Genomic DNA, 64503 nt, shown 5'->3' with positions numbered 1-64503 from the left:
ATACGACCTCTATCGCAGAGAGTTAGCTCTGCGAGAAAAACCCTGAGGAGTGCGGAAACAAATAAAGCGTCACTTTACTTCTCAGCTGTATCCGAGACGCGAATACTCGTCTTTACGAGATACCCAACCTAGTGTCTGCGTATAATTACCCGCGTGAGCGTCCCGTCCGCAAATAATAATTTGTGCGAGATCTCAACTAACTCTGCGATTTTGCAACAAAAATATGAATGAAACACGGTAATTGCACAGTACGGGGTGTGATGAATAATGACGTCGACTGACTCGTGCTGACAAAAATAATTTTTACGGATTCAACAGAAAATACCTGCTAACTATCATCCTCTTGACCGCCGATCACCATCAGTAAAGAACTGCCTCGGATGAGCGAATTGAAAAATATCATTTTTTCAACTGCTTATAACCCCTCAGTAAACCGACGCACTTACGGACGCGACTTAGTGCCGTGCGCCACCTAGCAATCACTACGGAACTACCAAGACTCTATCTCTTGCTCACTTCGGCAACCCCGCATATCTTTGCGGGCTCGTCACATTGTTATTTCAACTAATTAATATAAATTGTCAAAATTATATTTCATTAAAGAGACATCTCAACAATTTACAACATTAAAGATGTAATTTAACTTATTCAATGCTTGACTAATTAAAACCATCGATAAATATATAACTAACCAATTTAAATTCATTATATCAAATACAAATAAAAAGTGTAGTTGTCAATTATTGAAACGTCCGTTAAATTATAAACTTTTGAACAACTAATCAGACATGTCATGCACAAGGAATTGAATGAAAATGACATCCAATTACAACGTAAATATTCAAACTCTAAAACCACCGCCACCTCGTCATCAAACTAAGAGTTATATCAGTAATCATTTTGAGAATTGAATGAGAGTAGAGCGCACCGAAACGCTTCGCAAATGAGGTGAGCAAAAATACTTCATTTGGTCTCAATGTACATGTTTTACTTATTCCACCTGCTATAAGCTGCTTTATATGATATGACGAAAATAAAGGATATATTTGAACCCTCGCCAGTAAATTGATCGTAATATTCATTAATATAAATTCAATTTTCATGTCCTACAAAAAAGTGTATTTTAAGATTAATATAAAAGTAGTATATAGTTTATGTATCTGTACTTCACGAAAATCTGCAGACGGGACTATCATAGATTAAGGGTGAAAAAGGTAAAATTATCCAACTGTAACGACTTGAAAATTTAATCTCAAGAGATCTTTAGCAATTTGAGTCGCCCAAGGCATAAACATATAAAGATTAGCGGAGATAGAAAATTTGAAAAAATCCAGTTGATTAATTAGATCTAAACTATTGTTCAAATTAAACAGAAATAAAACTATGAAGTAACATAAATAATTATATCAGTAGTTAAAATATAAAATATAAAATCTTTTTGCTATCTTAGATGTATGCTAACAAAATATAAAGATGGCTGCTGTGTCATACAAATCCTGTCTTTTACTTTAGCATACAATATATTTCGGAGTCTTTTATTCAGAAAATCACAACCCAAAGCACGCAGCAGCGGTTAGTTCTGATTAGCGGCAGGGCGAATGATGTACCACTGGCTAGATGACGTGCTCCGAATACTTAAATTTTTCAGTGTCGCCCACACAGTACAACTACAGTATACATATACACATACATAAAGTAGTACTTTATTTTATATACATACTCTGTACCACAAGCGCCAGGAAAGTCACCCCTCGAGGTAACAGAGCGCACGTCGTCGTTGATACTGAGCTCTGTTTAAAAAAATTTTCACAAGTAATAATCAACGAGCTATAAAGACTTACTCTTGAATCTTAGAGAGAAAAAAAAAGATCACCCTAGAAAAGTTTTCTTATCGACTGAAGCCGTCTTCATGCATGATGGTAGGTATTTTATTCAGATGTCTTTATATATACATCCAATATTCTTAAATATATACTGTTGAGAATCAGAGAGTACATATATATTCAACCGTAGATAGAGATGTATACGTGGATATGAAGCATATAGATATAGATATAGATATGTCTAAGTGTATAATACCGTCTTCAGTTGATTTATGAGTTAATACTTAACTGCCGGTAAATAACGTTAATCACACACTCTTATTACGTCGGGGCTATTGCAGTCTTGAGTCCAGTATATCCGCTAGGTCAAAGTTTAAATTTTTTTTTCGTCTGTTATGAGTTACTTGTAATTTCTAAATTATCCTTATGATATTATTATATTTTACCCTCAATTTATGGTTACTATTATTGTTCATTATTTTATAATTAGCATTTATGTCTAACACTATCATAAAAATCCATAAGAACTTAAAGGAATCCATGAAACTCCATGGAGAGATTTCCCAGAGGTCGGGAAAAGCCTGTACCTAGATATTCAATTAACCATAATTGATTTCTATAGGAAGTCAGGAAAAATCGATGATGATTATTGATTTCGAAGAATTTACACACAGAAAAATGTACTTTGGTTCATAAGTATTTTTTGCAATCCAGATGGAAATACTATATAAGAATTTTCATGTGTATCTATAGGACTGAATGCGGATTCCTATGAGACCCTAGATGGATTTTCGTGAAAACGTTGCCGAAATTCTGCGGAAGTCCACCTAGAAAGTTATGAAAGTCCACATGGGTTCTTAGAGGAATCCCTACATAGATTTTTCAAATAGTGAATGCTTTAAAATTTAAAAGTTATTTTCTTCGATACATTTCCTTTATAACATATGCAGACTCAAAAGAAAGCGTATATATGTAAAAAATAAGGAAACAGCTGACGTGTGAATAAAATGGTTCAAGTTAACTTAAAGTAGGTATAAAAAAAAAGATCAGCGAATTGAACGTGAAGTTAACCAATAGCACAACGAGAAAGTAAAATACCCAATACAGTTTATTTCACCATAGCTCCCTCGCGCTTTTTTCTCACCCGCCGTTTTCTTTGCCCTTGTGCTGACTCGACGTTTTTCTCATACTCTACATCTCCATGGATGGTTTTTTTTTTTTTACGGCTCTTACCTCTTTTTCTCAATAAGAATATCTTCTTACAGTTGAAAAAAGAAAAAAAAAACTAGATACAAAGTAAAAAGTAAAATGCAAAACTTTTCGATTTGCAGATTACCGTGAACTAACTTTGAATGTTAAGTATATTATAATGATCAACAAAATAAAATTTAAAACCATGAACTTTTTTTTATCCATAAAAAATAGTAAAAAAATATAATGATTTATTTTGATAGTTTATTGCAACTTATATAGGAGAAAGAGGGGGGGGGGTGGGCCCCTTCAGAAAAAAGAGCTTATGTATTTGGTCTCAATATGTCGTGTCTGTTGAAAATTAATAATCGTAGAATTTGGGGGAAAATGGGCCCCGCAAAAAATTTTAAATACTTGTTTTTTTCAATCTCTTTTACTTTTTCTAGTCTTTTGCCATGAATTCGTAATCAATATGCTCCAAAAATAAAAAATGAATATTTGGGGCAAAATGGGCTCTCTAAGAAATCTACTGAAATTCGTTTATTGTTTTATTTTATCTTAAAAGCTGATTAATAAATATTTCAGAATACTGATTTTTCGTGCGTAATTATTTTAATGTTTTGTATACATTACATTGTTTTGTGTACAGATACATTGAACGGACTATGGCATCTTGGATAGCTCAGCTGGAAGAGCATTCGGCGTTTAGCCGACATGGTCTCGATTCAACTTCCATATTATTTTCGAGTTCTTAGCAAAAAACATTGATATCAAATTTAAGTTCAGAAAATTTCTTCCTTATTCTTGAATCATTCAAATCAAATATAAATTTTGGGGGGCCCATTTTGCCCCCAAAGATTTCGAGACATCAGAAATTTTAGAGGCCTATTTTGCCTCCCTCATCCCTGAAACGAATTATATTATTAATTTTCGATTTTAAAAGCGTCAATTGTAAATCGTTATAAGTATAAAGATATATATATAAAGGAGTGGTATATGAAAGATTGATATTCGATAAGAATTGAATTTGTGTTAGTGAACAGAAGATATTGATATAAACTGGGGGCAGGGCTAGCGTGTAACGTGCTTTGTAATCACGACTCCATTACCATCAGAGGTGGTCAATCTTCCATAGACGTTAAAAACTTAACAAACAAAAATAAATAGAAAAAAAAATCAAAGCAAGTTTAAAAAAAAAGTACGGTTGACATACACGTCCATTTGTGATTAAACAACTTGATACATGTATATCTAAGTACTTCGCTCTTTTTTTTTATTATTTATTTTTATACTTTTTGTTGAATTTTTTTATAATATATTATTTTTACAATAAACTACTCTCATTTACTTTATTACATATTTTTTTTTTAGTCGCCTTTAACCACAAGTCTCCAGTTAATGCGATTGAAACGACCGGAGAATATTATTTTTATAAAAACGATTATAATAATTTAACTGGAACGAGATGTATATTATATAAAAATAATAATAATAAAATCGATGGCGATAATCGACGCGATCAGACATTGAATGTGCGATAACGACGTAAAGAAACAACTATCTGAATTTTTCAATTTTACCAAAGAGTATACTCTCGTTTATTTCAACGAAATCGTTATTACAATCTTTTGTGAAGATTCTCTGTTATGTATAATAACGTTTGTGAGAAAGAAGATATATACAATCATGTAACAACAACAACAGCGAATAATACAAGACCCGACGGCACTAGTATTCGCATCAAAGTGCATAAAAAAAATACTATGGACCTGGTCGTTTAGAATAAATATACGAAAATGCCGACGCCAATGGTCGATGATGAAGTTATCCAGCGATAATGGCTCCATTACAGTGTAGTCTTCGAGGGAGATCGGTATATCCGGTGTATACACGGATAAAAGAATAATAAAGTGGATGATAAAGAGTAAAAGAGATGGATACAATGGTGTAAGCTGATGAGTTAGATAAAGGACGAACAAGTTTATACGGAGGATAGAAATAAGAGAGGGCACTCCTCACCTTATACTTACTACGGCGATTGTTTATGTTGGCTGATGGCCACTTATACTGCACACACATCGCATTACAGCCCTCGACTCCTTCTTCGTCGTGGCCGTTACTTAGCCCGTGGCCCCGGTGTTGTATAGGGTAATGGCGAACACGTTATGGATAAAATGTATACTTAACTGAAACGTACCACACGATGGCACCGTTGTACATATGATATAAGATTATATACAGGCATCCAACCGACCAACCAGCCAACCCTTTCAAGTATTTTATTATTCGTATTTTTTCTTTTTTTTATATTTATACTTAATCATAACATTTTTCCCATCGAAATATCGTCAAAAAATTACCTTGGTGTTTATATTCAGAGAGGGATAAAGAAGGAAAAATTAAAAATTCTTTTATGAATACACTGATAGAAGGATTTGTTTAGGAGTAATAAATTGATTTATTAAATTTTTCTCAACTGACTTTTTTGGATTTAACAAATATTTAGTAATTATTAACAATATTTATTATAATGAAATAAGTAACTTCTTTATTATTAAGAAATATTTTTAATGCTAACAAAGCCTTATTAACATAAAAGAAATATTTGTTAGCACCAAACAAGGCTTGTTAATATTTAATAAATATTTCTTAGACGAATTTGTCGGTAGAGGGCTACACACGAGCCTGTAGTGGTGTACACGTATTAAAAGAGCTATATGTGTGTGTCGTTGCGACGTCATATTGTTTACTCCGTTCTAGCTTGCATTGTTGGTTAAACGTAACCTACAACTGAAGCTCTCATATACTTAAATAATATTTATATCAGAAGTATTTTGTAAATTGTCATCCATATTATAACTATGAAAATATGGAAGCCTTGTTAATTTTATTCAGTTCAATTTTAATCAAATATAAAACCATTAAAAACACATGTACTATCGAACGGATTTTATGTTATTTCTCAGCGTAGTTTAATATAAGAAATTTTAATTTGTTTATTCTAGTTATAGTGTTAATTACTATGAAATTGTATTTTGAAATTAAAAGAACAGAAAATTTTATACGATGGTTGTTTTAGTTATTTTTGTTTATAAATACAAATATTAATGAATGTGTGTAGCTGCATGCAAAAACATATATAGATATATATTCTTGAACTGTGTGATTTTATGAATTAAATTTTAATAAATAAGTTAATAGATAATTTCTTAAATATAAAAAAAAAATTTGTTCAAATAATAAAAAATATATTAAATATAAAATATTCATTTATTAATTATTAAAAAGTGATTCATTAAATGTTAAAAAGTGATTTATTAAATACTAATAAATCATTTTTTAAATGGAAAGAAATCGTTTATTAAATATTAACAAATCGTTTATTAGATGCTAAGAAATATTTATTAAATACAAAAAAATGATGTTTAAGAAATGATTTGTTAAATATTAATAAATATTTCTTAAATAAAGCTCCGTTAAAAAATAATTTGTTAAATATTAACAAATCTTTTTTAATACTAAGAAATCCTTCTATCAGTGTATGATGACTTATTTTTAAAGAAATAGCGCACCTTCGTTGACAGTGAAGACGACAGAAATTTCGTTTTTTGAACAAACTCAAGTGTATCTAAAATAATTTTTCATGATACCAGCATCGAAACTTGAAGTTTCAGTGTCTCTACAGCCCGTCGAAACAAGCTAATATCAAACCGATGCTGCCAACAACTGCTAGCGAATTCGTAATTCACAAATCCCTTCACAGCGCGCAGAAACATGTGTGTTTCTTCCCTTGGGAAGAAACACAATTGTTTCTGCCCTGTGCTAGATATATTTAATGTTCACTTGCAGTCTTATTACTCGCAGTTGATTACTTGTCACTTCAGTTAACTCATTTCATTTTTTAAGTGACAGTTTTAATTAACCAAATAAAATTACTAAAAAATAAGTGAAAATAATATTTTTGTATTATTTACTATTTAATAAGTGACTGTAAATCTCATATTTCTCATTCTCTAACAGTTCTCCGCATCATCGGCTGGAAATTAACTTGTTTCTTACTGGCTGTCGACACTGAATCTTGAAGTTCCGATACAGGTACTCATAAAAAATATAGTGTGTGACTCAGGATAAAACACGATTTCAGACTGCGGGTGATGTCAGCTCTCGCCTGCGGCTCGGGCAGCCAACCTGACCCTAGTCTGAAATCATCTTGTTTCATCCCTTGTCACACAATATACTATTAAATGTTTGAAATACTTAAAAAGCGTTTATCAATAGCCCATGGTATGTTTCCATCAGTTTTTAAGGGTGGTTCTATATTGGTAGTTACGATTCACGGGAAAAAATAATTGAAGTCGATACAGAAATCGAAACTCTATTTATATCTATTATGTAGATCTACTTTTCTCATTAGAGTCATGCGGGGCAACTGTGTGCATGGGTAAGTATGCGCACAATTGCCCCACATTACTTTATTTGAGTTTATCGAAATCTGTAGAGATCTATTTAGATCTAAGCTGAGAGAGGCGAATTATCAAATCGTAGAAATTTGAAAATTCTATTTTGAGAAAATTTTGGGATCGCTTATAAATAAGGAAAATCAAAAAATTTTACACCTGAATTATTTTTCCCGGGATCTAATTTGCTACAGCATTATTTTGTTTCAGCTAAAAAAAAATTAAACTTATGACGTAACCTCAATCTTGTTTGAATCTTTCGATTAATAAAAATTCATATAGATCTTAGATCATAAATTTTTTTACAAGTTCCCGAAACCGCTTTTGAATTTGACATTTTGAATTTCTTATTTTACTATTCGCTGTTTTTAGCTTTAGTCTGCGTAGATCACCGTAAATCAAAATTATTTTTTCCTGTTATATTAATTCGTAATCCGCAGTTAGATTGGCTTTTAAAATACGTACTCAACTTCTATCAAACGTTCAACTTGTCATGCAATTTGGCTTTTTGATGGAGCAATCTTTATTAACCCTTCAACACTCTGCCGGTTTCTACCCTCTCACTTGCACTGCAGCGACCTTTCGTAAGTTTAATAGCGTCAGTTGAGTGAAATACTCATAGTCAAAGTTGTGAAGGGTTAAAAGCAAATTCATCTTTTAAATCAGTCGAAGTATCCTTTCACAGATTTAGATAAACTTCTCTACCATAATGAAAAATTATTTTACTGATGAAACGATTACAAAATTCCGAAAGATTATTATTCAATTATTTTATATCCCGTAGCTTAATAAAAATTAACTATTTATTAATTGTCACACTCATGTTCTACACGGAGAAAATCTTATTATGGTATCTGCATACTAAATTTTAAAAGTTAACTATTTAAAATAATAGCAAAATTTTTCAGAGATAAAATGATTAGTTTACCATTGAGAATGATAACAGTAACAATTTATGGTGGTGAGAATCACTATCGAAGATGCTAATTCGAACCATTAAAGATTATAATTGTTACAATCAAAGATGGTAACTGTTACCATTTAAAATTGTAAGAATTCTGATACAAAAAATAGGATAAATTTATATTATTTAGCTATGTACATTTTGTCCTTTAAATAATTAAAATAAGTAACACTACAATCGCTAAAACCTAAATATACCCGACTAGAAATTATCCCCAAGCATACAGTGGAGACCAATTGGCCATTGATGGGGCAAGCCCGATAGAGTTATCCGTATTGGGATATAATTGGGAACATCCCTTGTAGGAAAAAAAAATATTGACAAAGGGGCTGGTCTTGGCACAATACTGGGCTACCGAGGCTCGGCCTCCCAAGGTTGGTCCGAGATCCGACCAACGTTTAAGTAACGAGCCTCGGTTCGCCAGCCTTGGGCCGAGATTCAGCCAATACTCAAGTGACAACCTTGGTTTACCAGTCGAAACAACAAATGGTACCTAAAAACCTCTGGCTTCTGTGAATAGCGTAGCAGCTTAGTGAATAAGACGCTTGCCTACCAGCCTCGAAGGACCAGGTTCGAGACCCAGCAAATGCAAAAAAAAATTAGTTTCATCGATCCACCTGATTTCTCTGTGTACAAATTTATTTCCATTTGTTACCATCACTCACATGTCTACTAATATTTTTTCATTTTTTTAAATTTATTTTTAATAAGCATAGGTGCTTATTTAGCAACAGTTGTGGCACAATACTGGCTCTCGATATTGGGCCAATACTTAGATACAGTCTTGGCACAGCGCTGTCACTCAAGCTTGGCTCGGTGTTATCATTTCGATGCTTAGATAAACTTGGGCCAAGCTTGGATTTCAAGCTTTCCCCAGAGTTGATAAGTCTTGCGCCAAGCCTCGGCCAAGCTTGGACCTATTGTTTCTTCTTATAAGGGATGTTGGGAAAACCCGATGCTAAAATTAAGGAGTCGAAAGTGGGTTGGCTCGATTGGGAAATTTTTGAGAACTTATTAGGACGACCCAATATCAAAATTAATAACTTGCTGTGGGGTTTACCTGATTGAAAAACCTGATCGTCTCAAATCGTGACTAAGTAAGCCAGTTAAGTCTAAACCAAGGTGAATTTACGTGCATTGGTATCATCAAAATCGTTCCGTAAGTTATTTCAGTATCTAAATATTTCATGCTGTCAACAGTTGAAACATTACAGATATCATTGAGTAAAACTAAGTGATGAAAATCGAGAGTAATCTATTACACTGTCTAAATTATCAGCCAATTGTGCTCGACTTGGTTTGAAAATTGAAGATTGGGTATTAGAACCACGTAAAAAATTATTAGATTTCAATTGACTTTTTATTACTAAAGTATGTCTAATATTAACACGACTAATTGCAGCTGTTTTTGACTCTTTATGTAAAAGTATAGCCGAGTGGCGTTTACCTGAGAGCGCTCTAATACGAACGATACAGTAATGTAACAATTACTATGCCTCATATGCCTAACTACAATACAGCAATGCTGAATTTACTGAAAATAAAAGTAAGATAACTTGAAAACAAGTAGTTGACAGCAAAGGACTCATGACTATAAACATATTAGAATTTACTATACGATATATTAAAATTTATGTTATTTTCATTATCGTGGATTGAGTACTATACAGCAAATTAATAATTAAATTACTTTTCGTCGAGCATAGTAATAACAGCATGACATTTCTCCCCACGTACTATATAAATTACGTTTTCGTAACTGTCCTTATTGATTGTTAATTTAATAATTATATTTTCGAAACCGATTAGCTTACACTGAATACAATACCGACAATTAAAGAGACAATAGTCTCGCGATCTCAATAATGAACAACATAAATATAAATGTATAAAAATACAGTATCAAAATATTTATTAGTGTTAAAAGATCATCTTGACCCGTCTTATCACCACAAAATATTTTAAATTTATATATTTATTTGGAGAGTAAATGATCATTTTTATTGCACCTGTATAGATGATTTCCTTAAAAGACAGTATATGAAAAAATAATTATTTTCATGATGCATTGGAATAAGTATAGATAGCAAATGAAGAGAAAGTTTACCATCAAGAAGCAAATTATATTGCTTAACGATCGTATAATGAAATTATTGCTCTTTGACACGAATGTAAAACGATTAGTGTAAGTATTTATTACTAAATAATTTTTGATAATGATAAATAATAATATTTAATGAGAAAGATATAAATTTAATTTTTTATGTTTGTGCGTATATCATTTGTGCTTGTGATAGGAAAAATTCAATAGTTATTTCATTAAACTCAAATTCTGTTGGACAGGATGCAACGGGTCAGTTACGAGTTGACCTCTTGCGGCTACATTCAAAGGTCTTATCTTTCTTTTACGAACCCTTCTTTTAATTTAAAATTTTTTTTTGTTATTCTTGTCAGTCTTCTTGTGTTTCACATATATTATTTTATGAGTAATCATATTATATATGTTTTAGTATATATATGAGTGTATTTATAACGAGAGAAATTAATTGAACTCCCGTCATATCAGTTAGAATATATATTCATTTATATACATATTTTTAATTATACTTCCTGCTTTCAGAAACTGAAATAGAATAAACATATTTTTTATATTGATATTGATAATAAATTTGACCGACATAAATAATTATTAATGAATAACGATTATATTATGAGTATAGTACGTATGTATGTCTGTATACAGGGGAGGGAGGGGCAAAACGGAGTACTTAAGGAAAAAGTAAGTTTTCGGGAACTCAAATACGTTAAATATTTTATTTTTAATAATATTATAAGTGAATGGAAAAAATTTTTTATTTTTTGCGGGCAAGTTGGGTACCCTCTAAGAAAGGTAAAAATAAATTTTTTTGAAATTAAAAAAATTTGATGAAATTAAATTTTCTTATAAGTAATTAAGATGGCGAAAAATTACATTGCACATAATTATTGAATGTAAAGAAAGAAAAAAAATTTTAAATAGTTTTTATTATAAAAAAAAAGTCATTAATATTTTTCGACTGACACTTTCGATTTTTTTTTAATTTTTAACAAAGAAAATTCAAAGTAATGCCCAATTATATTTACAAAAGTGATTTGAGAATGTTTAAAAAACAAATTTTTTTTATAAAAAATTTGGGGTAGCCTATTTTGCCCCTTCCTCCCCTATATGTTTTTTTTGTATCGTACATGAATGAGAAAAATTGCTGGCAGCGTTCATAGTCGGTGTTAGAACGGCTATGTTGGATAAAAAAAAATGAAATGTATGTCAGGATAGATCAATTCCCAAATCATTTAGCTAGCTTTCCAGTAACCACATCGAATCTATGGCACACGCAATTCACTACGGCTCGTTTTGCGTCATGGGAAAACACTCCCAGCTACCAACACTTAAAGCCTCGTGCGCTCCAATTCTAATCACCGTTAAAATTGTTTTATTTTTTATTATTTATCTTCATAAATATGTATAATGAATGGATGTGTATGGAAACGTGACCGACGATTACTCATGGATAATTAAAAGTATATTTACTTTAACAAATTAGTCATGCGTGTTGTTCATATTTTTTTTAAACTCTCTTTACATTAGTTCATAATTCGTTCTTTCATATTATGTGAAAAGAAATGATAAAACGAAAAAAAAAAAATCTGAAAACCGCCTGACCCTGCGGGCCAGCCCGAAAACTTCCCGCTGTTTCCGGGCTCAGAGAGCTCGGAAACATTATTACTTGTGAATTTTTGAGCTCTTCGAGCTCAAAAATTTGTTAGCACGGTAAAACATAACTTCACTGAAAAATTAGAATTTTTGTCCGACGATATCTTTGGTACGAATGAACCGATTTGAACGTTCTTGATGGCAATCAAAAAGGCTCAACAAGACTTGAAACTAATTACATTTTGAAGTGAATCAAGCAAGTAATTTATAAGTTATACGCAAAAAACCGTAAACAAAAAAAAAATTTTAATTTTTATTCTTAGTATAACTCGCAAACTACATGACCAATCTACCCCAAAATCTAATCAATTCTAAGTTTTGGTTAGCTCTTTCGATTGCCACCAAGTACATTCAAATCGGTTGATTCGTTCTAAAGATATCATCAGACAAAAAAAGTTTACACACACACACACACACACACACACACACACACACACACACACACACACACACACACACACACACACGCGCGCGCGCGCGTGCGGACATCCACCCAGGAATAGTCAGAATAGCTTCCTAGGACCTTAAAACATCGACATCTGATGAAAACTCGATTTTCGAAAATTGGACTGAAACCAATATCTTTCCTTTTTTTGGAAAATTTGCAATTTTCATAGCGGAAAGTTAAAGATCAGTTGTAAATTTGAAATCAATATTATGATAATGGTACTCTTGAACGATTTTTTATTTCTCTATCTTCTCTAACTATTTCTTAACTTTAACAAGTCTTATTTGGTTGTAAAAATACTCTCAATTGGTCAATAAAAAATCATTAGTTTTCATTATTAATTGAGAATTAAAAATGCCACTGATTCAAATTATAAAATTTAATCTAATCTATGGTTGGTGGATTTTTTCTGATTATCGCCAAAATTTATTCCAATAGATTGATTTTTTCAAATAACAAGAATTTAAAAAAATCGATTCTTTTTACTGAATTTAATCAAATCTATGGTTGGTGAATTTTGTTGATTATCGCCAAAATTTATTGTAATAGACTGATTTCTTCAAATTACAAGAATTTTAAAAAATCGATCCCTTTAACTGAATCCCGATTTTTTTTTCTATTAATCAGCTTTAATATTTTCCTTCAGAATTTCTATTAAGTTGATAATGTTCTATTCCGCCTGAAAGCAGTTGCATATTCTCATGCTGTATACTTATTGGTCTCGTAAATATACAAGATGTCAGCTAAAAAAGAGCAACAAATCCAGTAGATTTATCGGCAATCATCAGTGGTAATCCTATAGCTACTTAGCGTGAAATCTTATAATCGATAGTTTACTTAACCTAATGCCACGTGGCGGCACGTGGTATAAGCTCCATTAGAGAGAGAAGAGATTCAAGTGAACGTACAAATATAACCAGCGGCAATGTAGTTATAAATATATTTATATATATATATTGTATTGAAAAAGCTTGTATAGGAGCATCAATGAGATTGATACCATATCTATCTATGTTAATATAATAGTAGAGAATATTTGCGTACCCACCACAAAAGCTAAATAACCAAACTATATGTATATATATTCTCTAAAAACTTCCAGGTTAGAGTTAGGGTAGACATGTGGGGGTGATCTGGCAATTCGACACGCAGCCAGTATAGTTTGGGGTCCGTGTGATTTTTCAACCCCCTTAAAATGAGTGTGTTTAGAAAACAGTGAGAGGGTCTTAAAAATATATATTCATATATAATATAATATCTCGATTTGTAGCACACGTTTTGAATGATAAGTAAATCAAATAGGATTCTTTAATAATATATTAAAAGACAAATTTTGATGAAGGAAATATTTTAAGATATTTATTAACTTACATTTAAGGGTCTATTATCTTGACAAACATAAATTTAAATTTGGAAAAATATATTGCTATTATATGATATAAATATACAAATACATTGTTTTTGTTGTCTATGACAAATTTATAGCTTATCTCAAAATAACCTGTATAAATTTTTGTTGTATTCATACATTTATTAATTTTTCTGTAAGAACGGTTATCAGATAATTTTGTTCAAGCTTTTCTCGGAAATAAAAGTTCTGAACGCAAAATAAAGACATACCTGATGCATTGCTCTGATGTTTACGTTTATCCAGTTGAGTGTGAATAGAGAAACAAATGAAAACGCGTCTTAAGTTAACAATTCTAAGGTTTTATAAGATTTTTGATATACCGTAAAAAAGTTATCTTGAATCAAGAAAATATTTTGAAAGACAAATGGTTTCGGGAACCAAGTCAAGATTTTTTTAAGCTAAGAGAATTCGTCTTGGTGGAAAAATGAAGTTTTCAAAAAAAATATTTTTTTGCTGTGGCAAGAGCCTTAATTTGATTAGGAAAATTTAGCTTACTATTTTATATCATAAGACTTAAGACTTGGTCTACGCTAACTATCGAACTGCCACCTCTGATATTAGAAGATAAACATAGGGCCTCCCGCAGGGTCGAAGAGAATTTTAGAAGACAGAAAGTGTTGATAAAGATGATAAGAGCTTTATGAGCATCTTCAATTCATGCGGTCGATTTGCGTAGTCAAATTATAAGTCACCCTGTTATATCTAACAAAAAAAAATTTTTTTTTAATTGTTAATTGGTTTCATTGTCTGAACTGATCAATTTATTCTATCCCTTTCCACCAACTAACTATTTCTAAGCGAAAAACAATTTTGTATGTTTAGAAAATAGTGCCTCATTTTTTCCCGGTTTTTCCAATATCATAATAGATTAGTTCATAAAACTCATAAAACATAATGACAATAGATTGACTTGAAAACATTTCATAGACAAATAACTAGTGGTTTAAAAGTTTCGGGTCTCAAACTGTGGCGAGTATTTTTATCAAATTATTATAGATGTTATTTTAATTGCGTTCAAAATTTATTATAACTGCGTTAATTGTAGATCAATGTTTTTATCATTTTCAATTGACTCATAATATGTTCTGCACTCCATTTTCAGATTAAAGATACATGGAGATAAAATTATGGTAACTGTTTCTAGTACGTTTATGAAATATCATCCCATACCGTTATGGTAATGATTACTTGGGATTATGGGATATAGACCCATACTTTCTGGGAAAAGTTTCCATAAGTATGGGAACAATTCCTATCATTATGGTAACAGTTCCCATATCGTATGTGAAAAAATCATGGTAATGATTACCATACTCATAGGAATAGTTCCCATAAGCAAATAGGAACCAATCATATAATCACATTGTAATGGTTCCTAAGTGTATATGGGAATAAGCCCTATATATCATGGTAACTATTCCTATAATATTATTAAAAACATAACCATCATATTATGGTAATGGTTACCATGATATTATGGTAACCGTTACCATAATATTATGGTAACGATTACCATAATATTATGGGAATAGTTACCATAATAGTATGGGAATGGTTACCATAATATCATGGTAATAATTCCCATAATATTTAGAAATTATAATAATTTTTTTTCTTGTAAGAAGCGTTTTTTTTGTATATTACCAAATTTTAAGTATACAAAAAAACGCTTATTGCAAAATAAAAAAAAAATTTATTATAATTTCTAAATATTATGGTAACCATTACAATAATATTATGGTAACCATTATCATAGTTTTATAGTAACGATTACCATGATTCCATAGGAACTATTCCGATACCATATGGAAATTATACCCATTATTCCCATAATTATAAGAATGATTATCATAATATATATGGGCGCCATTCCTATAATTAACATTTGAGAAAAACCGGTTACCATGCAGTATGGGAACCATTCCCATAATATATTGTAACTGTTACCATAATTTTCTCTCCGTGTAGTAATTGGAACATAAGTATAACTTTATATTTATAATTCTTCTTTTTTAAGTTTTTCTGTAACAAATAAGAAGATAGTAAAAATTTCATTATTAATTTTTGCTAAGATTATAGCATCAATCATCATGAGTAATCATTCAGTGAAAAGTGAGCTCAGTAATAGCAATATTCATCATTATGCTGAACATATGGAAAAAGAAAGTATCAATTTTCAATTATTTTATTATAATCCCAAGACAAAAAAAATGAATATGTGAATCCGAATGATGCATTCTGTCTTAATTAGAATTAAAATTAAAGGATTTTCTAGAATAATGCTTCAATTTAATTTTTTTTTCAACAGTGTGACATTAATTATTATCGACCATGTTGTAATCCACAATTTCAATGCAAGAAATTTGGATGGGGAGCATTACAGCGTGAACTGAAATGCTTGAGAAAAGGTATGATGTAATATTTTACTATTATTATGATCAGTCCACTTAGGTTTTAAAATCAAAGTAGACAATAATAATTATTTTTCAGTACTTAATGATGGTAATTGATACTATGACTTTGGGTAGAAATAGGATCAACTATAATGATGTAACTTAGAAAATTGCGTCATGAAATTGATTTATATTATGCACTAAGAGAAAAGTGCTTAGTAACCTGAAATATGCAGCGACAGATATAAAAATATAGTCTTCCTAACCAATTTTTATTATTACTGGAACTATGTACTAGTGTGAATCAGCACGAAAAAATAGTTACATTAACTAAATTTAAGAAACCATTTTTGCCTTATTATGGTCACTACAAAACTTTAATCATTCTAAAACAAGGCTTAGTAGTGAACACAATATAATCTTTATCGTTGGCTCAATTAACATAAAATAGATTCAGTAACTACGTTAGCTTAGTGACTGTGTGATAGTTGGTAGGAATAATTTTAATAGTTGACACAACTAAGAATTTAGTTGTCGTCTCATACAATATCATTTATTTAGTTCCTTTTACTACTGACAAAAGTATCAACCGTACTATTTCATGTTAATTCTCTAAACAGTCGATTTCTAGTTAATATAATAATTATAGAATATTTCTGCTGACTAGTAATCAAATTTAAAAAAAAATTCAACAGAGAATATCGTTATAAATACCATTAATATTTAGTTTCCCTGCAATTCTAAATTGCATTGCTAATGCCAAAAGTGCGTATTGCAAAACATAAGCCAAAGAAGCGTATCAAACATTTTTTTTTTGCTTATCAGTTCCAGATCGTTAAACATGTGGAGGTCGATTAAAAAATTGAAAAAAAAAAATTTTTTTTATACCAAAAGGGCGTGTGAAAATTTTTTGTTGCTTAGATAATTCCCTCCAAATACGTGTGGCTTTTGAGCCAAAGTCGTAGCGTGTTTCGCCGTACTTGTAGTCGTGGCGTATTTTGGCTCAACTCAAAGTAAGTTGACTCACAGGTTTCTTTTTATCAGTCTGTGTAGAGAAACTCAAATTTGAAAGCCGTGTTTATAAGATTTCATAACGTACAAATAAATAACCTTATGAGTTAAAGAGAAACCCTTTATAGCAAAATAATCAAATAAGATGTTTGAATCAAAGCATTTTTACGATTTTCATATTATAAAATAATTCCAGCTATTAATATTAATCCTACATATATTGTTAAATTATCTGCTGTTTTTGAGAATTATAAATACACAGAAAAAACAGATAATTTGAATCCTGAAATTTATTCAAAAATCGATTCGGGAAATCAAAATTTTCTTGCCCTAAATAAATAATTATCTTGAAATTTTTATTTTTAATTCAAATATTTTTTCTCAAGTTAAGATATTCTTATGCTTAAAGCGAAGAATTTTTACTTGTTACAAAAGTTTTTATTTCTTAATATTAGATATTTTTTTGAAACAAGATATATGAGTTTTTGTAACAATCTGCACTTTTTTGTTTGAAAAATATAAAATTTATCACAATGAGTACTATTATTTAACGCAAGAATTTTTTATGCTTCAACCAAAACAAAAAAGTTGCTTAAACTAAGAGATAAAAGTTACCAGAACAAAGCAATAGCAGCGGGAGTAGTTTGGTGCTCGCCACCAGATCACTCCCACCTTTTGTATAGTGTCCCTGGTAAGAAACTTATTTCAGAAGTATTATATTCCAAGCTTGAGAACGATCCTGGCATAAATACTTCTCTGTTATCCGACAGAGTGACAAGAATCATTTTTGATTGTAATATAGTATATACTAAATTATATTAAGACATTAATGTTTCCTAAAATAATTTTTGTTATAATAAAAAAATATCAAGCACGTTCAATGTTAAAGAAAAAAAATTTCTGAATTTGTCACGTAAATATTGGCTAGTAAATAAAAAAAATCCAGTAATAATGAACCGAAATCTGCAGTACAGATAAATAATTTCACTAAATAATTTCATTTCTTGCAGTTCTAAATCATGGAAATGGTAACTATGAATGTTTAGTTACAATAAGTCAAATCAGTACATTCTCAGAAAGTTCGATTTTCTAGTGTGTACATCTAGACACAAATACTTATTCCTACAATTATAAATGATCTGAAGAACTAAGTGTACATTATTAACATCACTATAATCTTATTGTTCATTGGACTAAGAATAAATTATTTACTACAATATAAATTATAGTTATGTTAACTTTATCTTAGTATATGTAACTAAAAATAGTAAGAATGACTATGTAGTTGTAGATCACTTTACTATGGTGTATTAGTTACTGAAACTGATTTAGTTTAGCTGAGTCGTCTGTGAACTACGATTTCTTAGTTCAGAAAACCGATTTTTTCTCTCAGTGTGGAAAAAAAAATTTCATTACATCTCCGCGAAAATTTCTCTATTAAAACGGATTAGTGAAAATCAGTTTTTGATAGTGGATATTCACTTATTGCTAGAGAAGAATATACCGCAATTTGAATTGGTGACATATTTCTCACTAGTAAATAGTGAATAGTGAATTTTAATATACCAAACTATTTTATTTTTATTCAAATACACTGTAGCCATTTTCTTAAAACTTATAACCATTGAAAAAATGATTACAATGTATTTAAATATAAACAAAACGATGAGGCGTTTTGAAATAAAGCATTTCTCAAAATCGAAATTTATAATGCTTTTATACATAATAGTAGTTCGTAACATATATATAATTTGTTTTACAGAATGAAGACGAGATTTTGACGTTTGTTATTGATATAACATTGTTCCAATAATGAACCAGCTAATCGTACATTTTCTTTCTTATGCTTCAATGAGGGTTTTCTATTTACAGTTAAATGTTTTAATATGATGATGGATAAAAAAATATGCGAAAAACATCTTGATTAATTATATGTATTCTTTGATATTTCTACAAAATAATATTTGTATGTATTATTAACAGATCCAAAATTAATGATTTTACAATTCTCATTACATACAGAAGCACAGAGACCAGATAGTTTGATTGAATGCAGCAAAATTTGTTTTACGAATTAATTTCTTATCTTCAGAATATTCAGAATCCTTTACATTGGGGCAATCTAAGTTTGTTAATTACTTTTTCACTTCCACTGAAATTGAAAAATATTATCATAATATGAATACAATGTGAAATTTTTTTATTTAATTAGATAATTAAAAAAAAAAATGTAATAATTTAATAGTATATTAACGATTTAAGTAGAAATTGTTTTCGACGAGTGTGATTGGTTCACTAGCTGTCAGGCGAGTGTTGCCAATACACAAGTGTCGAAAGCCCTTCCTGCTTAATACACTATAATAGTTTTTGCATCAAATGATAAAAAAAAAATCGGTCTGTCAGTTGACCCTGCGGGCCAGCCCCAAAACTTCCCGCTGTTTTCGACCTCAAAGAGCTCGAAAACATTAGTGTAGATATATTTTCGAGCTCTTCGAGCTCGAAAATGCTATCACATGCAATTGTTTTTTTATGATCTTTTCAAGCTCTAACAAGTTACCTGTTATGCTGAAGTTTGAAAATTTAAGAATCGAAAATCATCAATGAAGCGGTTTTTAAAATTTAGTTCCTGATTATGTTCAGTAAAATAAGTGCATTGAGGCAGAAATCAATGTCGGGGATCAAAATCAAGATTTAAATAAATTTTGACTCATGTAAGAAACAATAAAATATGAAATATCCGATAAAAATATTAAAAACTACGTTTTATCGATTTTTTCGTTGATAATATGATTTAAACTAAAAACCAAGTTCGATGACATTATATGATCAAAAGAAACCATAGAAAAAGATGAGTTGGTATGATATCAGGCACATTTTAGTACGTTATATTATGATTTATCCGGAAAAAATAACATAAAATGTTATTTTTTTAACATTTCAACGCCGATATCTTTTGAACTAATCAATCGATTTTGATAGTTGACCTGGCAATCGGCGCGTTTTATTGAATTCTAGAGCTGATTAAAATTTGAAATCGATCGCGTCAGTCGTTTCGAAAATATTTAGAAAAAACCGTTTTTCACCATTTCTTTCTCCCGCGATAACTCTCGAACGAATTATCTGATTTTGATGTTTGAGGTGGGAATCGACGCGTTTTATTGAATACTAGAGCTGATAAGATTTTGAAGTCGATCATATGAGTCGTTTTTGAGAAATCAATAAAAAACTAAAAAAAAATTTTTTTTTTTTTCGTAATTCGCCAATATTTTCGAGTCTATTCGATCAAATAATCTGAAATTTTCAGGAAAGTTGAAGGCCAACAAGCTCTTTCGATTGCCACCTCAACCATCCAAATCGATTCATTAGTTCAAAAGTTACAAAGAGTTTACATACATACATACACACACACACACATACACACACACACACACACACACACACACACACACACACACACACACACACACACACACACACACACACACACACACACACACACACACACACACACACACACACACACACACACACACACACACACATACACACACTCGGACATCATTCTGAAAATAGTCAGAATAGCTTCCTAGGACCTCAAAACGTCGACATCTGATGAAAACTCGATTTTCGAAAATCGGGGTGAAAACAATAACTTCCCGAAATTTTTGAAAATCGTCGATTTTCTTAGCGGGAAGTTAAAAAATGTCTTTTATTAATAAAAAAGCACACTACATTAAATTTAATTTTTTTATTAACCTAAAATAACATTAAATCTTATTAATATAAAATTAATTTTCATAAAGATATAGTTTTATTCGTGTAATAGATAAAGTCCCCTTCTTAAAAGTAAAAAAACCGAATGTACTTCAAGTAGCGGTCTGTCAGACCGGCACTACCTGTAGCGTGAAATTTTTTAGGCTTACCGTTTAAAGGTTACACAATAATACTATAATAACAATTAAATATAATATAATTGATTTTTATAATAATTTAAAATTATTTTCTACATCTAGGATATTCAGCAAAAATAACTATAGTTCTTATTCAGATCCATATAATGAATTCTGCATCATAATTACAAACAATAAAATGATTTCCTATAGTCTCCGACTTTCCGTTATTCTAACTTGAGACGGCTGTTGATTGGGTTTTTTCTTGGATCGTTTAGTGATTAATAAGCAGCATATCTATGTCTACATCAAAATTGTAGATTTGTCATATTTGTGCAAAAAAAAATTTTTGGTAGGACTAGCTTTAAAAATACTCTGTAATATAGTTTAGGTCTTCCGCTGTACATCACTCTTTTCGATTTATACTAACCTTTTTCACAGATAGCATTGAATAACGGTTTATATCCATGCTCACATTGACATTGATTATTGACACAATAAGAATTATCCGGAATACATTGACTGCTATTGACACAAATTCCGGTTATTAGTGGTCCACAAGTTCTTTCATCCAGTTTCACGGCACTAAATTTACAAACACATTGATTATTTGGAGAACATCGTGCATTCTTTATTGCACGACAGTCTAGATCACTTTTACAGTACGTTCCTAAATAACCTAAAATAAAAATAAATTCTTAGTATAGTAACGATCAGCCAAAAACCTAAATTAACTTTTTTTATGTGTAAAATTGATGCTGAAATAATTAATAAAAACAATTGATCTAACTTGGTAAACATTGTTTATCAGGGGTTAGTGTAAAATTTGGTTTACATCTACATGTATTGTCGATACAAACAGAATTATTGGTATAGCACGATTCATCATTCCAACAAAATGCATTAACTAATGGTACACATTCTTTAATTAATCCTACATTGTTTGCTCTACAGCTACATTTATTATTTGAACATTTAGCATGTCTTATATCGTCACAATCTTCATCCAGTTCACAAAATCTACCTAGATCTGCAACACAAATGTAAAAGAACATTTTCTATTGCTTATTCATTCACTTTTAACGATTATTATTTATTCAGAATAATCTTTTAAAAAATCTTTCATATAAATATGAATCACAATAAGTTTATAAATAATTTTAAACCAATAAAATAGCTACGAATGAGCTGATAATGATTCTAAACTAAATCTTGGTTGAGAATTCTTCTTAGTACTTTAAAAACTTTTTGAAATTTTTATGCTTACATAATGGTTCACATGCATTGTTGGACTTGGATGTAAAATTGGAATTGCATTTACATTTATGATCAACACAAATTGAATTTTTCACAATACAGTCTCTATTATCTATACAAAATTCATTCAGCAATGGCTTACAAGAATCAACGGAATTGATGAAATTTGGTTTACAATCACATATGTTTTCAGAACATTCAGCATTTATCATTTCGTTACAGTCGGAAGAATTATTACAACGTTCTCCTAAGTAAGCTGAAATGAGGAATAGAAAAATTTTTGATACATGTTTTTTGACAATAAAAATTTTGGAATTAACACTTCTTAAATGAATATTTTGTTTAAAAGCATAATAAAAACCACGTTCCCAGATATAAAATTGAAGTAAATTCAGAGTAAGATTATCGAAGTCTTAAAAAAAATCACCACGTATGGTGCAAGCGTAGAGTTCTTAAGAGCGGCGAGATTTATATCTAATTTTAATTACGCTAATCGTAAGTATATAATAGATATTTACGTAAAATGGCCGCTGAACAACGATTCCCTGTGATGATGTTGCGATATGAGCCTGATCAATGGCACGTATTTTTGGGAATGAGTGTAATGTTTGACGCACAAGCCGAAGCTAAGTGCATTAAATTATACAAATTTTTCTTAAAAAGCATCCCAACATTGAGACAAATTTCGCACTACAATTTTTTCTAAATATTTTGTAAATTTAATTTTAAATACGTGCGAAAAACGTTCGGACCGAATATTACTTTTTGATTCAGGATTCGAATCAAATGATTCGAATTTCGAATTGTATAAAATTTCCAATTCGTAAATTCTGAAATTATTTGATTAGAATTTGGATATTCGATTAGAATATACATTTTTTACTCATGTGCAATTAATTAAAAAAAAAAATTTACAATAATTTATAAATTATTCGATTTTGGTAGATAATTTAAAAGCTTACGAAAAATTCAAAAATTGACAAATGTATTCGAATTATTTGATTCAACTTTCAAATCCTTCTTATTAAGCATATAAAAAAAATATACTTTGTGTTAACTCCCCAAATTTTTTACCGTCTAAATACTTAGTATAAAAACATATACATACCGTAATTTATACACTTCAATTCATTTTGGACTCCTAAGTTAACGAATTTGCAAAAATGTTTTGGATTACAACACGGCATATAACCATTACACTGAAAAAAAAAAAGAAATTCAAAATTAATAGTTATTATTTTTGAAAATTTCATCATAGCTTTCTGTTAAACAATTAAATTTTGTATTCAAATTTAACAGAAGTCAAGTATGTGTTGGGAGCTGATTTCTTTATGCGATCTTAAATACGTCTTAATTTATTATTTAATTGTAGGTGCAAATTAAGTCATGATTCAAAAATTATTCAACAAAATTTATACAAAGCTTTGAAAGATTTTCGATCATTTCTTTTTAAAAATATTTAAAGATCCCAAGTAAAAATGACAGTATGCAAGATGCTTGGGCAGAGTATTTGACCAAATACTCCATGAAAAAAAATATGAAATCTTGTTCAAGAATAATAGTTCAACGTTTTTGATACAATACTAAAATTTTTTAGCTAAAAAAATAGATACTCGTCAAAGAGATTTTTGATCGAAAATTCGAATGAAAAATACTAATTATCATTATGGTCAAGTCGTTCATAAATAATTATTTCGAAAAACATACGTTGTAGTCAATCAATTAAATTTTGTCATTAATTGAAAATTAATAAATACAATCTATTGCAAAGAGTTTCAGTAAAAGCTATAATAAGTTTTTTATAATTACTTCAAAGCAAATGGAAAATCATATTGAAATTTGATGTCAATGACGAGATCAAAGTAAAGCTTTACAAAGCATAAAAAATTCCTTAACAATATCTATTTTGAAATCATACTTACTGACTCCATATATTGAGAACAATTGCGATGATTTTCTATAAAATAGCTTTGCAAAGAAGCAATGCATAGAACCAGCATAGCAAAAAGTTGAATAGAAATTTTAAATATAATTTTATTCTCCATGTTTTGTTTCAACCAACTTTCGTAGAAGCAAAAAATCTGACCAATTAAAACTCTGTGCACGTTAGCCGATTGATATATAGGTCAAAAATAGCGTATCATTTGATAATTAAAAGTTAAAACGCAATAACGTTCAGAACTTACGAAACCATATACTGTCTTCATAAATTTAAAGTAATTAAAAAAATAATACGTAAAAAACAATTCAATTAAATACTATTACAAAAATAATTATATATATATATATATATTTTTTTTTTGTAGTTATCTCTATTAATGTATTTTTTATGAGTATTTTAATAATAGAATTGATTTCATGCTAACTTATATGTTTTTTGCTGTTGAAATGGGCTTAAGTTTATTTTACTAACGTGGATATAATAAATTAGAAATACATTTAACCAACCCTGACTTTGCTTCAATTTCGGATGAAGGTGATTATCTTAATGCGAAATTTCTTATTTCCATGATCGAGTTTATGAGTTACTTGTGATGAATCGAGAACAATATTACACACTGATAATTCTATAGTAATGATTATCACCTTTTTATAATAGAATTCGCTATTTCTGTATCATACACATTATTAGTCATATGATTGTCATAACTTTAACTTCTTGATATTTTAATACTTAAAACACACAATAGTTACAGTTATCATCCCGAATAGTAAATCAATTAAGTAATCATTGCTATAAAAATATTAGCTATTATATTATCACTATGATAACGGATTTTTGTTGAGTATTTATATTGGGGTGCTTCGTTTCCGGCGAAAGTATTTTTTCTGTTGCTCATCAAGCAAAATATTGTTTTTTATGCTAAAACAAAAATTCCTGCCGAGTTTGAGCTCTTAATTCCAGTCCTAAGTACTTTCCATTTGATTTCCAAGATTTCCCATTTAAAATACACGTAAATTAAATTACTTTTTTTTAACGTTCTAATACTCAGCTGCGTTTTATTATATCGACGCGGTTTTGGTCGCAAATTGTAGGGCATTTGGTGTTCTTCAAAAGTGCCCATAGCAACTTAGCTGTAATTCCAGCTGTTTCACTGATATCCGCTGAGGAAGTCATTTTTCGTATCAAATTGACCTTTATTGGCTTGCAGAACGTAAACCATTGTATGCACACCAAAAATGTAAACGAGAATTTTATAGGAAATTTTATTCCCTTCAAAAAAAACCCTACGACTCAAGTCGCTAAAGTCCATAGTTTCCGAGTTATAGGAGGTTTAATAATTAAAAAAATATAATATTAAAAAAAAAAATGACAATTGCTATTTTATTTTTTAAATTATTAAAACTCATATAACTCGGAAACTATGGATTTTAGCGACTTGACTCATAGGGCTATTTTTGAAGGGAATAAAATGTCCTATTACATTTCCATTTACATTTTCGGCGTGCATTCATTGGTTTACGTTCTGCAAGCCAATAAAGGTCAATTTGATACGAAAAATGACTTACTCAGCGGACATCAGTGAAACAGCTGAAATTACAGCTAAGTTGCTATGGGCACTTTTGAAGAACACCAAATGCCCTACAATTTGCGATCAAAAACGCGTCAATATCATAAAACGCAGCTGAGTATTAGAAAATTAAAAAAAAGTAATTTAATTTACGTGTATTTTAAATGGGAAATCTTGGAAATCAAATGGAAAGTACTTAGGACTGGAATTAAGAGCTCAAACTCGGCAGGAATTTTTGTTTTAGCATAAAAAACAATATTTTGCTTGATGAGCAACAAAAAAAATACTTTCGCCGGAAACGAAGCACCCTAATTTATATGCATTAGAGACTTTACTTGTTTGATATTAATAACTTCTTTTACATTTTATTATTTGTTGTTATTTTATGCGGAAAAATATGTAAATCACTTGCCAGTAAAAAATATACCCTAATTGTCCAATTATTAGGGACATAACACATAACTTCCCGAATTTTTGAAAATTTCCAATTTTCTTAGCGGGAAGTTTAAAAAGACTCCGATTATTGTGAGCGTTTTATACGTATATCTAGGCGATCTGGATACATACATGATAAAAAAGTTGTAATTTCTATAAAGACAGTGGAACATGCACACTAAAATAGTTCAATTTTCTACCATCATGTGTCATCAAATGGTCGGTTTCCACGCCAACATATGTAGCTACCCGTATGAAAAAGCAATATATGAGCTTCAGTATAATTCAAAATATATGATAATTATATGGAATTATAAGAAGTCATATATGCAGCCATACACAAAATTTTGCCGAAATATAATGTGATTTTATAATTTGCAACATATATATCGGTAATATATTTTTTTTATATGATAACTTATAAGTATTGATTATAATATTTTATACTATACTTTCAGTTATATGATAAGATATATGATTTAATTATATGACTGATATATAATATTTATACATGTAAATATATATATATATATATATATATATATATATATATGTTTACATGTATTTGCACAAATATGTGTAAACATATATGTATTTAAATATGTGATAGATTTATATACTTATTGATATATAATGTAAGCTACGATATTTTTAGTATTTGTATGTAGTTACATGATAACTACAACTATATATATTTTTTTGTTCCTTTAATTTTTAGTATGAATGTATATTTTAAATTATTTATACATGTTTAATAATATCGAAATTATTATAATATTGAAATTATAAATTTATAATATGAAACATATATTTTACGTTATAAATTATTATATATGATTAATCATATATTAATCAATATTAATAATTTTGCCGCCATATATTTTCAGTTATTTACTATATATATTTTTATATATTATCGACAATATAAGGTTTTTTCATACGGGTATAAAAAATATCTACATTTTTATGAAAGAAAATAGATATACTTTCTATTGCAAGTAAATAAAATTTTTGGTTTAATAAATATCATTTCAATTGGTAATATTCGTTTCCAAAAAAAAAGTCGGAAAATAAAATTATTAGTACTCGAAATAGTTATTTTTGAAGACTTACGTAATGCAAGATTATACAAAAAATAACGAAATTTAAAGATACCTTGAAACACATCATTCACATTATCTTAGCTTGAGGCGTTAGTCTTATAATAACAGTTTAATAATTGAGCGGAAATTTCTTCTTTGTAGTGAAGTCGCATGTACTAGAGCCGTCAAAAAATGTGAGTTAGCTATCAAATTATTAAATTTCGTTGGAACCAAATTTTCGGGCTGAAATTATTTTACACTTTAATATAATGTTTTTTCAACAAGGGTTGTAACTAATTTATAATTTTTGTCAAAATTTTAAGCGGCGCTAATTTGGTTCTTTTCAATATTCTATACTATTTATTTCTTTGTTACATTCGGCGTATTACAGAAAATAAAAACGGAAAATGGTACTTCAAAATCAGGTTTTGATCTTTGCTAAAATTTTAGCTGTATTTTTAATGTTCACTGAATCAACTAACGATCACTTATTTATTAACAAAACTGATGAAATAGTCTGCGCTACTTATTTTGAAAAGGAAAGTATCAATCATAATTGAGTATATTATACACCTAAGGAGTAAGACATTCTAAACCGCATGTATAATTGCTTACCCAAGCCTAAGGTGAGGGTGGCAAACACGCGGGTTGGGACGTCCTATTTTCCTCCTTGGTGTGTATACGATTTTTCACTAGATCTATACCTGAAAGCTTGAATTTTTCGTCTCTATTTGTAGATAGAATGGTGCATGCACTAATTATTATCTTTTGTTTTTTCATAAAAGGAAAAAACGACTTTCTTTCCTCTCAATAGGGCAGAAATTCAAACTTTCGGTGTAGATATAGTAAAAAATTGTTTTTGAGTTTTAGAATAAATTATTATTTTTTCAATAAGACGTAAATAATAACATTTATTGTTTATTGATTTACGGAAGAGTTTTTTAGTAATTTAACTTCGTTTATTCATTTTTCAACAGTGTGACATTGCATTCCCTACACCATGTTGCAATCAAAACCATAAATGTAGCCGTATCGGATGGGGTTCGTTACGTACAGACTTAAGGTGTCTACTACAAGGTATTTTAATATATTCGAAAATAATTTACGTAACTTGATAATTAAAAGCTTTGTTGTATTTTAATTTCTTGACTTATAATTCTTGAATAGAAAAAATGTTTAAGTTAATAATATTCGCTGCGCTTGGGTGTTAAATTTCTTACTCATTCTTTTGTAACGCAACGCGACCTGCCTTCTCGTTCTGGAAGTCACCCATACTATAATTTTTCACTTATCAGACATATCATAAATAGCTATGCTGTGATTAAACTAATCGTGGGGGAACGATTACACCTTAAAAAATCTGGGCGTCGGTTGGCCCTGCGGGCCATTCCCAAAATTTCCCGCTGTTTTCGAGCTCAAGGAGCTCGAAAATATTAATGTGACTATATTTTCGAACTCTTCGAGCTCGAAAATCTTATTGCACACGATTGTTTTTTTATGAGCTTTTCAAACTCTAACAGGTTACGCTTTATGCTAAAGCTTAAAAGTTTAAGAATCGAAAATCATTAATGAACAAGCGGTTTTTAAATTTTAGTTTTCGATTATGTTCAATAAACTAAATGTATTAAGGCAGAAATCAATGTCAGTGATTGAAATCAAGATTTAAATGAGTTTTGGCTTAGAATTTGAAAGCGATCTATTCAGCCGTCTTGAAGATATTTGGAAAAAACCATTTTTTACCATTTCTTTCTCCAACGATATCTCTCGAACACATTAGCCGATTGAGATGGTTGAGGCGGCATTCGACGCGTTTTATTGAGTTCTAGAGCTGATTAGATTTTGGCGTTGATCAGTTATTTCGTTTCTGAGAAATCAATAAAAAACTAAAAAAAAATTTTTTTTTTTTCGTAATTCACCAATATTTTCGAGTCTACTTGATCAAATGATCTGAAATTATCAGGAAAGTTGATGGCCAACAAGCTTTTTCGAATGCCGCTTTAAACATCCAAATCGATTTATTAGTTAAAGAGTTATAGACCATTCACACACATACATACATACATACACTCGGACATCATTCTGATAATAGTCAGAATAGCTTTGTAGGACCTCAAAACGTCGACATCTGATGAAAACTCGATTTTCGAAAACCGGGGTGAAAACAATTACTTCCCGAAATTTTTGAAAATCATTGATTTTTGGAGCGGGAAGTTAAAAATTTTTTTCAGTTATATAAAACTAAAAATAGTTGTCAAGAGAAAGGAATACATTGTTGATGATGAAAACAATTTTTAAAAAAATTATCATTTTTTGAAGGGGGGCCTCTCTGTCCCAAAAGACAAAAAAAATTTTTCAGAATTTCGGCAAAATGTTCATAAATTTGTTCGAAATGAGACAAAATTAGAGTAATCTGATGGTTAAAAGCCACAAAATGTAATAATCGGCTTAGGGGGCCCTCTCTGCTCTACCCTCCCCTAGATCAACCATGCTACGCAAGCTCCATCAATCTGCGCATGTGCATGGTGGTTAAGTTAATGCTACTAAAATAACATTTTTTGACAAATGACCCAATGAATAGCCGTCGTTGCTGATACTTTTTATTGTCGGGTGGGAATGACTTTCACGGCTAATGAATTATATATTTGGATAAGCGAAAAAATCCAATCCAAAACGGACTTAATAGAATACATTACAGGATATTCATTGAGCGTTCTTCATAAAAACTATTGTATGTAATAGAAATGGGTATAAAACACTGGCGCCATAGGCTCGTAAGTCGTGTTCTAAACCCGTGTTTTCACACCTCATGTTCTATATAATATGCTAGATATATAAAATACTATTATGTAATGATTACAATTAATTTAAAACATTCTGATCATAACACGGAAGGTTATGAGGATCTCTTCAGTTGCAGAAGGATATATTCTTTATACATGGTTCACATAAATAATATGTTTTCAATAATATAAAAAATATGAAATTCAATCTAATTGGAAACAAAATAATGAAAAAAGGAAAATAACATCAATCTTTAAATGAATAATTCATTTGAAGTATTTTAACTTTCGATAGTCCATAATTGCTTTAATTAGTGGATTTACGATTGTTTTAGCTTTTTTAGGAGATTTTTGTGAAACTGATTATGATTGTGGCATCGTAAACCATTCAAAGTGCTCGGAAGATCATAAATGTGAATGTCGACCCAATTATGCTACGATTGGTAAATCATTATGCTTATCACAACAAAATGGCTTTTGTTTAAGTAATGAAGAATGTACGGCACAAAATTCTGTTTGCATTAATTCTAAATGTGGATGCAAATTGAATTTCATATTAGGGTCTGAAAATAAGTGTGAACCTAGTAAGTACACTAATTACTAAATAATTCTCGAATTTATTACAATACTAGTATCTCGAAATCCCGAGAATAAATACATTTTTAGCTACATAGTTTTTGTTTCATTAATATTAAAAAAATATTTTTCTTTATTCAGAACAATTGGATACGTTTTGTAACTCAGATGAGGATTGTGCAATAGTTAACCACGCAAAATGCTCTAAAGATAAAAAATGTATTTGTAGACCGAATAATGTTGTCATCAATGAAACTTGTGTGCCAATGATAAACGGATTTTGTTGGGGTGGTGAACCCTGTGCAGCCGAAAATTCTGTTTGTATGAACCAAACTTGTCAATGCAAAGAAGGATTTAAATTTATTCCTGATAATTATTGCGTGAAAAGTAAGAATTGAGCTTCTGCATAGAGAAAAAAAATAGGTGCTAGAACAGGACAAAATCCTGTGGCAGAAACAGGATAAAATTTGTATGCTTCTTATTCGCTCTGAGTGAAGCCATGGTAGGGGAAATCAAATTGACTGAAGCGTTTGCAGTGGTTACTTTCGGAGTTACGGGAGGCTATGATTACTGAAATTGTAAGCATGCACACGTGAAAGTATTTATTTTGTTATCATTTAATTATTTATTTTTCATTTTGATTTTTTTCCTCAATATCATATTTTGACTTTGATATGAATTTCAAATAACTTAACCTAAATGCTTATTGCATTCTTTTTTATTTTTTATCATTATACTTACTTATTGTTGATTCGTTTAGCTAAAAAACAAAACTGCAATTACTATAAAACTGTCACATATTTTTTACAACTTTTTTTTTTACTATTATTTATAATATTTATTTATTCTTATGTTTCTTGCTATTGACATACGTATAAAAACATACTCTGACAGCCTCCCGTAGTTCATATTTTGTCTGGCGCTGCAGTCACACTCATAGCGAATAGTGATGAAGAAATTTTTAGTAGATTTCATAGAAATCAAACTATTGTATTTGTCCTCATAATGGAATTTTCGGAAAATTTTGCTACCTCTCAACTCAGTTCGACGAGCTGAGTCAGAAAATACGTTTGGTTCAAAAGTTTATATATATATATATATATATATATATATATATATATATATATACGATATAACGCGCCGTTCTCCAATGATAACGTCCACAATTCTACACCGATCGTAATGAAACTTAGTATACTTATTCTATGGGCGATTACCTTGGATGAGTTCGAAGATGAGCCAATTCGGCCAATAAGTTTAGAAGTTATGGTTAATTAAAATTTTGTAAAATTTTCAAAAAAAAATTGTTCACAGATTCAATCGGATATAACTTTTAAACGGAAAGAGATAGCTTATTTTTGTTTCTTCTATCTGAAAGCTCGCTCGATTGCCTTTAATTTTCACTATGCAGCTCTTCGATTTGACTAAATTTTCTAATAGAAAAATGGTTTTAAAAATGTACAAAATATTATAAAAACTAATTTTATGCAGTTTGTGACTCTGATTATTACCACAGTTTTGAACCGATCGCTTTGAAACTTGGCATACATATTCTGTGGGTGACTACCTTGATCGAGTTGAAAAATGAGCTCAATCGGTTCATTAGTTTAGAAGTTATAGCATTCCAAAATTTTCAAAATGTCAAAAATTAATATTTTTACTTACTCTTTCTTCAATATTTTTTGAGTGTTATAACTTATGGACTTCCTATAAATTTTATCTAAAAGCTCTTTAAAAAAGCTTTCATTTTCATGCCTAAATATGTTTCTAGACCAAGAAAATGTCTTATATTGCGGCTCATTAAATGAAATTTTGCTATTGCATTGGTTCTCCTACTTTTAATAGATTCCATCGAATCCTAACTACTGTATTTATCAGTAAATTTATTTAATTGATTGAATTCATATTATTGCTGTGTAAAACTCATAAAATCTAAATATCTCAATTCAAGTGTGTAAATTCCATTTTGTTTTATTGACAGTGTTTATGACTGATTTCAAGTATGACACTTAGATCTATCATAATTGAAATTCCAACTCAAATCATTTTATTTAGTTTTGTATTAACTATTAATTCTACAGTAAAAAAACACAGAATACTTATTCGTAGATAAATTGATTCTCTTTAACTTCAATTTTTGTTATTCAACTTACCATTCCGATAAATTTTTTAATTTTCTAATATCAATTCTTAAATTTTTTGCATTTCACTTGAAATTGTTTGACAATTTTTCTTTGTTTTATAGCCTTGAGAATCTCTGAGAATGTCGAAAAAGAAATTTATTTTGTTATTAATGTTTATTTGAGAGGTTGAAATAATCAAATCATGAGAAATCTACTTCCATTTCGGCTGCCGAATGGCCTTTTTTTTTTTTAAATTTGAATTTTTTTTTTCAAGTTTTAAAATTTTATTATACTGACAAAAAAATTGATAAATTAAACTTGTTTCTTATCCTGATGATTCCACATGAAAATCCTGTTGCTGCGATAGGATTTTGTTCTGTTGCTCTCACAGGATTGTCTCCTCTTTCAGCACCTATTTTTCTCCGTATGTATAAGCCTTAAACTTTCCCATTTAATAAATCCATATAAGAATCCAGTATAGATGCCTTTATAGAATCTTATATGGTTTACTACATACTACTAAAGAAGATTCTAAGCTTCAAATCAAGATATTCATGGAGTTCTATATGGACCATTTGTCATTAGTTCCCTTAATAGATTTCTATATATCAATCCATATTTTTCCTTCAGGATGTCAACTTAGACGTAACTACAAAAAACCGATAATACACTAAAAAATTTTGAGTCCGCTGTGTGATGTGAATGATTTGGTGTTAAAATTTTCAACACTGCCGGTATGAAAGTTACACGACGCACGGTGTTAAATTTTAGACCGTGTGAATTCGAACATTCAGACTAATAGTGGTGTAAATGTATAAGTTCGTTATCAAAAACTCTCGATGACTTCGGCGATAGGTATTCAATTTTTGAGCTAAAATAATATATATTAATAATAATAATGATATACTAGTGCTGCAGCCTATATATTATTTTTCACGATAGATCATATTATTGGACAATAGTTAAGACAATAATACCGAATAGTTAAGGTAATAATACCGAACGGTGTAAAAAAAACTCATACCGTGTTAAAAGTACACCACTTGATATTTTACACCAAAAAAATTTCACACCGTCATTTCACACCGAGCAGACGGTATATATGGGTATATTATAGTGCGAGTTATTCTTTTTATTTCTAGCATATTTAGGAATGCCTTGTCAGAAAAATCAAGACTGTGAAGAAATAAGAAATGCAAAATGTTCAGAAGACAAAGAATGTGTTTGTGAACTAAACGCTATTAAATTAAACCAATCAATGTGTATATCACTGATAAATGGAAGCTGCGAAAATGATCAAGAATGTGCACCAGAAAATTCCATTTGTATGAATAATGAGTGTCAATGTAAGCTGAACTACGTACCAACTCATAAAAACCAATGTGAGCAAGGTTAGTGAAGTAATATAATCAAATAAAAAACTCATCCAATTTAATATCCACGGAAAAATTGAAACACGACTAGTTCCTGTGACTCAGTCGTGTACTGCACAGACACTAGCCGTGTTCCAATTTTTCCGTGCAGACTATTCACTGAAGCTTTTGATTTTTATAGTGACTTTGGGAAAGCCATGTGAAAAGACTTTAAACTGTAGAGACGTATGGCACGAAACGTGCTCTGAGGATAAACGATGTGTTTGTAAGTCAAATAGTATGGCATTAAACAAAACATCATGTGTACCAATTATCGGTGGTTTTTGTTTTGAAGATGAACATTGTTATGTTGATAATTCTTACTGTCCAGCTTATAATTGTAAATGTAGACCTAACTACATAGAAATATCCAAAAATCAATGTGTGTTAGGTAAATTTATAATATTAATATTGTCTTAATACTTCCAAGTCATTCAGAAGTAAATTTAAACATTAGTCATGTTTTAAAAATAATTTTGAAAAAAATTAATTATTTTTTCGCATCGTGAATATAAAGTGTTAAGTAGTCTTGCCAAAAAGTATTTAACTTTAATATAATTTATTTTGTCAAGAGCTAATTTCATTCAAAAGTATATACATTCAGTTGGTGTCAATGCAATTTTTTAAAAAAACCAAAATATATGATGGCATTGATGAAAATTTACCATGAATGATTTAGAATTTGATCGATCGATTAATTTTAAATGTAGTCAATTTTAAAAATGAAATGAAATCTATTATTTATGAAAGTAAATTTCTTTATATCAGATTATTCGTTAACACCCTGTCAAAATGACGAAGACTGCGGAGATATAAAGCGTCGAGAATGTTCAGAACATAATCAATGTGTTTGCAAGCCAAATACCATCTCTTTATATAACTCAAAATGTGTACCAATCATAGGTGGATTTTGTATTAATGATGAAGAATGTTATGTCAATAATTCTGTTTGTATTGACAATCGATGTCAATGCAAGCTAAATTATTATTTCTTATCCAACTACTTATGCGTTGAAAGTATTCGTTGAATAATCTTACATATATTTATTTTCTGAGTGCAATTTGTAGATTATAAATCTTTTTTTTTTTAAGTGTAACATCACTACTTTATGTGACTGCTATGTAATTTACGCTACTAAATTTTAGATTATCGGAAAAAAACGGATCATAAAGAATAACAATGAATAGTTCATCTATCACGGCATCAATTTTTTGGGAGTAAATTCTGCAACCTTAAAATTTGAAAGAATCTGTTGTTATTATATTTGTTAGAATAGTTAATCCATAAAATATAGATTTTACTGAAAATTAACAATGATTTTTATTTAACATCTTCGTATTTTCACTACTTTCCTAATTACAGTTTTGTTTAAAATTTTTTTCATACACTGTGAAAAATTCCCATTAAATTTTATTATGGGTGCATTGTAACCCTGGACCACAAGAAAACTGGTACAAAATTTACAAGCGTTCCATAGTAAACGTATGCGCATAGGTCCCAATCATGTCGTCTGCGCATACCGTTTACTATGGGACACGTAAATTTTGTGCCAGTTTTCTTATGGTCCGGCGTTACAATGCACCCATAGTAAAATTTGTTGGAAATTTTTCACAGTGTAGACATATGTGGCATACAGCTATATGCTTCATGCATGAAGTAAGATATAACTATATTACTTCATTCACGGAAAAAATTTTACGGCAACGATTACAATATATTATGGCAATAGTTGCCACATTATATGGGAACAGGTTTTTTTAAAATATCGATTATAGAAATAGCATCTATTTAAATTATGGTAATCGTTACTATATATTACAGTAAACGTTACCGTATATCATAGTAATGGTTCCTATAATGTATCGTGATGGTTACCACCATATTTTGGTAATGATTACCATACTCTCATAGTAGTCAATACCATACTGTCATAGAATAATAGTTACCGAACTATTATGGTAACCATTACCGTAATATATGGTAACATTTACCATAGTAGTATGGGAACGGTCACCATCGTAATGTGAGATCAATGACCATAATGCTATAGAAATATTTTACATATATTATGGGAACGGTTACCGTGATATACATATCAATTCAATCAATGACATACTCGGGACTGATTCGCAGTGAATATTTACTGATTTGCAGGAATTTTTACTGATTCTTTTTAAAAGAGCACCAGACCATAAATATTGTATTCGAGACATATTTTATATAGAATATGTCTCAACGGTAAAAAAATTTTCGTCGAGATATATGAGTATCCAAACTGTCCTTGAGCGTTTAATTGATGTCATTAACTTTTAACGTTTTAAGATAACAACATATTTCTAGTTGCTCTAATATAAGAAAAAAATAAAATTTTATTAAATCTATAATGATAGCTTATTTGTATAAGTTAAGTGTTCATTTTTATATCGAAAATATTTGTCAACACTTTCATAACCGAATCGACTAGGTACGTTATTTATTACATTACTGAAAATTAATTGGCGCAGTATTTTTTTGAAAAATTTATTAGCTTAGAACAACTCACGTAAATTTTAAATTTTCCGTGAAATCGATGAATGAAGCTTGTCATTCTAAAACGTCGGAAGTGCCATATAATGCAAATTAGCGCTAAATTTGCATGAAATTATTTAATCTATTAAAAACTATAAGCCGATACTTTAACAAACGTATATGAGCCGCCAAAGGTACACATGAAGAAATTCTTGTTTGAGAGACAATGGTACAATAGTAAAGTCGGACCATGTTGGCTGGCTGACAAATATTGAAATAATCACATGCAAAAATTACGCAGAAAAAAACTTTTTGCAACTAGAAGATAAAAGAACTTACAGTAACAAACATCTGCCTTAATATACGGAAAACGAACAATTAGTTACTCTCTTAAAATGAACCAGTGAAATGTCACTGGTTCATTTTAAGAGAGTATGATAACGATATTTTTGTAGCTAAGGTATATTTTGTGTAGTGCAGTGTTGAAACCCACTGATACGATTAAATAAAATTGAAAAACGAAGACGCCATTTTAGATTAACAGGCTTTACACATTATTATATAATATAAAAAGAATTTCAGTAGTCATATCGAAAAAATATTTACAAATTTATGTCTAATTACGCGATTTTTTGCACAGATTTATTTGTTCTATGGTTTTTTATCGGAATTGAATAACAAATGCATTTCTAATCATTTATTTTCAAATTCAAATATTGTAGCAAAAAAAGCGGAAATGGCTATAAATAATGTATTATCCACCCTTGCTGGTATTTTAATTACGTTAATAATTAGTAACAATGTAATAGAATGTAACTATCTTAGGGATGAAAATTACTGTGCTAACCATACAGAAAAAGTAAGTATCATCTAAAGTTAATAAAAAAATTATGACACATCAAATCCATCAGACGACAACCCAATTTTGAAATTAGTAACGAACAAAAAGAAAATTTAGTAGAAAATCAATCAAACATTATTTCAGTCGCACTAAATGCACTTACTAGCCTCAACAAAATTATTATCTCTATGACAAACTTCAAATTTTTATAACATTAAAACAAAAAATGTCAGAAAAGCAATTTCTAAAAATTTTTCCGTTTCTGGGTTTTGAGATTGGGCAGCCGTAGCATTTGGTTAAAATTTATAATAAACTAATTCTATTCAACAGTGTGATCTCACTATTGTTCTTCCATGCTGTGACAAAAATGAGAAGTGTAATCGTATAAAATGGGGTGCATTCCGATATGAATTGAGATGTACAAAAGAAGGTAATTTTAGCTATAAATTTTTAAAAAATCTTATCTAAAAAATAATGATTTGGTTATATTGCTAATACCAACTATAGTAAAAATGTAATCATAATCACAAATAACAATTTTCAAGCATTTAATAAGATGGTTTTAGATGAAGGAGAGATTGACTGCCCGGATACCACCCAAAATATATGAAATTGTGTTTTATTCCATGTTATACACTATATTTTTTACAAACACCTGCATTGAAAATTAAAGTTTTGGTGTCATTAGCCAGTCAGAACAAGTTTATGATGAAAACTATTGGGGTATGCTTTGCGATTTAAAATTAGCAGTAAAATGAAAAAAAATCAGATTTTTCAATTACTTTTACTCATATATTATTGAATCCTACTTATTAATTGAAGCCGCTATATATTAAGACAAAAAATTAAAATCCTGATTATAACAGAGTTTAAATGAAGTATTGCAACAAATAAATGACATACCCATTTTCTCACTGATTAAATGCATATAGAATTCACACAGGCGCCGATAGTCATCAACTGTATTAATATGATTTTAAATTAGCTTGTTTTCTCTGGCTGATTGGCGTTAAAACTTTAAGTATCGATGCAAGTGTTATAAACAAATAATTTCAGCTTATTTAGGCGACAGTTGCAAATCCACCTTAGACTGCCACAAAGTAAGCCATGCAGAGTGCACTGAAGGTAAAAAATGTGGATGTTCCTCGAATTTCGTAGAAGTAAGCAATTCAAAATGTTCATCATGGATTAATAGCTTTTGTTCAAATGATGGAGACTGTGTAACTAATAATTCTATTTGCGATGATTTTCGTTGTAAATGCAAGTTCGATTATATATTGACACATAATAATAAATCTTGTGAACGAAGTAAGTATCGTCGTTTGAATAAACACTTAAACTAGTATGATTTTATGAAAAATATTCAAAACAAAGATTGTTTTGATGAAAAGACATTTTTTTTTCTTATTTAATAATAAATTTATTTTCGCAACAGGGAAGTTATATAAGTTTTGTAGAAGAGATGATGATTGTGAAGACATAAACCATTCAAAGTGTTCTGAAAATAACGAATGTATTTGTAGAAGAAATAACGTTGCATTGAACTCGTCAGTGTGTGTACCAATGATGAATGGATTCTGTTGGAAAAATGAACCATGTGCAGCCGATAATTCTATTTGCATTGATAATGTATGTAAATGCAAACCTAATTTTAAATATGTCGCTGATAAAATTTGTTTAAAATGTAAGTTAAATTTATTATAAAGAATTCTTTAAAAAAGTTTAATTTCTGTGAGAGGTCTAACTCTTCAATTAATCGAAGATATTCGGACAATAAACAATAAGCCAGTCAAAATAATAAAATTTCAGACCCATGCGAAGTAGCGGGCAGAAACAAATCAGTTTTTTCCCTACCGAAGAATGGTATATTGCACACCTCGGGAGGAAAGTAGGAAATTTCAACTCGCAAGTATACTTGCCTATCCGAGCCGAATACCTTCTTTCTTAATATGTATACTAGTTTTCACCAGATCTGCACCTGAAAATTAAAATTTTGGCCTCTATTTATAGAGCGAATGGTGCATGCATTTCTAAACAGAGCAGGCGATTTTCGGTGCAGGTATGGTAAAAACTCATTAGTTTCTGCCTGCTGAATTAGGTACACTGACTTCATTCTATCTTTGTCAGAATCGTACTCTGTAAACATGAATAAGTGAAATAGGTGAATATTCACTAATTTCAAATGCCAATTAAACCACTTTTTAAAATAAGTGGTTCAGTTTGCACGTAAAATTAGTGAATATTCACCTATTTCACTTATTCATGTTTACAAAGTATTTTTTATTGTAAGCCTTTAAATATTTATGTCATTCTAATAACCATCTAAACTATCAGTTGTGTTTGGAAAATTAAAAAAAAAAAAAACATGAGTCCCAATAAAAAAAAAATTATCAACTTATTAAAAAGGCATTACACTGTAAATCGAAGTGTTTAAATTTAAAACACCTGTGTTTAGTTGCCACTTAAATACATTGTAGTCACTTTCTAAACGTTTGCAAACACTGAGGTGTTTTAAATTCAAACACTTCGATTTACAGTGAATCTACTTGTGAAATCAATTAAACTTGCATATTTGCTCTCGTTATTAAAACTACCAGTATTAATGCAAATAATATGAAAAATATAGTGTGTAGCATGAAATAAAACACGATTTCAGACTTCGGGTGATGATAGCCGACAGTTAACTTCATCCACTCCTGAAATCGTTTTGTTTCCTCCCTTACCACGCAATATACTATTATTGCTGATCCGTTGTTTTATTTTCCAAATGACTACACGGAGAGAAAATTATAGTAACAGTTACAATATATTATGGGAATGGTTCCCATACTGCATGGTAACTGGTTTTTTTGAAATGTTGATTATAGGAACGGTACCCATATATATTATGGTAACCATTCCTATAATATTATGGTAACCATTCCCATAATATTATGGTAACCATTACCATATACGCTTAGGAACTGTTACAATGTGGTTATAGGATTGGTTCCTATTTGCTTATGGGAACTATTCCTATGAGTATGGTAATCATTACCATGATTCTTTCACATGCGATATGGGAACTGTTACCATAATGATAGGAATTGTTACCATATTTATGGAAACCTTCCCAAAAAGTATGGGTCTATATCCCATAATCCCTAGTAATCATTACCATAACGGTATGGGATGATATTTCATAAACGTACTAGGAACAGTTCCTTTAATTTTTTCTCCGTGTATGATTAATTGAAGCGACCACACTCGGATGGGAAAACGATGAATAATGTTTCTATTACTTCAGTTTATTTAGGTATGTCCTGCCATAACAATACTGACTGCAAAGAAATTCTGAATGCCGAATGTTCCATAGATAAGATTTGTAACTGTGCAGAGAACGCTATGAGAATAAATGAAACATATTGTGCACCACTTTTAAGCGGGTATTGTAAAAATGATAAGCAATGTATACCAGATGATTCTGTTTGCGTTGATAAAATATGTCAGTGCAAACCAAACTTTATTTCTATTGGTCAATTTAAATGTTTATTAGGTGGGTAATTTTTAAGTCAGTTTTAAAATTTCTATGAAACAAAATCTGTATATAAACATACTATGAAAAAACTAATTCTCATAATGATAACATCGTTTTCGGATTTCACAAATTCGATAAACAGTGATTAGATTATAATACTAATTTCAGTGACTTTGGGAGATTATTGTAACAATAATCTTGATTGCAAAGATCGGTCGCATAGAAAATGCTCGAAAAATTCTCAATGCGTTTGCGAACCAAATCATATTGCTGTAAATACAGTTTTATGCCTACCAGTAATTGATGGATTCTGTTTTGACAATAATGATTGTTTGCCGAATAATAGTTATTGTTTTGCTCATCGTTGTCGGTGTAAGGATAATTTTATACCTCTATCAGATAATTTGTGTATATTAAGTAAGTTGAAAATTTTTTGTATTAAGTAAATTTAATACATTGTACTGTATTTTATTTTTTTATTATACCAGAAACCGACGGAAAGTCCTGTGAACTTAATAATGATTGCCTAGATATGAAATATGGAGAATGTTATAAAAACGAAAAATGTATATGTAAACGTAATACTATAGTAAAATACAATTCGACATGTCTACCAATAATAGGTGGGTACTGTGAAAATAATAAAGAATGTATAATCACTAATTCTGAGTGTATAAATCATAAATGTGAATGCAAACATGATTTTTTTTCATCATCTCCATACACATGTGATGCGTGTAAGTAACATGTTTAATTATTATTTTTTTTTTATTACGTCCAAATTTATTTTCACATCAATGGGTAAATTAGTATATCGATACTGCCATTCTAATACGTCGTATCTCACAAAATTTGACACTTTTCCTTTATTTGAAAAATGGAATCATTGTAACAATGTGAGGGTTGTGTAGAAATTTGAGAGATCACATTGTTTATTTAGTATATTTAAATAAATATTCTAATATGTCGTATTCCACACGCAGACTTTCGCGCATTCTAACATGTCATATTCCACATTCGTATATGTTCAGTCACGCTTAATATTTTTAATTTTAAGTTAATTTTAAGGAAGCTATTAACGACATGAGTAAGAAGGTCATTATGAATAATTTTTTACTTTCCTCATAGCATATAATTCAAAATGATTTATTCTCTACAAATCCCTGTATTTTATGAAAAACATGTAAATAAATTTGTAGATTACACCAATGTAAAGATAATACGAATAATGATTCTTTTGCAACCGTGAAACGTTTTTATCGTCTCCTGAAAAATTTCCCAAATGTGGGATACAACGTATTAGACTGGCAGTATCGATATTACACACCAAGGGAAGAAAAGTAGGACATTCCAACCCGCGAGTATAATTGCCTACCTTCCTCCGTGGTGTGTATACAATTTTTCACCAGATCTGCACCTGAAAATTTAAATTTTGGCCTCTGATTGAGGGGTGAATGGTGCATGCGCTGATTTTTATAATTTGTTTTCTCATACTTTTATAAAAGTAAATTTCCTTTGAAGCGACTTTTTTTTTCTAACCAGAGCGGGAATGTAAACTTTCGGCGCAGGTATGGTGGAAATTTAATTCTGTTTTCACACATGGAAACAAAAAAAATTACTACAACAGGACAGTCCTGTTAAAGTAACAGGAATTTCCTGTGATTACAACAGAACTTTTCTGTGACTGCAACACGAGTTTCTAAGCAGCTCAAAGAAAAAAAAATTTTAATTTAAAACTAATTGTTATGAAAAATTATTTAAAATTTTTTCGAATGTGAATCTTTTTAAAAAAAAATCTGAAAGAAGTTATAATTAACAACAAAAGTAATAGAAAGTAACTGTTTAAATAAGTTTTATTAATCTCCATTGATCAACTTTTGGTATTCGTGAAGATTTCAATTAAAAAGATGTTAAAATTTACCTTACAATAATTTATTAAAGTATTAATAAAAATTACATTTTTGATTATAATAGTCCCATTCTTCTCTGTTTAATCCGCAAACATAATATAGTGCATTCACGACGGTCATGTGTTTGATGTATCTGAAGATCGGAACGTTTTGCGCGAAGAGAAAAAAAAACAAAATGAAAAGAAAAAAAATGTACTGAATCTAGATTTCTGAAATGTTTCGCATTAGTACTAGTATGTCAGCCGAAAATTACAGCTACCCCTAATTACCCCTTAAGTAACCTTTAGGCAATCTAACTACATGAATTTTTTCATTTTCGTTGAGCAAAAAACGTTCCGATCTTCAGGTGCATTGTTTTTACAAATTGACCATCTTGTTGTAACCACAGGAAAGTCTAGTTGCTATCACAGGCCTATCTCGTTGGAGCGACATTTTTTTTTCCACGTAACATTCTATATTTTTTAATTGATGAATATAATTGTTTTTGCTTCAGCTCTGCTGCCCAAGCTTAGACTTCACGTTAGACGGTAAAAGTTGTATAATAACTTATTACTTTAAATCAACGAATTTTTTAATTTTTACATGTATCTAATTTCTTCAAGCTAATAAAACTAAAAAACAAATAACAATAATAAAATAAAAATTTCTCATAGACTGCTTTGTTATTTATTTATTAATACAATGCCATCACATAGAGTCTCTTGATCCTCAGAGTTATTATGTCTTTTTAAGTGTAGAAAAATTATTTTCTTATTCACTACCCGTGAAAAATGAATCATACATGGCCATGCATGGCCGTATATGGCTCATACATGAAGCATATATGGCCATACAAACTTTTTTAATACAGTCATGCATGGCCATATACAATCATACAAAGCCATTTATGGCCATACATGGCCTTGTATGGTTCATATATGGCCATGCATGACTGTATTAAAAAAGTTGGTATGTCCATGTATAGTCATGTATGCTCCATGTATGGTCATGAATGGCCATTGTTGTAACTATCGGTCGTATAGCCTAGTGGTCAAAGCGTCGGTCTCTCGTACGGAAAGTCCCGGGTTCGAATTCTACTAAAGCGGGTGCGGTCCTCAATAAGTCTAGCGTTTTTTCTCTGAATTCAAGATTTCCATTTCGATTAGGGATTCAATTGTTTGCATATCTGATAATCTCTGCGTCACCAAAATAATTAAAAAAAAAAATAATAAATTTTTTTTTTAATTTAGTTAAAATTTCTATACATAGTCATATCAAGTCATATATGGCTGTATCAAGCTATTTATAGACATATATGGCCATGTATGGTCATATATGACCATGTCTGGCCAATTTTCATGCATGGCCATGCATGGAGCATTCATATACGGCCATATATGTTTTTTTTTTACGGGTATTAAACAACGAGAAAAAAATATGGATACAATTCCTATGTAAGTCATATCGAAAAAAAAATAATTTTTTTACAATTATATAGGATTGATTCCTTATGGGATGATAAGATCCATTGCTACCAAATTTACACGGAAAAAAGAGATATAAGAATTGTACCACCTGATGATAATTTTGTATCAGAGCGGGTTCCACATTACTTGATGCTACATTAGTATCACTTTCTGATAGAAATTCTGAATGCCATATATCTCTAGGGTCAAAATCGGTATATACATTAGTTAAAAAGTAACAGTGATGAAACATTTAAAAAATAACAATTGCTCTTATTTTTCCTGGATAACTTACTACATAATTTATCAAATGTATCTAAAATTGAACCGAGTCTACAATTTTATAGTCTCTTTCGATCACTACAGATTTTATTGCAATTGTTCCATTAGTTTTAGTAATAATATCGAAAAAGTATAAGAAAAATCACTGTTTTTTACACTTTTCTCGGATATTTTATAGATACATTCTAAAACCAAAAATGTGTTCTATGTCATAAGCGAAACTATAGTTTTTTGTAGTCATTTAAAACACGTTTCATGGTATATTAAATATCTATAGATTGCTTATGGCGTTTCAATGTCGTTTGAGAAGTGTGTTAATTTTGACTACACACTTGGTTTTAGAATGTAAACGCTCTGATATGATTCAAAACTCATTTAACCCTCTATTTTAATCACGTGCATTGAATTTTGTCCGAATTCATTGATTTCATTAAGCAAAATCGGGAACGAAAATTGAAAAACCTCATGTTGGAGCTCGCAAAGTTTAAAAATACGAATGTATTCAAAGATAGTGTCGAGCTCGTTGAGTTTCAGGGCTGGCCTGCAGGGTCAACCGGTTTCCAGGTTTTTTAATTGTTGCTTAAACGTTTTTCAGTAAAATTGTTTGTATCAATGCATCCATGTTCATTAAGATAAATTTCAAAATAAATGAATTTATATTTTTTTCAAGTCAATAAATCATAATCTTTATCATATTTCCATAAATCATGTATACATATAATTGACACTTCCTGAGTAGTCTGTAATGGGTTTATGCTCCACCAGCAGCCGATATTTTTATGCAAATAAAACACATATAAGCTTACTATAAGCAAAGTATCAGCCATAATAATAATTAAATTATTAATAATTACAAATCAAAAGTAATATTTAATACTAACTGAATTATATGAATAATTCATGATAAGAAAATTAAAATCTGTCTCAATTCGTTCTTAATAAGCCGGCCTCTTAATGAATCTTTATAATTTATTTATATTGTATGATAATCATGAAAAGTTGCTCTCACACTCAAAGGTCTTCGTGAGGTCGACCTCACTTCCTCCGATAGCGGCGTCGTCAAGTCTGCCATCTCACTGACCAGCTGTTTACTCTCTTCTTTTACAATATCTTTGTCTCGCTTACTTTTATTTTTTATCAATCGCCCTTCTATTCATTATTCCATATTCTGTAAAGAATATTAATTATTATTTAGATAATAAATCTATCATATCATTCATAATAAACACTTACGTATGTATTATTGTAATAAATTAAACCACGTGATGACCGAGATGCAACCGGAAATGATAGATCTTTTGTAACCGCATAAAAGATAACAAGACAAATCCATTCTAAAATAGAATACTATCATTCAGATAAATAGTATCTATTTATTAATGGAAAATAATAATAATAATAGCAATAATAGTATGCAACTACCCGAGTATTGCTGCCAAATTTATTAAATATGATTTGAATTTAATGGTTGATTATAATCTCTACTCTAAAATTTGTTGTTTATTTTTATTATCATTGAAATTTAATACAACAAGTATCATCATTAATTCACAAACTTATTGATTTCGATGATTGTAAAATCATGGGATTCTCGAAAAAAAATCTACACACGATCTAATTTTTTTTTTATTAGACGTCTAATATATATTATTTTTTTTTACTGATACCAAATTAAATTTTTTTCATTTTTATTACCATGAAGGACGTGGCATAGACTAAATTTTTTTTATTCTTTTTTAATTATATATACATATTCAGTCTTATTCAGTGACAATAATTAAAATATTAATTTATTGGAAAGAAATTAATACGGTCGTCTTTTTTCCCGCGTAATTTAAATGTAATTCAAATAATAGAGATAAATTGATTTATCTTGATATTTAGCAAAAAAAAAAATTTTAACCTTGAAAAGGCACAAATTCAGGCCAAGGCCTTTTCAACGATATCAAATTTAATGACATTGATTCTATCATAAAAATATGGCTGGAACAAAATATTCGTTATTCTCTTAAAAATACACGGAGAGAAAAAAATAGCTCTGATTTCTATGCTAGAATGGAAAATCCTGAATGAATTTGGTGGAAAAAATCTTTAGAATCCTGGCAAAAATATACGTGATAGCTCATTCGATGCGGAATCCAATTTTGAGCAAGATGTGGTTATTATTTATCTAAATTTCAATTTTTTATTAACAAAAATCATAAACAAAATACAGAATCTTAGCTTTTGGTTAGTAACTCGATAACTAGAAGCGAAATCGAAAATCTAAAAAAAGATGCTTGAAGAGGAGAAAATTTCTGAAAAAAAATTTTGACTCCCTGAATTTTAGCTCCATAAATAATAATTTTTATTTAATGTTGAAAATAGGGTTCCCCGCGACTGCTGTCAAATGGCGTGTCGAGGTTAGAGTAAGACATACATAGGAATACATAGGAATCAGAGCTATTCTTTTCCCTCCGTATTTATAATAATAACAATAATAATAATAATAATAATAATAATAATAATAATAATAATAATAATAATAATAATAATAATAATAATAATAATAACAATAATAAAATGCCATCCGGCAGCTAGAATAGAAGGAATATTTTTCTAAAGACGTTCAAAAAATTTAGAGTTCTCATAAAAGCAGTAAAATTATCAGTCATTAAAACCATATTTATTAATTTTCCTGATTTTGATCAAATTTTCAAGGGTACACTGAGAAAAAAAAGTACTATTTTCCAAACAAAAATTTCTTGGTTCAAGAAATCCGTTTAAAATATTTATTTTATTATTTTTAATTATCAAATTCTTGAGAAAAGAGCATCAAATTTATTTTTGTTATTATATGAATTTGATATTATACTACGAGTAAACAAAAGAATAGCTTTACTTGAATTAAATAAAAATTATTTCCTTCAATTCTACGCATTCTCGAGACAAAATTATATATTCTTGAAAATTATCAAAAATATATGTTCTTATATCAAGTAAATATTCTCAATAAAAGTATTTTTTTTTCTCAGTGTATCAAATAATTGAAATAAAGGTCGAAGTGTTCACTTTAAGGACAAAAATTGAAGTTTATTAAACAAACTTCAAGAAACTTTTCACAGAAATTGTTAATAAATTTTAGTGTTAAAGTTATTTAATCTTTAATAGTAAAAAATGATTTTTCGGAAAGATCGTGAAAATTTTAAATAACCATAACTTCTAAAGTAATTGACCGATTTAGCTGTTCTTCTATCTTAATCAAGATAATTACTAATAGAATGAGTGTAGAAAATTTCATCAAAATCCAATATAGTCTAGTCGAAAAGTGAGTTTTCTGCGAAAAATTCGTTTATAACAAATTGTTTATAAAATAAACAATGAAAATTTCAATAAAAAAAAAATTATTTCTTAATTAATAATTTAAATGGTGGATAAATGAAAAAAAAACATTATAAACAATTAAAAAATTTTTTTAAGAAAAAAATTTTTTTTTAAACTCATTATTTTACTTAGACAACAGAATAACAAAAAAAAAATTTTTACAAATATTGAATTTGTCTATTTGTTCATCAAAAATTTTTAAACAATTAATGTTAAAAATTTTTTAGCCAAGCTACTAAACGCAATATATGAATACAAAAACAACCAAAATTAAAGATTTAGGAAAAAAAAATTTTTTTATAACATTAGTCGGATATTTCAATTTTTGATAAATTTGAAAAATTATTATAAACAAATGAAAAAACTTTTATAAACTATTACAACGGAATCTTGTTTAATATTTACATAACAAGAGCTCCCAAAAGAAAAAAAGTTTATAGACACATTTTTTAAACATTTTTACGAGATTTTATAAAAACTGAAGTCCCAGAAAAATTTGTTAATTAACAATTAAATAACTCTAACGAAAATTAAGCTAAAAATTTTTTTTATGCGGGGCTATATTTCTTCAAGTGTCTAGATGACACTATAATTTATCCAGATTTTTAAATTAATATTTTATGTTATAAAAAAATTATTTTGTGTTGCATACTTTGCTTGGCGACGACGCGCAGGCACCGAAACTGCCGCGCGGAGCCTAACTTTAAACGTTAAATTAAAATTATAAATAATGAAGCTGTAACTGGGGATATCGAGACTTAATTTACTAAAATTTTCTCCTCTTTTAGGGTTTTTTTTCAAATTTCAAACATCTTTAATATTTTTAAAGTTATAGCTAAAAAACGGAGACTCCCTTTTTGTCTCTTCGTTTTTCGTTTATAACAAATGAAATTTTTAATGGCGGATAAAAAAAAATACCCATTTCTCAGAATGAAATTCTGAATCCAATGCACCAATCGCCATATTTTAAAGAGAATATCAACGATTTTTCGCAGAAAACTCACTTCTCGACTAGACTAATAAGGATTGTAGGCGCTATCGTGGCAACAAGGCTGGTTATGTTATCAATTTTTTAACGAGTGGTATTTTTGGAACCTACTCGACCAATTATAATAGGTTATGGCGAAATTCCTTGAAAAATCAACCATGAAGACAAATACAATAGTTAGATTTTAAAAAAATCAACCTAAATAAGTATAAATTAAAAGTACAACGTAATTTTATTTTAGTAAATCACAAATAGCTTTACAGACATTACAGTTAACGGTAAAATGTTGTCTGTAACCACAATAAGATAATACAATGCCTTTTGCTGTTACGTTTACGATCGACAAGACGACGTAGCAAATAGCTTAATCGCTCCGAAACCAGGAAGAGCCTGAGGGAATTTGTTGAAAGTCGTCTGCGTAAATCCTCTCGCGGAAGCTGCAGCTTTCATTTCAAAAGACCGGGTGACTTAAACTCACACTAGTATTGAGTTTATAATGTCCAGTGTGCATAGTAACAGAGAATATTATATTTGAAATACGCCTCAGGGCCATTGGATTATCTCACTAGTGGTGTGTATACAGGACAAGAAGGCAAGTCTCTCCTTCTGTCGAGGCGGAATCTAACCAAAAGGGACGCTCTCTGGGGTGTCATATATATTCTCACTGGTCCATTCTCTCACTATATCTTTCTCTCTTTTTCTCTCGAGGCAGTAGTTAGTAGATATTTCATTAATCATCCTAAACAATCATTGCAATTAGACTAACATTGTTCGAAAAAATTTTTAATAAATTTGAATTCTTATCTATTGTGAGTTTTTTTTTCTCTAGCAAAAGAATAGAAAATCAATTTATCATTTTTATTTTATTTATATTTAATTCATCTTGACAAAGAAAATGATTTTCGTAAAATTTTTTAAACTGAAAATAAAATAAAAAATAGTAATAAATACAATTAGTAGTGGAAAAGTAAAACGAAATTAAATTCAGGTGAATTCGAGGGTTGAATGTATGTATAGTGTTCGGTTAATGTAAAGGAGTGTGAGAAGGGTTGCAAGAGGATGAGATGAAGGGTAGTGGATGCGCGCGCAGGAGATAGCTACAGCAGTGATTTAAAATGACAAGCGCACCTAGCGGGGGCAGTTCCCGGGGGTGCAGTGCCTCACGCTTGGCTACCTCTGCCCGGTTTTCATGCTTTGCGATTAAAAAAACTTCCGCCCCGGGCACTGCGGAGCCTCGCGAATTTATTAGCTATGGGCCGTAACCCCTCAGTTTCTCTCGTCCGTTACACAACCACGAATTTCGACGATTGCAGCCGCTTTGTAAATTTCTCATATACTTCTGAACCCATTTGAAACATCTCTCGATACTGATACACCTAAAATTTCCCGGAAAATCATATTAATATCTTTAAAGACAGTCTATTTTATTTAATCATTACATCAATACTAGGTTCATTTAAAAAAAATTGACTATTTTATTCATTTTTTTTTTTTTTTTTTTTTTTTTTGAATGCCCGCATTAAAATATTTTCAGAGTACTGAAAAAAGGCATTTAGGAAAATCAGATCTCTTAATTTTAATATTTAGAGGTCACGCATCGACGTCACGTTAAATAATTTCGTAGGAAATTAAACGCTCTACAAAAAATGTCTTATGATTTTTTGATAAACCAACGAGTTTGAAATTTATTTAAGCTGAAAATTAAATTTGTCATAATTGCATTTTTTATTTTACTTCCATTTTAGGCAAATTCAAAAATAAAAATAACAATCAAAGTCTCTTGTATTTGAGGATAATGTAACACCCACTATGTTAGTCGAAATATTTACGAATAAATTAAAAGATATTTTAGCTTCTTGAAAGTTGCACGTGACCGTGTCATCAACGTCAGTGTGACATTGTTTATCAAGTCATTCTTAATAATATTTATTCTCTCTCCCTCTCTATTTCTCTTTTACTCTCATAGGCACATTTCGCTTACAATGCGGGACCACTTGTACACAAGAGTCGAAGCATCGTTTAAAGGGATGATGGATGCCTGGCACGCGACCGGCACGCCTACGATACCCATTGTAGCATAAAGAGTCGAAAACTTGATGGACATAGCTTTCTAGTATAACTATATACTAAAGTGAATAATGCAGAAATAAATTTCAAGTATCCCAATCGATTTTCGCTCATTTTTTTTCAACACTGTCATCTTAAAAGCATAAATCGCTTAATAATAATCTTTAAGGGCGCGAGTGAGATTGTAAACGATTCATACGTCTCGGAGTTGACGGCGCGAAATAATAGGGAAATGAATTTTCGGTCTGAGATTCAAATCATAAGGACGCGCATTCAGTGTCCTTAGAACCATCGGTCACGTATTTCTCGTCATACTCATCACACGTGTATACTCTGTCATACTATACTTTAAAGCTTATAGAACTGTCTTCTCGAGACGTTTGCAATGTAAATGTATGAAATATTTTATTAAAACTATATAAGTAGATATTTTTATAAATGATGTGACGAAAATAATGTTTTATTTTTTTTTTATCTCATCTCAAAATCACAATCTTACATTATCCGTCATCAGTCATTGAAAAATATTGAATAAAATAGTTTTTTTTTTTTTTTTTTTTTCATTTTTAAAAGAGAAATGTATCTGTGATATTCGGAAAGCTTTTGGGAGATATCATTAATCAATCAATCCTAATAAGGTACAACGAATCAACATTTTTGATAAGATTAGTAACTCAATATCTCCGTTAATAATTAGTATTTTTTCAGGAAATAGTATATTACACATCAAGGGAGAAAAGTAGGACATTCCAAACCGAGTGTATAATTTTCGAGAAAATTTTATTATTTAGACGAGTTAAAAGTAAACCACAATCTCAAACACTTGGCAGGAGTTCCTTATTCTTGAATCATTTAAATTGAACAAAAATTCTGAGGGGCCCATTTTGCCCCACTCTGCCCTATGTGTAATAGAAATAATATTTCAAATCTTAATATTTTTTTCATGGATAATATATGTCATGCATATATTCAATTCATGCATATGTTCAATTTCTGAAGTATCTAAGACTGGCCTTACACGGAAAAAAATTTCCTGTTGCTGCAACAGGAAAAAATCCTGTTGCAGCGATAGGATTTTTCTGCAGCTTCAACAAATCGGACATGTTGCAGCAACAGTATTAATACTGTCACTGCAACAAGATTTTATCACGCCGCTGCAACATGGCCGATTTGTTGCAGCTACAGGAAAATCCTCTTGCTGCAGTGGCCAAAATATTACCCCTATCTCATATGTTTTTAAGGTTCTCTTATTATAGACATGCACCTTATATTATTAGATAACTTAGCATAATATTTTTTTAAAAATTGTATATGTACACTTTTCGGCTTGTAAATTTTGAGCTAATTGACTTGTAAATTTTTAATAAAGTAGAATTATTTCTGATTCTACCACTATATATGTCGAGAGAAAATTATTTTGAAATTATTATTTAAAATTACGCTAATTTTTTAAAAATTTGACTTATTATAACTAATATTTTTATGCATACTCACAAGTACTAATAAAATTTAAATCGTATATATAATTCATGTACATCATCATCCCTCGTCACTTTATTCTCCCATTGCCGGAAATCAACGCAGTCACCCTTATTGATGTGTGACTTACATGACTTTCATGTGATCTGTACGAGTACAGTATAGATAAACACGAAAAGCAACCACAAGCATTCACAAAGTATAAGGGTGAAAAGTATATCCCCTACTGCGAACACTGACTCTCTTGAACTACTAGGGTTCAACTCCCTACGAAGAATTATATTTGGATTACAAGCATTATCGCTATTGGCGTAAACTTGACTTTTATAGCTCTTGAATTGGGAAAAATTCTCATCTTATTATTCTTTATCATATTCTTATAAAATTATAAGATGTAATATATAACTATTATATAATATTTACAGTGACAGTCTAATAATACAATAATGATAAGGTTTGATAAATTATTTTTAGCATTATTCCCATGTCGGCATCGACTTTAAGAAAATTAAGATTTTCAGAAGTGACGCCAGTGTTACGTCTGTCGGCGGCCTGACAGCCAAATAAAAGACAAATAAATTAAGTTAATATGCTCCTCACTCGCAAACGCTTCAACACAATCTTCCTTGAGGCTTTGTATTAACGTTCTGTTCTCTTTTCTTCTCTTCTCTTCAGATCTTCTCTTTTCCTTCTTTTTCTTATTCTTTCCCTCTGATATTCTTATACTATTTTTTTTCTCACTCACACATACCCTTATTTCCTTGTCATCTTCCCTCTCTAATACCATCTAACCGAGTCCATTGTGCGATGGAATTTGTAATTTAGATTGATACGTTGCGCCGGCGGTTCCCTTTCGGCTCTTCATCGAGATAGCGAGCAAGCGTCGTTTGTTACGACTCGCCACGGATTTTGAGAATTTATGTATCTATCGACTTTAACCGCATATACTGATATATATATATATATATATATATGAGGAAGAGAAGATTGTTATATAGAATCTCTCGTTAAGATTAAGAAAAGAAAGAGAAACCAAAGACATTAATTCAGAGATTCGCTGAAAAAGGTCACATTCTCGAGCAAATTATTGTTTATTTTTTTTCTATTAAATGGTAATTAAAGCCGATTTTATTTTCATACAAGTCTACATTTATTTTTATTTAATAATTATAATTTCCGAGGGGTAATTTATAAAAATTAACAGTACGATCGTGCTCTACTTTTATAAATTGCAATAAAATATACAATGGAGAAAGCATATTCTCTTTGTGGAGATTATTTCAAGTGAGTTATTTATGGTGATTGAACACGAGGTGTGACTATACGACTTTCTCGCTTCCACCTTTCATACGACAAATTGGATTATGGCAAGTTTATGTCTTGTCAATCTGTCACGGTGGCTAAATAAAAGTCAATTTTTTTTTCAAACGAAAAAAAAATTCTAAAAAAAAGTTGAAGTGTCAAATTGAAAGTAATTTATTTGTATTGATTATTTCACGTGTGTGTGTGTGTGTGTGTGTGTGTGTGTGTGTGTGTGTGTGTGTGTGTGTGTGTGTGTGTGTGTGTGTGTGTGTGTGTGTGTGTGTGTGTGTGTGTGTGTGTGTGTGTGTGTGTGTGTGTGTGTGTGTGTTGATTCTTTTTGATTGTGATAATATATTTTTGTTTCCATCAACGTAAATCTACGAAGCAAAACGATGATAGCTTGGGGAAACCGAAAATTAACTTTGGGGAGATTGGAAGAATAGAAATGCCGTGGGCTAGTTGAGAAGACTACACAGTTAGCCACTGCTATCAGTTACACTATTATCTACACTGGCTACAATACAAGAAAAGCTACGATCTCATCTACTTTGCCATTAGTATACAAATACAACGGGTGGCTAAATAAAAATAATTGACAATTATTTCATATCCTATATTTCAATTTCAATGTACAGGGGAACCTGGGGCAAAATGAGACACTGGTCTTTAAGCCGAAGAATTTTATTTCTATAAAACAATCTTTAGTAGTATGTAGATAAAAATGGGTCAAGTGGTCAGCGTGAACGATGCGACCACATCAAAATTTTTAGTAGAAAAATTGGGCGCGGTGTCCAGACTAACTGACTTGCCCCACCCGATTTTGGAAGCGAAACTAAGCATTTTCCAAGAAAAAAAATTCATTTATTTAAAATTTTTGATTCCATGTCAATAAGAATTCATTAGAGGATCAATACTAATTATTTTGTTATTAATCAATTATCATTTAAATTAATTGTAGTATAAAGTATGTTCCGACGTCTTAACTTAGGTGAATTTTTGCTAATATGTATTACATGCTAAGCAATAAGTAAGAGAAAATGAGTTTCGTTAATTATACAAATTAAGTTAGAAATGTTGAATAAAGTGAAATTCAACAACTTCAGTGGAGCGTAGAAATTTCAAAGGAAATTGAGTGCAGATAACTCTCAACTAGTAGATATATATAGTAAGCGAGAGACGTCTATTACCACGTACGGTAGCAGAGTAGGAAATTCCTGATTCGCTGTGCGCGTCGGTATTTCTCTGTGGTACCCGTTATAGAAGGGTGTCGTGAGCTTGGGAAGGGATGAAGGTAATTAATTGCCATAGCAACCCCTAGCGGAGGCATTGAACGCCACCCTCGCGCGCTTTAACTGAAATATGGCGTCCCGTACGAATTCCTCGCCCGGCCCTCGTTGCTCGATCTCTCTACTCCTCGTGCTTGCTCACTCTCTTGGTGAGTAGAGGTAAATCGAGACGAGCAACGTTCCACCTCTCGTCCCATCCTCATCCTCTCGTCCTCGCGTCGCTTCCATCGAGCCGTCGTGTATAAGCGAGACTATCGATTCAGAGAGGACCGGACGACCCAGGACGAGCTAAAACCGACGGAAATTAATTCCGACGTCAATCCTCTGAGGTTCATTTTGATTCGATTTCATTGCCACTAGCAAACGTGCTTTTTATGACCTTACAAATGAAAATTATTTTTACCAAACATTTTGTGAATTTCAATCATTTTTTATTGTCTTATTTTTTTCTTTCTTATCATTATATTATTATAGAACATTGATTTTCATTTTACGTAATAAGGGAGCCCAGAGCACAAGGATCGACCCCCTAAATTTGGTTAAAAGTGAAAAAAAAAAAATTTCAAAGTTCTTTTATGATTTGGAGTTTATTCAGAAGTATTCAGAAGCAAAACCGAGGATCCGGGGTAAGATTAGACACTTAGAAAATCTAAAGAAATAAAAAAAAAAAATTGTATTTTATAAATTTTAAAAGTGGGCCCTCGTCGGCTGCTCAATTTCAAAACACAGTAAGAGACAAATTTTTCAAAACCGATTTTTTAATATTTTTAGTTCCAATGGAGTCTTGTAAATATGATTCAATGCATACTTCAAAAATTTTATTTATGTCAGTTACTGTGTTTTGAAATTGGGCAGCCGTCGTGTCCCTAAAAAATAAAAATTTTCCGAAATAGATGGCAGCAATTTGTATTTGGTCTTCGGAAAAGCCACGAAAAATAATTACTCACTTAGGTCGACCATTTTTTTTTGCATATAAAGAGAAAATTTTGTACTAATAATTATCTGGAAGATCGAAGTAATCCTGGGTTTCAAGAAATCGTAATTTTTTTCTTTTTATAAATATTACTTATTTTTACAGTAAAATATTTTTTGAGAATAGTGCGCATTGCACATCCAATGCTTCGGGGGTGATGTGTGCAATAAATTTTCTTAATATTTTTTAACCCTAAGAAATTATCGATAATTGTTTCTCCAACATCCAATCAGAAAGACTCCGATTAATTCTAACCAATGCTCTCTTAAATTTCAAATTGTGGAAATAGTGACTATTCATTGTTTACCAGTGAAAATTATGTCACTAATTCAAATAGTGGTATACTTTTCACTGGCTAAGTAGCTATTCACTGCGAAATAGTGATTGTCACGTGATTTTCATAAATTCGTTTTTGGAAAGTGGATTGGATTACTATTCTTGGATTTTGGGAAGGATATTTATGTGATCCTATATGAGCTTTTATAAAAATGACCGTAAATTAAAATATTAAAAGTATTATAATCTTTGTCATTGTGAACTCATATTAAAAATTTTGAAATGCAAATTTCTAATATTGATCAACGGTTTACAATTTTTATAGACGAGATGATATAGTTATATTTTTCATAATAAAAGATATTGAAGCACTTTTAAATTTCAATTGAAGTCAGCAAAAATGTAAAATTTTTTATAACATTTAAAATTACAGTAAATTATTATTTGAAACAATTTTCTGGTTTAAGACACTTATTTTTTTTCAAGTGTCGTAAATAACCATCATCACACTGACATTGAATTGGACAATTCTAAAAAAGTATAAAAATTAATTTTAAAAAAATATATTTTAGTAAACAGTCGATAATTTTTATCGAAATTTTACGTACATCTATAGGAGCAGAGTGACAAACCGTGTCTGTAGGATTTGTACATGTCCTTTCACACCTATTACCACATGCTACTTCATGCTCATGTTTGGGACAATTTTTCTTTTCTTTAGCATCAACATCTATGAAATTATCAAACCGTGTTAGCAAACATTATAAGTATTAAAAATAATATAGGTCTACACAGAAAAAAGGATTATTTGGCACAAAAAAAAATTTTACATTAAAAAATAAAAACAAAAATTTTCTTGCCTTAAGAAAATTTTCATTTCCAATTCTTAATGCAGAAAATTTCTTATGGCAAATAAAAATTTTTTTTGTGTTAAAACATCATTTTTTTCTGTGTAATAGAAACACCTCTTACAAATACATAACAAACACAGGATAAGTATTCCAATCACCACCAGTTTTGCCATTTTCTTTTATAATTAGACGATGTAAAATCAATTAAATGATATGTTTCACTTTCCTTCAACTTATAAATTCAGTTCATGAGATACTTCTTTTTATAACAACCGGTAAGTATAGTTTGTTATTGAAATAAGAAGAATAATAATAGTAATCTGTTGATTTAAAAAATATTTTCTGATTATAAAAGATTATTTATATTTTTTTTTTTTTTTAATAATACTGCTATTAAAATATTTTTACAATTGTGAGAAAAAAATTATAAGGATAAACTTTGCTAAATTTAACAAATTTGTTTGTCAAGCGTAATTGCTTTTTTTTGTATGTAATTTCTCAGTTTAATTTAGCGAACCTCAAGGTAAAATGAGACCAATTGACCAACTAAAAAAAATGACTGTCAGTCATTTTTTGAATTTAATGTTGATTCCCGCGAAATGAGAATAAAAAATTATTAAAAATTTGATCAAAAAATGACCGAAAAATTTTTGACGGTCATTTTCCATCTAAGTAGTTGAGCAAGCCAAATTTGTTTATTATCGCCAGAATTTTTGGATAAATTTTATTTTGAATATTTAAAATATTTAGGTTGCATATTTTTTTTTTTTTTAGAGGAATTTTCGTAAAAAGAAAAAAAATGCTCATGAATTTTTGTAACTGACCAAAAAAAAAATGACGTCAATTGACGAGCATTTGCTCGTCAATTTCTCATGATTTGACCAAAGTTAAAAATGACCGTCGTTTCGCATCACTAGTCTAAGCACTGAGCACGGCCAATTCAAAATTTTGGGTTAAGAAAAAATTTCTTTTACAATCGTAGCCTATTTTTTCGCAGTCTACTTTTTCTAGTTATCAATAAAATTAAATCTCAAAGTATTTCGTTATAAAAAGTAATAAAAAATAAAAACTGTTATAATATTATTACTCTGAACAATAAATATAAAAAAAGATGATACAACACAATTTTTAAGTTAAAAATAATTTTTCTGTTGCAATATTATTGAAGCTGTCGAAAATATGTTAAAGAAAATAAATAAAAATATACGTAAAAATTAAATATGTTTATGAAATTTTAATCGTAATATAGAAAAAAAAGAGAGGAAGGGAACACTAAATAGGTTTCTTAAAATTTTTTATGCATTAAAATTATAAGAAGCAAAATGGGCCCGTAAAATTTACGAAATTATTTGGGGCATAATGGAATACTTTACTGTAAAAAATCAGGAGTGATTACGATTTTATTTAAATCCGAATTCACTCCGTCACTCGGAGTTTCAGAAAAAAATCACTCCGCACACGGGGTAAATAAGGAGTCTATTTTTTCAGCAGCATGATCTGAATTTTATTTTAATCCGCGTTTACTCCACAAATTTTTTACAGTGTATATTACAGGCCAAGAAAAAAAGTGGGATATTTTAACCCGCATGTGTAATTGCCTACACGAGCTGAATACAAGGGTAGCAAGCACGCAGAAAAGTATGTCCTACTTTCCTCACTTGGAATGTAATATACTATTTCACCATACCTGCACCAAAAGTTTGAATTCCTCTCCTGTTTAGAGGGAAGAAAGTCGTTCTTCTCTTGTGAGAAAATAAATGATAAAAATTAGCGCATGCGCCATTCTTCCCAGAAGCAGAGACAAAAATTCAAACTTTCAGGTATAGATCTGGTGAAAAATTGTATACGAACCACGGAATAAGGGAGGACATATCCCGATTCACTTGTTTGTTACCCCCGCCTTCGGCTCGGGTAAGAAATTATACACGCGGGTTGGAATGTCCTACTTTCCTCTCTAAGTGTGTAATATACTATTAATCTGATGATATTGTTTTGTCGATTCTCAGTTATTTCACGACTAAATGGTTTTCATCTGTATAAATGTATTCAGATAGAATGTTATATAAATAAATGTAGCATACTGAAAAGTAAGTAACATAAAAGGTACACTCTGTAGTTTTATTATTTGATGATTCGCGCGGCGTACAGAGAAATAACAAGGATATTTCCGGACGTAATGAAGACCTCAAGGCGCCGCGCCTCAACAATAATTACAGGGAGTTTCAGTCGTTACAACCTTCTAAAGGCTTAAATGTTAAGCGTTATACGAGCAAGCAAACGAGTGAGTGAGCTCTTGGGACGCACTACAGTAGCTTTTATGCTCGAGCACATTGCAGTGCATCAAAAACCAAGAAAACTTTTAATGTCTTACAAGTCTACAACACACTGATGTATTTTACGTTTATACTCTTCACTATGGAATCTTCATTGACGCCCATCATGCGTACTAAATTACAGCATGTCTCTCTCATCTTAAAAATCGTTTCACGTGAAGTTAAATTAACGAATAAAAATATTTCTCTTCACTTGATGCCAATTTTGTGAATAAAGATCCTTTAAGTTATCTTGCTGCACATACCTATACATAATATCCCAGTAGTGTGTAATAAAATTTAAGACAGTAAAGGTATTAAGAAAGATAAATGTAGCAGTTGAAACAAATTAGTTAAGAAATAAAGAACAAAAAAATTACATGAAATTAAAATAAATTGGTTACTAAGTTGTACATTCGATTTCGACTTTTTTTTTTATATCTATATATACTTTTTTATGCTCGACGTTATTACTGTTATTTTATGATTCATTTTGTTTCCTTTTAACCATAACGGTCAGACATTCATATACCACTATATGTGAATGGTTTATGGCTGTAAAACCACAATACAAATTTCAGAACGTGTCAGCCTTTAGTATATTGGCATCTTAATTTTTAACGATTTATTGCTCATCATTATAACATGCTTCTTATATATTTAATAATCTGTATATAACAAAAAAAATTTTTGATCTAAATAGATCGACTGAAACTTGTTAATTTTATGGTAGAGAAAAAATTATTAAATTTACTAATTAATTTTTTCGTTATCTAGAAAAATTCATTGACATAAATATTTGATTTTAATTAAAATAACTTTAAATTGTACAATATAATTATTTTATTTTAATATTTTTTACACACAGAAAAAAAAGTGATCTTGAGTCAAGAAAATATTTTGGAAGACAAACATTTTTGGAAACCAAGTCAAGATTTTTTTGAGCCAAGAGAATCTGTCTGGGTTCTTTCTTAATATGAATTAGTGACATAAGCCAATCGAACCACTTTTTGGAATTAGTGGTTCGATTTTCACTCTGAATTAATGAGTATTCCTTATCTTCACTATAATTCATGCTTAGAGAGTTAGAGGAGATTTCTATTTTATCTGAGAAAATTGAGGTTTCTAAAAATATTTTCTTGAATCAAGAATATTTGCTTTCAGTTGAGAATTTTTTTTTCGGTGTAGAAAAAAAAATTATACTTATTTTGTAACAGCTTACTTGCGGCAGGATGGTAGAGGAGGGGGGCAGAGTGAGCCCCCTAGAATTTTTAAAACTTCAAAAAATATGGGGACACAGTGGGCCCCTGAAAATTTTCTATACGTCAATAAATTCGTACAGATAATAAGCTTATCGAAATTTTTTATATAATGAGGGCTAAAATAGACCACCAAAACTATTCATTAAATATAATTTAGTAAGAAAATTAATGATAATAAAATGGCGTTTTAAAGTAATATCACAGCAGGCTATTAAAATGATTTTTTATATTAATAAAATACAATTGTTTTATAGTTTTATTGTATATAACTTCTATATATATATATATATATATATATATATATATATATATATATATATAAACTTTTGAGTGGACGGTATTTTTTGACTCTACTAAGTAAAATAAGATATATGGTGGCAAAATTCTTTGATAATTCGATCATAAGACCCATTGCAATAGGCCTATTTCTAAAGATATCTACCTAAAAAGTAATCTCAATTATTACTGTGCAAACTATAAGACTTGGATTTTTTTTAAATACGAGGACCTCCGTTTTTGCACTAAAAACTGAAATTTTACTACTGCTTTTTTACTGCACAGGGCACAAAGATCTCGTCCCCTAAAAAATTCAAAAATTAAACTTTTTTTTCATAAAAGGGATACTCTTTTTTCTAAATCTCCAATAAACTCTAAATTGAAAATATTGTTTGTAATATGAAATCAACATTAGTACATTTTTCGTGCTTTTAATAATTTTCGTGAAAAAAAAAAAAAAGGAATTCAAACATTGAAACAACAAAAATTCTTAAGCATAATACATCTGTAAATTATCTAATTACTTTAATATAAATGAAAATAAAAATAAGTAAATAATAACTAAAATAGATTGGATTAGATTCAAGAGTAATATCAATTCGAGCACGTAATTCACTCCGTAGACCAGGCGCGAAGTCAAAGAGGATTGAGATGAAGATAAAGTCAATTCAGCGTGGCGCGGTTGAGATGAAAGTTCTCGTACGACGTCCCGGGGCGTCCAACACCTTGTTAGACGTTGCCGAGGAACGGCACCCCTCGAGGAAATATCCATTTGTTACAGCTAGCCTCTATTTTCTGTTTGACACTCTCGCCACTAGCACACACTGGTCAATATTCACACTTAAGAGAATTATATATCTTTTCACTAACAATAATCATAATATTATATATAATTCAATATATAAAATTAAAATTCTTGTAAATTTTTATTTTCTCAAAAAAAAGTTTTCTTTTCCTAACAAAAGTGATTTATAATTTTTTTAAAAATTTTAATAAATAAAACAGAAAAATATTAAAAAGCGATAGAATTGAGGGTGATAATGGCAATGAATATTAAAGAAATCTTAAAAGCATAAAAATTTCGAAAATAAGAAAGCGGGAAAATTATATATCATGACTGGTAACGATCGGGCCTTACTCGAGAATGATGCTCACAAATAAGACGTTTCATTCCCGCCTTATTCACGAAACATCCTATTATGGGCAGTCACTTTTTATTAGGGCCATATGATGACACCCGACACATATATATAAGCGTTTTAAAATATCGGTGTGTGGTCTAATTTTATTTTTTCCATTGGCTCTACTTTATAAAATGAGATGTAATTCGGATGCGGAATATATTTGATGATTACTCGTGTTATTTAATGGCAGGGTTTTATTGATTGCGAAAGTTGCGTGTCTGAAATTGACTATAAAACCATCTGTCTTTAAAAAATCCTTATTCATTATAGTGTATAAATATATATAAACATCTCTGAAAACACTTTTTGTAATCAATATTCATATGAAATAAAATTTTTTGTTATTTTTTATCATAAAAGTCAGTGAAAAAATTAGAAATAATAGATATTAAATGTAATCTCATACAAAAATTTTGATAATTTTTTTTGTTTTTATTAAAATATTTAAATAAATTAACTACATCAATAATTTTGATGATCATAGATTTATAAATCCTTATAGACATTTAATACAATATATGAATAGGGCGTTAGAATTTTTCGAAAGCTCATGATGCTCATAAAATAATAATTATAAACGAGAAATTCAAGGAGCCGTCGAAACGACAGTATTACGGGAGTGGTGGTAGAATATATCATATAGAGCAAGTGGAGTTGCTATAGAGGGTGGCAAGTGAGCATGTGGCTCACTACCCTCATACGGCAATATATACATAGTGTCACTATATACCAGCGGTAGAAGCAGGAGCTCTAAAATCAGAGCATCGAAGCGCGTGAATCAGTGCCCAAGGTGATCATAAATCTGTCCCCGTGGAATCCAAATTCAACTCTGCACCCTCGTATATATTGTCTCATTCTATTCTATGTTACCTTTTCAGTGGCAACGAAACCGCACCCCCGCGAAACTTGTCCAATGAAAGCCTCATAACGCTAGCGAACAAGTGTTATGGTATGGCTTATAAGTGAATGCTGCGCCCTCTAATAGGAAAATACGAGCGCGATTGTTACATTGAGGGTGGCAAAAATAATCTCTCACTTTCGCTTTATGTATATTTTTTTTTCAACCCCGAAAACTGCGGTTTTTATGGTCGAATTTGTAACTTTAAATTGAGGTCTTCCCCTTATAACTGCTTACAATCAAATAATTTCATTTTTTTTTTTCTATCGTTATTTCAAAAATTATAAAACTTTTCAGTAACATAATTTACTTTTGCGATTTCATAAAATTTATAGTGTATAATATATAATATATACAATATAGAGCTTAAAAATATGTATATGGATTAATTCCAAATGAAAAAATAATTTCTTAATAAGAAAAGTCTATTGTTTGCAAGGAAGATTTTATTTGGGGAAAAAACTCATTGGGAATACAAAATAAAAGACGTACTTCGTCAGAAGAAAATTAGCAGAGATATCGTAAGCGTGACAGTGGTTGGTTGGTGGTGTTTTCATCCCGTCGAAGGTGGTGGCAAATCGGGGGCTTAGCACCCTCGTACCCAAGTACCACGTAAGCTCGTTGGGGTGATTTGCTAAGCCCGCTAACAAATAGAACGATAGATGGCGACGTTTCGACCCCTTGGTTGGATTTCGAAATCTCACTTTCTCTCTCTCTCACTCACTCTAACTCTGATTTTCCTGACTACTGAGTGCTTTCACTGTCAAACAACCCCTGAATAGAGCGCAATGCTTTCCGGTATCCTCTCTCACCCTCTTTATTGCCGAACGAATTACACGCGGATCACAGTAGCTCTTTGACTTTCGATTCGACATACTCGACGAGGCCATTACCGAGGATCTACGGCTGGTATGGGCTTTTCTGTAGTCCATATACTCAATGTTTTCAGCTTCACTGATCGTTTAC

The 64503-nt window shown here is 30.0% G+C and overlaps 3 protein-coding genes across 7 annotated transcripts; 2 read left to right on the top strand and 1 right to left on the bottom strand.

Moving 5' to 3' along the window:
• Nucleotides 1–19367: 19367 nt before the first annotated feature.
• On the bottom strand, nt 19368–24775 carry LOC103571398 (prion-like-(Q/N-rich) domain-bearing protein 25). 2 transcript variants are annotated; one of them, XM_008549554.3, is made up of 6 exons: nt 24519–24774; nt 23705–23795; nt 22607–22852; nt 22130–22369; nt 21770–22018; nt 19368–19601 (listed from the first exon to the last, which is right to left on the bottom strand). In XM_008549554.3, the coding sequence occupies exons 1-6, from the start codon at nt 24639–24641 to the stop codon at nt 19585–19587; spliced, it is 966 nt and encodes a 321-aa protein (XP_008547776.1). In that variant the 5' UTR covers nt 24642–24774; the 3' UTR covers nt 19368–19584. The 2 variants fall into 2 exon arrangements, with proteins under 2 accessions (XP_008547776.1, XP_008547774.1); XM_008549552.3 differs by lacking the exon at nt 19368–19601 and adding an exon at nt 21183–21642 and having other exon boundaries at nt 24519–24775.
• Nucleotides 24776–24967: 192 nt separating this feature from the next.
• Nucleotides 24968–35785, top strand: LOC103571399 (prion-like-(Q/N-rich) domain-bearing protein 25). Of its 4 annotated transcripts, XM_008549556.2 has the most exons (9): nt 27732–27819; nt 28017–28164; nt 28603–28702; nt 30741–30989; nt 31123–31368; nt 34247–34495; nt 34659–34742; nt 34812–34907; nt 35285–35785. In XM_008549556.2, the coding sequence occupies exons 2-9, from the start codon at nt 28033–28035 to the stop codon at nt 35542–35544; spliced, it is 1416 nt and encodes a 471-aa protein (XP_008547778.1). In that variant the 5' UTR covers nt 27732–27819; nt 28017–28032; the 3' UTR covers nt 35545–35785. The 4 variants fall into 4 exon arrangements, with proteins under 4 accessions (XP_008547779.1, XP_053596471.1, XP_008547778.1 ...); XM_008549557.2 differs by lacking the exons at nt 27732–27819; nt 28017–28164 and adding an exon at nt 24968–25072 and having other exon boundaries at nt 34659–34907; XM_053740496.1 differs by lacking the exons at nt 27732–27819; nt 28017–28164 and adding an exon at nt 24968–25072 and having other exon boundaries at nt 30721–30989; nt 34659–34907.
• Nucleotides 35786–36910: 1125 nt separating this feature from the next.
• Nucleotides 36911–43945, top strand: LOC103571400 (prion-like-(Q/N-rich) domain-bearing protein 25). Its single transcript, XM_008549558.2, has 9 exons — nt 36911–36981; nt 37748–37884; nt 38197–38296; nt 38923–39174; nt 39302–39550; nt 41153–41401; nt 41552–41800; nt 41872–42120; nt 43787–43945. Exons 2-9 carry the CDS (start codon nt 37762–37764, stop codon nt 43822–43824), a joined length of 1509 nt encoding a protein of 502 aa, XP_008547780.1. The 5' UTR covers nt 36911–36981; nt 37748–37761; the 3' UTR covers nt 43825–43945.
• Nucleotides 43946–64503: the final 20558 nt, after the last annotated feature.

This window comes from Microplitis demolitor, chromosome 7, assembly GCF_026212275.2.
Source record: "Microplitis demolitor isolate Queensland-Clemson2020A chromosome 7, iyMicDemo2.1a, whole genome shotgun sequence".
Lineage (NCBI taxonomy): Eukaryota > Metazoa > Arthropoda > Insecta > Hymenoptera > Braconidae > Microplitis > Microplitis demolitor.
The sequence above is the reverse complement of the archived record's forward strand: the minus strand, read 5'-3'. Positions and strand labels throughout refer to the sequence as shown.

Excerpts from the sequence above, each read along its gene's own strand:
- LOC103571398 (XM_008549552.3), bottom strand. The coding sequence starts at position 24,641 with ATGGAGAATAAAATTATATTTAAAATTTCTATTCAACTTTTTGCTATG. Across the intron at positions 22,370-22,606 it reads CAATGCATGTGAACCATTAT|ATCTAGGTAGATTTTGTGAA; the intron begins GTAAGCATAAAA and ends TTTGTGTTGCAG. Across the intron at positions 22,019-22,129 it reads TGATAAACAATGTTTACCAA|GTTATTTAGGAACGTACTGT; the intron begins GTTAGATCAATT and ends TTTTTATTTTAG.
- LOC103571399 (XM_008549556.2), top strand. The coding sequence starts at position 28,033 with ATGGTACTTCAAAATCAGGTTTTGATCTTTGCTAAAATTTTAGCTGTA. Across the intron at positions 28,703-30,740 it reads CTTAAGGTGTCTACTACAAG|CTTTTTTAGGAGATTTTTGT; the intron begins GTATTTTAATAT and ends CGATTGTTTTAG. Across the intron at positions 30,990-31,122 it reads TGAAAATAAGTGTGAACCTA|AACAATTGGATACGTTTTGT; the intron begins GTAAGTACACTA and ends TTCTTTATTCAG.
- LOC103571400 (XM_008549558.2), top strand. The coding sequence starts at position 37,762 with ATGGCTATAAATAATGTATTATCCACCCTTGCTGGTATTTTAATTACG. Across the intron at positions 37,885-38,196 it reads GTGCTAACCATACAGAAAAA|TGTGATCTCACTATTGTTCT; the intron begins GTAAGTATCATC and ends TCTATTCAACAG. Across the intron at positions 41,801-41,871 it reads AGATAATTTGTGTATATTAA|AAACCGACGGAAAGTCCTGT; the intron begins GTAAGTTGAAAA and ends TTATTATACCAG.